The sequence below is a fragment of the Eutrigla gurnardus genome, assembly GCF_963514095.1.
Source record: "Eutrigla gurnardus genome assembly, chromosome: 5".
NCBI classification, from domain to species: domain Eukaryota; kingdom Metazoa; phylum Chordata; class Actinopteri; order Perciformes; family Triglidae; genus Eutrigla; species Eutrigla gurnardus.
Genome location: NC_139919.1, coordinates 15,751,580 through 15,823,668, shown reverse-complemented (window position 1 = coordinate 15,823,668; position 72,089 = coordinate 15,751,580). Strand labels below are relative to the sequence as shown.

The window sequence follows — 72,089 nt, the reverse complement described above, 5'->3', positions numbered from 1 at the left end:
AACCTGTTCACCGAAGAGGAAATAAGAGCTTTCCATTCAACTGACACTTCATTTGAACATGAGAGAAAACCACAAATAACATTCCCATTCTCCTTACCTGAGCTCCTTCGACAATTCCTACACCTGAACCGGCTGCCCCCCTTTCTTAAAGGGGCCTAGAATCCGTGGCCCTCTGCTGATCTTGTAGTGTCCCATGCCTCCAGCGTTCCTTCACCTGTTTAGTCCTGCCTGTCGGACACCTTGCTTGATGACTTGTGACTCCTGCTTGTTTTTGGACAAAAAGGATTTTGGACATTCTACTGTTTCTGAATTTGTGCTTTCGGGTTCAGTGATTTCTGAGTTGCTACAACACCACAAACTTGAATAATGGTGTGGGGGCCTCTAACATAAGATTTATTGAGACTTAAAATAGATCTAGATGATTTGTCAGAGCACTGGGTTGGGGTTTGTAGCCTTCATCTGGGTCAACATATTGTTGATCACAAGCCAAAACATACACAAGAGCAAAGTCACATTACTTCACTTACTAGCAACTCACATCACGTTACCATGTGACACCCACCAACCCTGTGTGGACCATCAAAACACCACATGCTTTTGCTGTCCAGCACCACGGTTCATATATGAGTTATCTGGAAGCCTGGTACATCACAGTGAGAACAGGTCGGCTTTCTCTTTGTGAGCACAGCGCTGCTTGCACCAACACACACAGATAGACACACCTTCAGACACACCTTCAGCGTCACCACTCACAAACAAATGATGCATGGAAACTTAAGCATTGTTGTGGTTGGGCTTTCAAACTGAGCTATCAATGCAAAGGGGCTTTTCTAACTTTCTCCCTCTCTCTCTCTGTTTGAGTCCCAGGAAGCTGGGTTTTAATTTATATCACAACCACGGACAGTAGAAGTTAAAGATAAAGTAAAATCACACTGTGGATAAATGTGTTTTATGGGACTTTCTTAAGGTTTGGTTCTTTTCATTGGTAGATGGGTGCCAGAGGTGGAAGGTACTGATCAAATATTGGTCACCCTTGGTCTTTTTGTCAAGAGCATGACTCACATTTGAGGGATAATCAACAAAACGGTTTGACATTGTTGATCAAATCTGTTTTAAGGAGCATTACTTGGGCTTTGATGGACTAGCGGTCATCAAAGATGAACAAACATATATTTTTTTACATGTGAACTAATGCATCTGGGATATGTCCAGATTGCAGATGCATATAATTGGTGAAAGGTGCATATCAAAACTGTACATTGACGGAGCACATTAAGAAGTAAAAATAAATCTGTCATTTCCGTCCTTACGACTTTACCCTCCCTACACATCCTGTTGAAGCATGTAGTCATGTCTGTTCTGAGTACACCGCCTTGTTGTTTGGTCAAAGGGGGTAATCAACCCATGTCTGCCAGTGTAGCTGCTGCTTGTGGCTTTGCTTGTTCTTCTTGTGCAGAAGGCATTTACAAGATGCTGTGAGAGCTGAGATGTGGAGATAATGGCCGAGCCACAGGGCTCGTATTTCATTAATCACTGTGCATCACATTTCTAAAAACATATTAGGTTTCATCCTCTGGAAACCTCGACTGTCTGAACAAACTTTCATGGCAATCCATCCAACATTTGTTGAGATATCAGTTTTTATATTTTGCATACTAATTGCTATTGACATCAGCAACATATTGTGTATTTGAGAATAAATCCAGTTTATCAGGGTCCAATTTGCTAATGGCTTCTGAGTTTGCATGTTCTCATGTCCAGGTCTATCTTCACTGTCCAGTGGAGCCTTCTTGCAGCTTTGCTTGTCTCAAGAAATCTCACGTTTTCTTCTCTACTTCCACAGTACACAGCTGGTTCTTGCTGCTAATGTTACCGTTTATACTTTGTCTCCAGTATCTGAGGCAATTTCTTCTTTTAAAATTGTGCTATGTTGCTAAAAAAAGAGAAATCATTTGACTAAAGTTCCATTAAATGTTGCTGTCACCATTATTAGAGTATCAGTAATACTGTTACAGTGCCGGTGTTCAATCAATCAATTGAATTACAAACTTCTTCAAAGACTTTAATTAAGAAAACACACATTAATTAAACAAGACTTAATAGATGTGTGATGCTGTAGAATGTCAAAGCACATTAAAACAATTTTACATTTAATTTGCATTATGATAATCCATGTCCTTTTATATAATGAAGGTCACACAATGATTGCAAACTCAAATAAAATTGATACTGATATCAGATGAAAGCAGTGAAAGCCGCTTATTTCCAGTGTTTCAGGCACAAATTATGACCTTTAACGAGCAAGTCCAGTAGATTGTTAATCTATCACTAAAGTCCTGACATCATTGTAGATTGTCTCTCTTTCTGCCACTTTTACATTCTTTCTCTCTGCTCTGCCAGTTTTCCTCTTGGTGAAGGTTGGTGCAGAATAAACCAATGAGTCCTCATTTCTCTGAGGAAACAGAAAAATATGATAGCAGATTTGATAATTTTTCCAGTTTCATCTTTTCTTTATAGACCTTACCTGCTGACTTTGGTGGTCACCACTGGCTGTCGCAGCATTTTTTTGCAGAGCAACATCAGCTGTATCATGAGATAAAAACAGATTTCAGATGAAAGACGCTGTGGGTCGATTTACACAAATCAGTCACGTTCTTTCCGAGAGAAAGAAGTTAGCTTTCCAGGACATTGTATAAGAAACATATTTACCGTTGTAACAATAACACATTTTCTTCTTGATGGAATAAACCAGGAAGGCATTAACAATCAGACTAATAGCCAAAGCAGCAAATAACAGAACCAGAACTGGATTGGCCTTCTGCAAATCCCACATCTTGAGTTCTGAAACAATATGGATCAAATAATGGAAGTTAATTATTTTGATCAGATCTAGCTACACGAGGAACAAATGAGTTGTGATACATGATCTATTATTTTATTATTATTATTAATTCATAGAGAAATGTTCTGCGGTTACCTTCAATGTCCAGTTTTATTCCATTTCCAAATAATATCTCCCCACATTTGGCCACAGCGCAGTAGTAAGTCCCGGCATCAGAGGAGCTGACGTTCTTAGAGAAGCTGTAGACACATTTCTGTGGAGAGCGAGCCTCCAGACTCTTCTCACATTTGTTGCCTTGGACATAAATTAAGCTGGGGTGAGATTTATCTGATCCGGCTCTGAACCAGTAGACACCGTGTTCCTCTGGACACGTTTTCTTCTCAGAGAAGACTGAACACTCAAGAGTCACGGAGTCTCCTGGACGGACTGGATCAGATGGAGAGTCTTCTATGACGGCAGTGACATCGGGTTCTGGTCCTGGGGAATACAAGGATAAAAATAACCATGCTTTAATGAACATAAAAGCAGTTAAAAATGTTAATTTACAAATATAAACATGTTCCTATAATTATGGACAGGTATATATATATAATACTGCTGTTATAAATGTTTACCTCTGATTCTCAGAAATGTTCCTTTCAAAAATTCCATTTTAAGTTCCGTTACATCTATACAGTAGTAAATCCCAGTATCGCTTAGCTCTGCTTTATTAATATGCAGAAGAAAGGTTCCAAGCTCTTGTGTTAACGTCATTTGCCCGTTCTTAGTAACTTCATGATCAACAAAATGCCATGTTTTTCCCAAGATTTCAGGAGGATTTTCAGATACAAGCCTGATCCAAAAAAAGGTTTGCAAGTACAGAGATTTTGGGAAAGCACATGTCAGCGTCACATTATGTCCAACACTAACGGTCGTCGTCTCAAAGACCTGATCATCTGCACATCCTTGAAAACATAAGAGAAACATGGATCAGCAATTAACAAGAGAGAAACAACACAATCATACTTTAAATATATATCTGGAGTAAATTTGACATTTCCACATATACTTACGCCCAACTCTGAGCATCAACAGTGAAAAAAACATGATCATCATTTTCTTGTTAATTCACTTGAGAGTGCCGTTAAATTAGATTATACTAGAAGCTGATTCACCTTAATATAATCATATCAAGTGGGAGGGAATGTTTCAAAGCAATCTGATTGGTCTGGCTTATTTCGTTGCTATGTGACTGTAAACCATGGAAATACAATCAACCATGAAACAACACCAAAGGTACGTCGTTTCGTCCCTCGTTTCATGTGGTGTCAACACATGAAAAAAAACATGAATGCAGGATTTGAACTTAAAGCAGTCGGCAACATTTGCTTGATCATATTCACTGAAACAGACACTATGCTCCGACAGAACAACATAAATCATCCGGTTTTAGAAAAAAAATGTGCCTCTACGTGCACCTAGAGCTTGTTGTTTGTTTTGCAAAAATCCACTGCGCCGAATCATCCTGTCCACTCAGTGCAGTTCACAGTTCGGACTGTTGCCACACACACACACACACACACACACACACACACACAAACAAACTCACACACACACACACACACACCTACACACACACACACAGACACACACCCACAGCCCTGCAGTTATTTATAAATACTGCAAAAACTTTTTTTTTTTAAACATTTTTGTCAGCGATACATAATATGTTATGTTTCGTCAACTAAAAATATATATATATTATTGGTACTTGAAATATTATGTTCTTAACTTCTGTCAAGTTCTGACAGGTCACGTGGTATGAAATGATTGACAGCCCCTGCAAGTTGAACCTGTATGTGCAAAAACCCTGCAGGTTGAACCTGTATGTGCAAAGCCCCTGCAGTTTGAACCCTGGCATCACATTAACTCCCCAGGCAGTCCTTATAGGCAGAACGTACTCTGGGGAGGCATTTGAAAGTTTGTAAGTACACAAGGAGTTTATTTCAAAAACCACTTGCCTGATAGCTTCTATCCTCGGCTGCTAACGCTAGCTCTGCGTCGACACCACTTCCAGCCAATGCCGTCACGCGAGATTCACGTGCGAGTATGAAAAAGTTTCGCTGAATTTTTATAAATGCTTGTATTATCAGGTCAATACATTTTTATAAATGCTTGTATTATCAGGTCAACACTTTTTCATACTCTTGCGTCAAACTCGCGTCACGGAAACAGCTGGGTAAACACGGAAGTGGCGTTGATGCAGCGGTAGTGTTAGCATCAGAGGATAGAAGCTATCAGGCAAGTGTTCTTTTAAATAAACTCCAGGTGTATTCACAAACTTTCAAATGCCTCCTTTTGTGAGTACAGACCCTATGTGTATTACTGCAGAAGTTTGGTAACATTCCATGCATTATTAGTGGGGTATATTACGAGATATACATAATGTACCATCGCACCAATACTAAGCCATTCGGCTGATAGCCCTATCTTGACCAATGTTGACCATTGACCGCTGAACTAAAAATGCTTCTGAGGGCAAATTTGGCTGGATGTCATGGTGGAAATGACCTAGGGTGCATTTTACTCCGAACCATCACTTTAAATGTCAGTTACTTGAAACCAATAGTAGCCAAGCGGACCGGATGGCTACTATTGGCTAAATTTTGGCTCAAGTGAAAAATCATAGACTAGAGCTTTAAGTATTAGCTCTTCAGCAAGGATATCTTAAGTAGAACAGTGCTATGATCAAAATGCTGCAGGTAAGAACAAAGAAGCAAATTTTTTTTGTGTGGAAGTGAGTCATGCTATGCAGAGTCGAGGTGAAGTCTGAACAGGTGAGTCTTGAGCTTTTTTTGGAAGATGGCCAGTGACTCTGCTGCCTAGTGGTAGGAGCCCCACAATGCACCCAGTGCCCACTTGCCGTTTTATTTACAGAAAATGTTTTTCAAGGATAGATAGCACCAAAAGGTACTTCTTTGAGGTTTGCGAGGACGAGCGGCTCTAAGACAGGGACTGAGTGGGTTCATTAGAAACACTGACGTTGGCGCGCAGGTGGCCCAGTGGTTAGAGCGCATGCCATTTACGCACGTACGCATAAACGCAGCCCACCCCAGTTGGCTAGACATTGATGAGAATTGATAATGATGATGCCAATATTAGTTCTGCAATATTAAATTGACTGATGAGGAATTCTTCTTTAGATCATTTGATTAAATTACAATAATACTTTTTATAAGGGAATAAGCTGTTATAATATGAAACGGTCTCTCTTCTTCTCTTCCATGACTCCTCCCTGTCGAAAAAGTCAGCAGCTAGAAAAAGAAATATTCGCCGGATTTGTTGTGAAAAAATAGTAAGCTTGAATATACGAGGAGAGTCTATGGGTTGCATCAATAACAGCGCTTTATTAGCACAAGTATCAGGAAAGCATATTCCGGCAGTTAAACGTGCACGGACCTAATAGTCAGCCCAACATAGGGTTGAACTCACTCAAAAGGCGCTTACAGCAGAGTGCGCAGCTTATTTCATGAGACTCCACATGAGTCTGATTGGCTCAGTCAATAGATGCAGGCGGAGCGTAATTTTAGCATGCCGCGGCCTGGTTGGAGCGCTGGGTATCTCCACCCACACTGGCTCATACGATCCATCCCTCCGGGTGCTGTCATCTATGTATGTGTGTGTATGTTGTCGAGATGCATATCATGTGCTTGTCATGTGCTCCTTCCGGGTGCAGCTACACATTGTGTCCGTTCATTGTATGTTGTCGGGATGTATATCATGTGCTTGTCATGTGCTCCTTCCGGGTGCGGCTACACAATGTGTCCGTTCATTGTATGTTGGCCCCCACCCTTGCCGCTCTCTTGCCTGTGCCTGTGTGTGTGTGTGTGTGTGTGTGAGACCCAGATGTTATCCTCTCTTGTGTTTCCTGTTTTCAACGTATGGCGTGCAGATGGAATGCCCTGACGCAGATTCTAACCCTCACAGTAGTTTTCCACTAGCCTGAACATCTGAGTTTATGTGTAGTAATTTAAAGCTGTGTGATTAGCTTATGCATTTACATTTTTCTCCACACCGGCATCCATGAAAGTTCTCCATTGGAACCGGATCCCGGTTCCCATCCCTAATGAAGACCCGCCCACACTGCGTCAAATGTACCAAAGCATGTCATAAGGAAGAGACCAGCAGAGAGAGTGGGGGACTGTGACACCATGCTACCACTAGCTAGTTTCCTAGTTCTGGGGTGAAGGGCAGCAGCAGAGAACCGCTCTACCACAGAAACCCGTTCACCGAAGAGGAAATAAGAGCTTTCCATTCAACTGACACTTCATTTGAACATGAGAGAAACTCACAAATAACATTCCCATTCTCCTTACCTGAGCTTCTTCGACAATTCCTACACCTGAACCAGCTGCCCCCCTTTCTTAAAGGGGCCTAGAATCCCTTGCCCTCTGCTGATCTTGTAGTGTCCCATGCCTGCACCCTCAACATCACTGCTGGGGCCCGATCCTGCAGATTTTCCCTCTACAATATCCGCAGGATTCGGTCTTTCCTCACAAAGGATGCAACGCAACTGCTGGTCCAAGCATTGGTCATCTCCCGCCTTGACTACTGCAACTCTCTCCTGGCCGGACTCCCGGCCTCGGTGACTAAACCATTGCCGTGTATCCAGAATGCTTCAGCACGCCTTGTCTTCAATCTACCCAAATTCTCCCACTAGACCCCCCTCCTCCGTGACCTCCACTGGCTCCCTGTTGCAGCACGCATCCAATTCAAGACGATGGCACTGGCCTTCAGGGCCATCAATGGAACGGCACCCATTGCTGAAATCAAACAAATGTCGCTCAGCAAAGTCCAGACTCTTCTCTGTTCTGGTGCCTCAGTGGTGGAACGAACTCCCAACCAATGTCAGGACAGCAGAGTCACTGGCCATCTTCCGAAAAAGACTCTAGACTAACCTGTTCAGACTTCACCTCGACTCTGCATTACATGACCCACTAACAACCTCCCCCCCCCCCCCCCCCCCCACCAAAAAAAACCCCTTACCTATAGCACTTTGATCATATAACTGTTGTTCTTAAGGTATGTTTGCTGAACAGCTACTACTTTACTCAGACGAGGATTTAACACTTGTTCTATTTTTAGCTCTTACTTTATCGGCAATAATATGTTGTGGTTTCTTTGTTTCTTTCTTTTGACAAATGTACTTATTGTAAGTCGCTTTGGACAAAAGCATCTGCTAAATGATCTAAATATGAATGTATATGCCTCCAGCGTTCCTTCACCTGTTTAGTCCTGCCTGTCAGACACCTTGCTTGATGACTTGTGACTCCTGCTTGTTTTTGGACAAAGAGGATTTTGGACATTCTACCGCTTCTGAATTTGTGCTTTTGGGTTCAGTGATTTCTGAGTTGCTACAACAGCACAAACTTGAATAATGGCATGGGGACCTCTAACATAAGGTTTATTGAGACTTAAAATAGATCTAGATGATTTGTCAGAGCACTGGGTTGGGGTTTGTAGCCTTCATCTGTGTCAACATATTGTTGATCACAACCAAAAACATCATAAGTTTAAGTCAAACCTACCTAAGTTACATTTATATAGTTAAATCAATGATTCCAGGACACAAAGCTGTGTTCAGCCCCTGTATACACAAGAGCAAAGTCACATTACTTCACTTACTAGCAACTCAAATCATGTTACCATGTGACACCCACCCACCCCGTGTGGACCATCAAAACACGACATGCTTTTGCTGTCCAGCACCACGGGAGGGTTCATATAGGAGTTATCTGGAAGCCTGGTACATCACAGTGAGAACAGGTCGGCTTTCTCTTTGTGAGCACAGCGCTGCTTGCACCAACACACACAGATAGACACACCTTCAGCGTCACCACACACAAACAAATGATGCATGGAAACTTAAGCATTGTTGTGGTTGGGCTTTCAAACTGAGCTATCAATGCAAAGGTCCTTTTCTAACTTTCTCTCTCTGTCTCTGTTTGAGTCTCAGGAAGCTGAGTTTATCACAACCATGGACAGTAGAAGTTAAAGATAAAGTAAAATCACACTATGGATAAATGTGTTTTATGGGACTTTTCTTAAGGTTTGGTCATTTTCATTGGTAGATGGCTGCCAGAGGTGGAAGGTACTGATCAAATATTGGTCACCCTTGGTCTTTTTGTCAAGAGCATGACTCACATTTGAGAGATAATCAACAAAACAATTTTACATTGTTGATCAAATCTGTTTTAAGGAGCATTACTTGGGCTTTGATGGACTAGCGGTCGTCAAAGATGAACAAACATGTATTTTTTACACGTGAACTAATGCATCTGCGATATGTCCAGATTGCAGATGCATATAATTGGTGAAAGGTGCATGTCGACACTGTACATTGACGGAGCACATTAAGAAGTAAAAATAAATCTGTCATTTCTGTCCTTAGGACTTTACCCTCCCTACACATCCTGTTGAAGCCTGTAGTCACGTCTGTTCTGAGTACACCGCCTTGTTGTTTGGTCAAAGGGGAGAATCAACCCATATCTGCCAGTGTAGCTGCTGCTTGTGGCTTTGCTTGTTCTTCTTGTGCAGAAGGCATTTATAAGGTGCTGTGAGAGCTGAGATGTGGAGATAATGGCCGAGCCACAGGGCTCATATTTCATTAATCACTCTGCATCACATTTCTAAAAACATATCAGGTTTCATTCTCTGGAAACCTCGACTGTCTGAACAAACTTTCATGGCAATCCATCCAACATTTGTTGAAATATCAGTTTTTATATTTGGCATACAAATTGCTATTGGCATCAGCAACATATTGTGTATTTGAGAATAAATCCAGTTTATCAGGGTCCAATTTGCTAATGGCTTCTGAGTTTGCATGTTCTCATGTCCAGGTCTATCTTCACTGTCCAGTGGAGCCTTCTTGCAGCTTTGTTTGTCTCAAGAAATCTCACGTTATCTTCTCTACTTCCACAGTACACAGCTGGTTCTTGCTGCTAATGTTACTGTTTATACTTTGTCTCCAGTATCTGAGGCAGTTCCTTCCTTTAAAATTGTGCTATGTCGCTAAAAAAATAGAAATAATTTGACTAAAGTTCCATTAAATGTTGTTGTCACCATTATTAGAGTATCAGTAATACTGTTACAGTGCCGGTGCTCAATCAATCAATTAACTGAATCAAAGACTTTAATTAAGAAAACACACATCAATTAAACAAGACTTAATAGATGTGTGATGCTGTAGAACATCAAAGCACATTAAAACAATTTTACATTTAATTTGCATTATGATAATCCATGTCCTTTTATATAATAAAAGTCACACAATGACTGCAAATTCAAATAAAATAAGATACTGATATCAGATGAAAGCAGTGAAAGCATCTTATTTCCAGTGTTTCAGGCACAAATTACATGACCTTTAACGAGCAAATCCAGTAGAATGTTAATCTATCACTAAAGTCCTGACATCATTGTAGATTGTCTCTCCTTCTGCCACTTTTCCATTCTTTCTCTCTGCTCTGCCAGTTTTCCTCTTGGTGAAGGTTGGTGCAGAATAAACCAATGAGTCCTCATTTCTCTGAGGAAACAGAAAAATACGATAGCAGATTTGATCATTTTTCCAGTTTCATCTTTTCTTTATAGACCTTACCTGCTGACTTTGGTGGTCACCACTGGCTGTCGCAGCATTTGTTTGCAGAGCAACATCAGCTGTATCATGAGATAAAAACAGATTTCAGATGAAAGACGCTGTGGGTTCATTTACACAAATCAGTCACGTTCTTTCTGAAAAGTTAGCTTTCCAAAGCATTGTATAAGAAACATACTTTACCGTTGTAACAATAACACATTTTCATCTTGATGGAATAAACCAGGAAGGCATTAACAATCAGACTAATAGCCAAAGCAGCAAATAACAGAACCAGAACTGGATCGGCCTTCTGCAAATCCCACATCTTGAGTTCTGAAACAATATGGATCAAATAATGCAAGTTAATTATTTTGATCAGATCTAGCTACCTTAGGAACAAATGAGTTGTGATACATGATCTAAATTAATTTAAAATGTATGATTATTATTGATTTATAGAGAAATGTTCTGCGGTTACCTTCAATGTCCAGTTTTGTTCCATTTCCAAATAATATCTCCCCACATTTGGCCACAGCGCAGTAGTAAGTCCCGGCATCAGAGGAGCTGACGTTCTTAGAGAAGCTGTAGACACATTTGTTGCCTTGGACATAAATGAAGCTGGGGTGAGATTTTTCTGATCCGGCTCTGAACCAGTAGACACCGTGTTCCTCTGGACACGTTTTCTTCTCAGAGAAGACTAAACACTCAAGAGTCACGGAGTCTCCTGGACGGACTGGATCAGATGGAGAGTCTTCTATGATGGCAGTGACATCGGGTTCTGGTCCTGGGGAATTTACAAATATAAACATGTTCCTATAATTATGGACAGGTATATATATATATATAATACTGCTGTTATAAGTGTTTACCTCTGATTCTCAGAAATGTTCCCTTAGAAAATGTAATTTTAAGTTGCGTTACATCTATACAGTAGTAAATTCCAGTATCGCTTAGCTCTGCTTTATTAATTTACAGGATAAATGTTCCAAGTTGTTGTTTTAATGTCATACGCCCGTTCTTAGTAACTTCATGATCAACAAATTTCCATGTTTTTCCAAAGATTTCAGGCAGATTTTCAGATACTAGCCTGATCCAAAAAACAGTTTGCAAGTACAGAGATTTCGGGAGAGCACATGTCAGCGTCACATTATGTCCAACCCTAACGGTCGTCGTCTCAAAGACCTGATCATCCTGAAAACATAAGCTATTAACGAGAGAGAAACAAACACAATCATACTTTAAACATATATCTGGAGTCAATTTGATATTTCCACATATACTTACGCCCAACTCTGAGCATCAGCAGTGAAGAAAATATGATCATCATTTTCTTGTTAATCCACTTGAGAGTGCCATTAAATTAGATTATACTAGAAGCTGATTCACCTTAATATAATCATATCAAGTGGGAGGGGAATGTTTCAAAGCAATCTGATTGGCCTGGCTTATTTCGTTGCTATGTGACTGTATACCATGGAAATACAATCAACCATGAAACAACACCAAAGGTACGTCGTTTCGTCTCTCATTTCATGTGGTGTCGACACATGAAAAAAAAACATGAATGCAGGTTATCATATTCACTGAAACAGACACTATGCCCCAATAGAAAAACATAAACCATCCGGTTTAAGAAAAAAAAAAGGTGCCTCTACGTACATAGAGCTTGTTGTTTGTTTTGTAAAAATCCACCGAGGCGGATCATCCAGTCCACTCAGCGCAGTTCACAGTTCGGACTGTTGCCGCACACGCACACACACACACACACACACACACACACACACACAGACACAGCCCTGCAGTTATTTAACTTTTATTTAACCAGGTAAAAGCCCATTGAGAACGAAGATCTCTTTCACAAGGGTGACCTGGCCAAGAAGGCAACAGCACAAGTCAGAACCAGTATACAAAGACATACAAACAGCAAGACACAAGATCAAATACACATACATTGTCTGAATATGACAATGACAATGATGATTTAATGATTTAAATTCAAGGTCCTACAAAATCGTATCAGTTCCGTGTCCCAGCGTGTTAGTGTAGTCCCTCCTTCCTCCGGCCTTTTCCTCTGGAGCCTATATCCGCTTCCCTCTCACCCCAATCACCTTCATTTACCTTACATTTACAGTTCGGGCAATTAGTAGACGCTTTTGTCCAAAGTGACTTACAATAAGTACATTTGTTGAAAGAAAGAAACCACAACATATCATTGCCGATAAAGTAAGAGCAAAAAATTAAGTGTTGCTCATCCTCATCTGAGTTAAAGTCCCAGTCGGCAACAGTTTTTTGATCATATTCACCGATGCCGACACTCTGCTCCGATAGAACAACATAAATCATCCTGTTTTAGAAAAAAAAGCACCTCTGTACGTGCACGTAGAGCCTGTTGTTTTTTTTGCAAAAAATCAACACAGCCCGGCTCATCCTGTCCACTTAGCACGCAGAGCTGTGTTCCTGAACACAGGGCCCCTCTTCCCTCGGGTCGTCCCACTATCACAGTGGGGAGGCGGAGGGAAGTAACAACAAGCTTCTAATCCCTCAGTTAAAAACCGAAACGAGGAGGTCCAAAACAACCAAGGAATAGAAGACACCGGTGGAAAATAAGGAAAAAAATAAAGACTGCAACGGTGCCCACGTTTCAAAGGTGGCGTGATCTAAGAGATTTCAAAGGGCACAAAATCGAGGGGAAGGAGCTCGTTGGTCGTGGGGGAGGAGCGTGAGAGTTGTAAACATTAAAAATCTGACAGAGTGCCCTCGATCCGCCGGACTTGCCGATTGGGACATTAAGTAGTAGCCGATCAGCAAGGATACCTTAAGTAGAACAGTGCTATGATCAAAGTGCTACAGGTAACAACAAAGAAGCGCATTTTTTTTTTGTGGAAGTGAGTCATACTATGCATAGCCAAGGTGAAGTCTGAATAGGTGAGTCTTGAGCCTTTTTCGGAAGATGGCAAGTGACTCTGCTGTCCTGACATTGGTCGGGAGTTCGTTCCACCACTGAGGCACCGGAACAGAGAAGAGTCTGGACTTTGCTGAGCGACATTTGTTTGATTTCAGCGATGGTGGTACCGGCCGGCCAGCTGAAGTAGAGGAGCGAAGTGCTCGCGTCGGGGCGTGTGGTTTGACCAGTGTTTGAAGGTGCCTTTCCATTGGTTGCCATGAAGGCCAGTGCCATCATCTTGAATTGGATGCGGGTTGCAACAGGGAGCAGTGGAGGTCACGGAGGAGGGGGGTCACATGGGAGAATTTTGGTAGATTAGACAAGGCATGCTGCAGCATTCTGGATACGCTGCAATGGTTTCGTCACCGAAGCCGGGAGTCCAGCCAGGAGAGAGTTGCAGTAGTCAAGGCGGGAGATGACCTGTGCTTGGACCAGGAGTTGCGTTGCGTTCTTTGTGAGGAAAGTCACAATCCTGCGGATATTGTAGAGGGAAAATCGGGCCAGCAGTGATGTTGGGGGTGTAAGGTAGTTGGTCGTCGAGGATTACACCCAGGTTCCTTGCAGTTGATGAACAGTGGTGTCGGGGAAGCCCCCACAGGGGGTGGGAGGCGCCTAGTGGTAGGAGCCCCACACTGCGCCCAGTGCCCACTTGCCGTTTTATTTATTCACGGAAAATGTTTTTCAATGATAGATAGCACCAAAAGGCACTTCTTTGAGCTTTGCAAGGATGAGCGGCTCCAAGACGGGGACTAAGTGTGTTGATTAGAAACACTGGATCACCCCAGAAAACACTGCGGCTCCAGCTGCTCTTTCAACTGCCTACTCGTTTTCACACTCCCCAAGACGAACAGGGCAAGGAGGAGGAACTCATCCTCATCTCACCCAGGTGGTCCTACCAGGTCCTTCCTCTGGACCACCTACCCCGATCTGCACTTGAATTCCAGGCCTTCTCTGTCACCCTTCCTTTCAAGCTCAACATCATAGTGATCTATCGCCCACCCGGTCCTCTCTGTGACTTTTTAGATGAGATGGATGCCCTCCCAAGCTGCTCCCCTGATGATGGCACACCACTCGTCGTCCTCGGTGACTTCAACATCCACACGGGAAAGCTGCACTCATCTGAAATCATTGACTTCTTCTCACTCTACACTCTCCCCCTCTCCACCCACTCACTGGGCCGGGAACCAACTTGACCTTGTCTTCACAAGATCCTGTGGCACCTCGGCACTCTGTTAACCCGCTCACCGTGTCTGACCACCACTTTGTGACTTTCTCTCTCCCCATGAAGCCCACCACATCCCTCCCCTCTACGCCTCGAACTGTCACCAGCCGCCGCAGCCTGAAATCCCTCACTCCCTCCGCTCTCTCCTCAACTGTTCTTTCCTCAACTGTTTTCCTCACTACCATCCACAGAACAATTCTCCTTAATGCCTACTGAGGAAGCATCCTCCATCCTGATGTCCTCACTCTCCTCTTCTTTGGACACTCTCTGTCCCCCAATCTCACGACCTGCGCGATCATCTCCCTCCCCTCCCTGGCTGTCCGAACCTCTGCGAACCAACAGATCAATGTTGCGAGCGTCAGAGAGAAAATGGAAGAAATTGGGCAAGCACGAGGACTTGCTAACTACCACCACCTCCTCTCTGACTTCACCTCAACTGTTTCGGCAGCTAAATCTGCCTTCTATCTGGCAAAGATCAACTCTTCCGACTCCAACCCCAGGAAACTCTTCTCCATGTTCTCCTCCCTCCTCACCCCTCCTACCCCTCCCCCTCCTTCCTCCCTTACTGCTGATGACTTTGCAACTTACTTTACCACGAAAGTAAATTACATCAGCTCCTCATTCACGTCTATACCCTCCCAGAAAACATCTCCACTAACTCTCAACTCTGATGTCCTTACCAGCTTTAGCCCCCTCACCTCTGAAGACGTTCACACACTTGTTACATCTAACCGTGCCACCACCTGCTCCCTTGACCCGATTCCCTCCTCTCTTCTCCAAGACATCTCACACGACATCTTGCCATTCCTCACCACCTTGATCAACTCCTCCCTCACCTCAGATGCCATTCCAACGGCTTTTAAGACAGCTACATTGAAGCCCCTCCTTAAAAAACCCACCCAAGACGCTGCTGACATCCGGAGCTACAGACCTGTATCTCTTCTTTCATTCCTCTCTAAAACCTTGGAACGTGCCACCTACAACCAACTGTCATCCTATCTCTCGCAGAACAACCTCCTTGACCCTAATCAATCGGGATTCAGGACTGCTCACTCCACTGAGACGGCCCTCCTCACAGTGCCCGAGTCCCTGCGAGACGCCAGAGCCAAATCCCCTTCCTCCGTTCTCATTCTCCTCGACCTATCTGCTGCATTCGACACAGTCAACCACCAAATCCTCCTCTCCACTCTGGCTGAACTTGGCATAACTGACTCTGCTCTAACCTGGTTCACATCATACCTCACAAATCGCACTTTTCAGGTCACGTGGAATGGCTCTATGTCCAAACCCTGTTCTCTGGACACGGGTGTCCCTCAAGGCTCAGTATAAGGACCGCTTCTGTTCTCACTATACACCAGATCACTAGGTCCTGTTATTACATCGCATGGATTCTCCTACCATTGATACGCAGATGACACCCAGCTGTTCCTCTCTTTTCCCCCAACCTCCGACACTCACATTGCAACTCGCATCTAGGACTGTCTGGCTGACATCTCTGTCTGGACAACTGCACATCAATAAAACCGAACTCCTCTTCATCCCAGGGAAAGACTTCCCTCGCATGGACCTGTCGGTCACTGTCGAGGGCATCACAATATATATACCTCCACTGGCTTCCTGTTGCAGCACGCATCCAATTCAAGACGATGGCACTGGCCATCAATGGAACGGCACCCATCTACCTTCAAACACTGGTCAAACCTCATGCCCCGAAGCGAGGAGTTCGCTCCTCTACTTCAGCTGGCCGGCTGGTACCACCATTGCTGAAATCAAACGAATTCCCAACCAATATCAGGACAACGGAGTAATTTGCCATCTTCCGAAAAAGGCTCAAGACTCACCTGTTCAGACTTCACCTCGACTCTGCATAGCATGACCCACTAACACCCCCCCCCCCCCAAAAAAAACCTTTACCTATAGCACTCTGATCACATAACTGTTGTTCTTAAGGTATGTTTGCTGAACAGCTACTACTTTACTCAGACGAGGATCTAACAGTTCTATTTTTAGCTCTTACTTTATCGGCAATGATATGTTGTGGTTTGTTTGTTTCCTTCTTTTAACAAATGTACTTATTGTAAGTCGCTTTGGACAAAAGCGTCTGCTAAATGACCTAAATGTTAATGTAAATGTATTCATCTTTTAAAAGATTTTAGGTTAAATTAAATCATATGGAAAACGATCATGTCGAAACAATTATTGTTTGTGTTTAATGATAATGGTAATAGTAATAATAACTCAAGAAAACCCCTTAAAATAATAATGCAAATAAGATATACATTTCCAAATATATTGCTCAAGGTTTTAGTTATATTAAGGTACAACCATATATGTTTATTGTAGAGATATGTGTAGTGTACAGCTGAGCATAAAAAACATAAATGTCACAGTCATAGTGATGCTTTCAAGATAATTTATTTATGTAAACACACACATTCCAAACTATTATGCCCCTAAACATCATAAATACAACTTTCCAAACTAAACACATAAAACAACACCAACAGCATATGTTTGTTTCATGTTGGGTTTCTAGTTATCATAAAACAAAAACACATACAAATTGGAGATGTAACATGAAAATGTAACCCCAACAGTCTCTAGTTGGGGTTTCTGTAGTGTCTCAACTTTAATTTTGACATATTCTGCAAAGCCACGATTAGATAAAATTATAACATTTTCAAATTTTCAATGCATCTTTTTTTGAATGTATTATTATAGAACGGATAATATGTAATTATGGTTAAGCAACTAAACTGACTTGGTTTAGGTTAGGTAATGTTGACCTTTCTCACATAAATGTTATCATGAGATCCATTATTGATCATGGCAGCTTTAAATAGGGATTTCATTGATCAGTTTGATTGACCTTTCAAATGTATCCAGGTATTTGTGACAGCAAGGACGTTAATGTGAGAGAACTACAGAGGAGCCATTTTATGGTGAATTTAACCAATCCAGATGTTCATCAATAATGACTCGGGATGAGAATTGATACAACAAGCCCTCCAACTCATACGACCAAATAGGTCGTGTGTCACGTCCTCAAATATACGACCTCTGGGAGCGTATTGCGGAGATTCTTCCGCAACGATAGTAGTGGTTAAGGTTAGGGTTAGGTCGACGTGTGGAGGGGGTCTCTGCCGATGATTGACGAGGGGCAATCGTCCGCGCACGCGCGGGGGGGGGGTAGGTTTAGGTCGACGTGTGGGGGGGGTCTCTGCCGATGATTGACGGGGGGCGATCGTCCGCGCACGCGCGGGGGGGGGGGGGGTAGGTTTAGGTCGACGTGTGGGGGGGGTCTCTGCCGATGATTGACGGGGGGCGATCGTCTGAGACACCGGAGTGTCGATATTTACTTGACCGCTAGAGGGCGCGCTATTTTGAAACGTAACATATGGTCGTAATTCGGTGCTTGACACACGACCTATGTGGTCGTTTTCTCGAGGAGGACAGTCTGAATTGATAATGATGATGCCATTATTAGTTCTGCAATATTGAACTGACTGATGAGGAATTCTTCTTTAGATCATTTGATTAAATTACAATAATACTTTTCATAAGGGAATAAGCTGATATAATATGAAACTGTCTCTCTTCTTCTCTGCCATGACTCCTCCCTGTTGAGGAAGTCAGCAGCTAGAAAAAGAAAGACTCACCGGCATCCATAAAGGTTCTCCATTGGAACCGGATCCCGGTTCCATCCCTAATGAAGACCCGCCCACACTGAGTCAAATGTACCAAAGCATGTCAGAAGGAAGAGCACAGCAGAGAGAGTGGGGGACTGTGACACCATGCTACCACTAGCTAGTTTCCTAGTTCTGGAGTGAAGGGCAGCAGCAGAGAACTGCTCTACCGCAGAAACCCGTTCACCGAAGAGGAAATAAGAGCTTTCCATTCAACTGACACTTCATTTGAACATGAGAGAAAACCACAAATAACATTCCCATTCTCCTTACCTGAGCTCCTTCGACAATTGCTACAACTGAACCGGCTGCCCCCCTTTCTTAAAGGAGCCTAGAATCAGTGGCCCTCTGCTGATCATGTATTGTCCCATGCCTGCACCCCCAACATCACTGCTGGGGCCCCAATCCTGCAGATTTTCCCTCTACAATATCCGCAGGATTCGGTCTTTCCTCACAAAGGATGCAACGTAACTACTGGTCCAAACACTGGTCATCTCCCGCCTTGACTACTGCAACTCTCTCCTGGCTGGACTCCCGGCCTCGGCGACTAAACCATTGCCGCGTATCCAGAATGCTTCAGCACGCCTTGTCTTCAATCTACCCAAATTCTCCCATGTGACCCCCCTCCTCCGTGAACTCCACTGGCTCCCTGTTGCAGCACGCATCCAATTCAAGATGATGGCACTGGCCTTCAGGGCCATCAATGGAACGGCACCCATCTACCTCCAAACATCGACACGCCCCGAAGCGAGCACTTCGCTCCTCTACTTCAGCTGGCCGGCTGGTACCACCATCGCTGAAATCAAACAAATCGCTCAGCAAAGTCCAGACTCTTCTCTGTTCTGGTGCCTCAGTGGTGGAACGAACTCCCAACCAATGTCAGGACAGTAGAGTCACTGGCCATCTTCGGAAAAAGACTCTAGACTCACCTGTTCAGACTTCACCTCGACTCTGCATAACATGACCCACTAACAACCCCCACCAAAAAAAAAACCCTTACCTATAGCACTTTGATCATAGCACTGTTGTTCATAAGGTATGTTTGCTGAACAGCTACTACTTTATTCAGACGAGGATCTAACACTTCTGTTCTATTTTTAGCTCTTACTTTATCGGCAATGATATGTTGTGGTTTCTTTGTTTCTTTCTTTTGACAAATGTACTTATTGTAAGTCGCTTTGGACAAAAGCGTCTGCTAAATGATCTAAATATGAATGTATATGCCTCCAGCGTTCCTTCACCTGTTTAGTCCTGCTTGTCGGACACCTTGCTTGATGACTTGTGACTCCTGCTTGTTTTTGGACAAAAAGCATTTTGGACATTCTACTGCTTCTGAATTTGTGCTTTCGGGTTCAGTGATTTCTGAGTTGCTACAACAGCACAAACTTGAATAATGGCGTGGGGGCCTCTAACATAAGGTTTATTGAGACTTAAAATAGATCTAGATGATTTGTCAGAGCACTGGGTTGGGGTTTGTAGCCTTCATCTGGGTCAACATATTGTTGATCACAACCAAAAACATAAGTTTGAGTCAAACCTACCTAAGTTACATTTAAATAGTTAAATCAATGATTCCAGGACACAAAGCTGTGTTCAGCCCCTGTATACACAAGAACAAAGTCATATGACTTCACTTACTAGCAACTCACATCACGTTACCATGTGACACCCACCCACCCCGTGTGGACCATCAAAACACGACATGCTTTTGCTGTCCAGCACCACGGGAGGGTTCATATAGGAGTTATCTGGAAGCCTGGTACATCACAGTGAGAACAGGTCGGCTTTCTCTTTATGAACACAGTGTGCTTGCACCAACACACACAGATAGACACACCTTCAGCGTCACCACTCACAAACAAATGATGCATGGAAACTTAAGCATTGTGAGAGAAAAGAGAAAAATCATTTGACTAAAGTTCCATTAAATGTTGCTGTCACCATTATTAAAGTATCAGTAATACTGTTACAGTGCCGGTGTTAAATCAATCAATTGAACAAACTTCTTCAAAGACTTTAATTAAGAAAACACACATCAATTAAACAAGACTTAATATATGTAATGCTGTAGAATATCAAAGCACATTAAAACAATTTTACATTTAATTTGCATTATGACAATCCATGTCCTTTTATATAATAAAAATCACACAATGATTGCAAATTCAAATAAAATAGATACCAATGATGGAAGCAGTGAAAGCCGCTTATTTCCAGTGTTTCAGGCACAAATTATGACCTTTAACGAGCAAGTCCAGTAGATTGTTAATCTATCACTAAAGTCCTGACATCATTGTAGATTGTCTCTTCTTCTGCCACTTTTACATTCTTTCTCTCTGCTCTGCCAGTTTTCCTCTCGGTGAAGGTTGGTGCAGAATAAACCAATGAGTCCTCATTTCTCTGAGGAAACAGAAAATATGATAGCAGATTTGATCATTTTTCCAGTTTCATCTTTTCTTTATAGACCTTACCTGCTGACTTTGGTGGTCACCACTGGCTGTCGCAGCATTTGTTTGCAGAGCAACATCAGCTGTATCATGAGATAAAAACAGATTTCAGATGAAAGACGCTGTGGGTCGATTTACACAAATCAGCAGGGCTGCCCCGGACCAAAATGGGGCCCTAAGCGAAAAAATTTCTTCGGGCCCCCCCCACCGCCACCCGACCCTACCAAATCCCAAATGTATATTAGGTACAAAACGACAGTATAATGAAATGCCATTGAACTTGACAACCTTTATTAGTAAGAACAAAGAACAAAAATATAAACCTAAATTCACCCTGAATGGGCTTCATGCACAGCTCCACTACTTCCTGAAATAAGCCAGCTCATTTATTTCCTGTCTTACATTATTGGACCAATTGATTAACCCAGGTGTGTCTGACCTCTCAACGATGGTCAGGCACACCTGGATTAATCATTTTGTCCAATAATGTAATGTAATGTTATGATTTAATAAATGGTAAGGGCCGCTGGAAAATTACTTTCATCTCCAGACCACAGTCCACATCTAGACTCTAGCTAAATGGACTGGAGGCTAGCATCTCTCCTCCTACCTCTGCTACTCTTGATTAGCAGCAGCAGCTGTGCTGAGCATGGAGGTTTAGTTCTTGCTTATGCCACAAAGTTTTACATATTTACTAGTGCTGGGCCGTTAACACCATTAATTAACGGACATCAACGGCGTCGTTAATTAATGGCGTTAATGGCGCCGTTGTCCGTTAACACTATTAACAGCGTAATACCGGCGTTAACGGCGCCGTTAATATGGCCCAGCACTAACTTCAACAAACCTTCGAAAGAAGCACGAGTTTCCTCTTGTTTTGCTTTTTTTCCCCTCTTGCTTGCGCCTGACTCGTAGGTTCTTTTCGAAGCCATCACGTCTTCACCTGCAGCTGCTTGACAAGTGCCTGCAGCGTATGTGCATCTGATGATGATTGGTCAGATCGATTGCTGTCAATCATTGCAGTGACGGCGCGTGTGGTGTCAGATTACAAAAAAAAAAAGGTCTCTTCTCCTCTCTCTTCTCCTGCCTCGCGCTGACAGCTGATCTTGTAGCGCGCCCCACGGCTGTGCATATGCGCATCCTTTGTGCAAAACGGGGCCCCTATTGGATCGCGGGGCCCTACGCACTGTGCGTGTTCTGCGTGTAGGCAGGGGCAAATCAGTCACGTTCTTTCTGAAAAGTTAGCTTTCCAAAGCATTGTATAAGAAACATATTTACCGTTGTAACAATAACCCATTTTCGTCTTGATGGAATAAACCAGGAAGGCATTAACAATCAGACTAATAGCCAAAGCAGCAAATAACAGAACCAGAACTGCATTGGCCTTCTGCAAATCCCACATCTTGAGTTCTGAAACAATAGGGATCAAATAATGGAAGTTAATTATTTTTATCAGATCTAGCTACACAAGGAACAAATGAGTTGTGGTACATGATCTAAATGAATTAAAAATGTATGATTATTATTGATTTATAGAGAAATGCTCTGCAGTTACCTTCAATGTCCAGTTTTGTTCCATTTCCAAATAATATCTCCCCACATTTGGCCACAGCGCAGTAGTAAGTCCCGGCATCAGAGGAGCTGACGTTCTTAGAGAAGCTGTAGACACATTTCTGTGGAGAGCGAGCCTCCAGACTCTTCTCACATTTGTTGCCTTGGACATAAATTAAGCTGGGGTGAGATTTATCTGATCCGGCTCTGAACCAGTAGACACCGTGTTCCTCTGGACACGTTTTCTTCTCAGAGAAGACTGAACACTCAAGAGTCACGGAGTCTCCTGGACGGACTGGATCAGATGCAGAGTCTTCTATGATGGCAGTGACATCGGGTTCTGGTCCTGGGGAATACAAGGATGAAAATAACCATGCTTTAATGAACATAAAAGCAGTTAAAAATGTTAATTTACAAATATAAACATGTTGCTATAATTATGGACAGGTATATATATATATATATATATATATATATATATATACTGCTGTTATAAGTGTTTACCTCTGATTCTCAGAAATGTTCCCTTCGAAAATGTAATGTTAAGTAGCTGTACTTCTATACAGTAGTAAAATCCAGTATCACTTAGCTCTGCTTCATTAATATGCAGGAGAAATGTTCCAAGTTGTTGTTTTAACGTCATCCGCCCGTAGTAATTCTTATTAACTTCATGATGAACAAATTTCCATGTTTTCCCCAAGATTTCAGGCAGATTTTCAGATACAAGCCTGACCCAAAAAACAGTTTCAGTGTACGGAGATTTCGGGAGAGCACATATCAGCGTCACATTATGTCCAACACTAATGGTCTCGTAGACCTGATCATCTGCACATCCTGAAAACATAAGAGAAACACGGATCAGCAATTAACAAGAGAGAAACAAACACAATCATACTTTAAATATATATCTGGAGTAAATTTGACATTTCCACATATACTTACGCCCAACTCTGAGCATCAGCAGCGAAAAAAATATCATCATCATTTTCTTGTTAATCCACTTGAGAGTGCCGTTAAATTAGATTATACTAGAAGCTGATTCACCTTAATATAATCATATGAAGTGGGAGGGGAATGTTTCAAAGCAATCTTATTGGCCTGGCTTATTTCGTTGCTGTGACTGTATACCATGGAAATACAATCAACCATGAAACAACACCAAAGGTACGTCGTTTTGTCTCTCGTTTCATGTGGTGTCGACACAGGAAAAAAACATGAATGCAGGATTTGAACTTAAAGCAGTCGGCAACATTTTTTTGATCATATTCACTGAAACAGACACTATGCTCCGACAGAACAACATAAATCATCTGGTTTTAGAAAAAAAAAGCGCCTCTACGTGCACCTAGAGCTTGTTGTTTGTTTTGCAAAAATCCACTGCGCCGGATCATCCTGTCATCTCAGCGCAGTTCACGGACTGTTGCCGAACACACACACACACACACACAGCCCCGCAGTTTTTTAACCTTTATTTAACCAGGTAAAAGCCCATTGAGATCGAGGATCTCTTTCACAAGGGTGACCTGGCCAAGAAGGCAACAGCACAAGTCAGAACCAGTATACAAAGACATACTTACAGCAAGACACAAGATTAAATCCACAGACAAGAAAAGAGATCAAATACACATACACTGTCCAAATTATTTAAATTCAAGGTCCTACAAGATCGTATCAGTTCCGTGTCCCAGCCCGTTAGTGTCCTCCCTCCGGCCTTTTCCTCTGGAGCCTATATCCGCTTCCTTCTAACCTCAATCACCTGCATTTACCTTAGATTTACATTTCGGGCAATTAGCAGACGATTTTGTCCAAAGTGACTTACAATAAGTACATTTGTTGAAAGAAAGAAACCACAACATATCTTTGCTGATAAAGTAAGAGCAAAAAATTAAGTGTTGCTCATCCTCATCTGAGTTAAAGTCCCAGTCGGCAACATTTTTTTGATCATATTCACCGAAGCCGACACTCTGCTCCGATAGAACAACATAAATCATCCGGTTTTAGAAAAAAAAGCACTCCTGTACGTGCACGTAGAGCCTGTTTGTTTTGCAAAAAATCAACACAGCCCGGCTCATCCTATCCAATCAGCACGCAGAGCTGTGTTCCTGCACACAGAGCCGCTCCCCCCTCGGGTCGTACCACTATCACAGGGGGGAGGCGGAGGGAAGTAGCAACAAGCTTCTAATTCCTCGATCAAAATCCGAAACGAGGAGGTCCAAAACAACCAAGGAAAATAAAACACCGGTGGTAAATAAGTAAAAAAATAAAGATTGTGACGTTGCCCGTGATAAAACCAGAGGCAACATCGGACCTGCGTTTCAAAGGTGGCGTGATCTAAGGGATTTCAAAGGGCACAAAGTCGAGGGGAAGGAGCCCGGTGGTCGTGGGGAAGGAGCATGAGTGTTGTAAACATTCAAAATCTGAGAGAGTGCCCTCGATCCACCGGACTTGCCGACTGGGACTTTAGTTAGCTGTTCAGCAAGGATACCTTAAGTAGAACAGTGCTATGATCAAAGTGCTACAGGTACAAAGAAGGACATTTTTTTTTGTGTGGAAGTGAGTCATGCTATGCAGAGTCGAGGTGAAGTCTGAACAGGTGAATCTTGAGTCTTTTTCGGAAGATGGCCAGTGACTCTGCTGTCCTGACATTGGTCAGGAGTTCGTTCCACCACTGAGGCGCCAGAACAAGCCAAGCAAAAACATGTCATAAGTTTGTGTCAAACCTACGTAAGTTACATTTAAATAGTTAAATCAATGATTCCAGGACACAAAGCTGTGTTCAGCCACTGTATACACAAGAGCAAAGTCACATTACTTCACTTACTAGCAACTCAAATCACGTTACCATGTGACACCCACCCACCATGTGAGTGTGGACCATTAAAACACCACATGCTTTTGCTGTCCAGCACCACAGTAGGGTTCATATGGGAGTTATCTGGAAGCCTGGTACATCACAGTGAGAACAGGTCGGCTTTCTCTTTATGTGCACAGCGCTGCTTGCACCAACACACACAGATAGACACACCTTCAGCGTCACCACTCACAAACAAATGATGCATTGAAACTTAAGCATTGTTGTGGTTGGGCTTTCAAACTGAGCTATCAATGCAAAGGGGCTTTTCTAACTTTCTCTGTCTGTTTGAGTCTCAGGAAGCTAGGTTTTAATTTATATCACATCCACGGACAGGAGAAATTAAAGATAAAGTAAAATCACACTGTGGATAAATGTGTTTTATGGGACTTTTTTAAGGTTTGGTTATTTTCATTGGTAGATGGCTGCCAGAGGTGGAAGGTACTGATCAAATATTGGTCACCCTTGGTCTTTTTGTCAAGAGCATGACTCACATTTGAGAGATAATCAACAAAATGGTTCGACATTGTTGATCAAATCTGTTTTAAGGAGCATTACTTGGGCTTTGATGGACTAGCGGTCATCAAATATTAACAAACATATATTTTTTACATGTGAACTAATGCATCTGCGATATGTCCAGCTTGCAGATGCATATAATTGGTGAAAGGTGCATCTTGACACTGTACATTGACGGAGCACATTAAGAAGTAAAAATGAATCTGTCATTTCCGTCCTAACGACTTTACCCTCCCTACACATCCTGTTGAAGCATGTAGTCACGTCTGTTCTGAGTACACCGCCTTGTTGTTTGGTCAAAGGGGGGAATTAACCCATGTCTGTCAGTGTAGCTGCTGCTTGTGGCTTTGCTTGTTCTTCTTGTGCAGAAGGCATTTACAAGGTGCTGTGAGAGCTGAGATGTGGAGATAATGGCCGAGCCACAGGGCTCGTATTTCATTAATCACTGTGCATCACATTTCTAGAAACTTGTTAGGTTTCATCTTCTGGAAACCTCGACTGTCAACAAACTTTCATGGCAATCCATCCTACATTTGTTGAAATATCAGTTTTTATATTTGGCATACAAATTGCTATTGACATCAGCAAGATATTGTTTATTTGAGAATAAATCCAGTTTACCAGGGTCCAATTTGCTAATGGCTTCTGAGTTTGCATGTTCTCATGTCCAGGTCTATCTTCACTGTCTAGTGGAGCCTTCTTGCAGCTTTGTTTGTCTCAAGAAATCTCACATTTTCTTCTCTACTTCCACAGTACACAGCTGGTTCTTGCTGCTAATGTTACTGTTTATACTTTGTCTCCAGTATCTGAGGCAGTTCCTTCCTTTAAAATTGTGCTATGTCACTAAAACAAAGAGAAATAATTTGACTAAAGTTCCATTAAATGTTGCTGTCATCATTATTAGAGTATCAGTAATACTGTTACAGTGCCGGTGTTCAATCAATAAATTGGCCTACAAGATTCTTCAAAGACTTTAATTAAGGAAACACACATCAATTAAACAAGACTTAATAGATGTGTGATGCTTAATATCAAAGCACATTAAAACAATTTTACATTTAATTTGCATTATGATAATCCATGTCCTTTTATATAATGAAGGTCACACAATGATTGCAAATAGATTGGACAGAACACAATTTAAAAAATATTTTAAGGTTATTCAAATAAAATAGATACCGATATCAGATGAAAGCAGTGAAAGCAGCTTATTTCCAGTGTTTCAGGCAAAAATAATATGACCTTTAACGAGCAAGTCTAGTAGATTGGTAATCCATCACTAAAGTCCTGACATCATTGTAGATTGTCTCTCCCTCTGCCACTTTTACATTCTTTCTCTGCTCTGCCAGTTTTCCTCTTGATGAAGGTTGGTGCATAATTAACCAATGAGTACTCATTTCTCTGAGTAAACAGAAAAATATGATGAGATAGCAGATTTTATTCTATATGCATGTAGAGAGAAAAATAAACTAATCATTTTTTCCAGTTTCATCTTTTCTTTATAGACCTTACCTGCTGACTTTGGTGGTCACCACTGGCTGTCGCAGCATTTGTTTGCAGAGCAACATCAGCTGTATCATGAGATAAAAACAGAGATGTCACATAAAAGACGCTGTGGGTCGATTTACACAAATCAATCATGTTCTTTCTGAGAGAAAGAAGTTAGCTTTCCAAGACATTGTATAAGAAACATATTTACCGTTGAAACAATAACACATTTTCATCTTGATGGAATAAACCAGGAAGGCATTAACAATCAGACTAACAGCCAATGCAGCAAATAACAGAACCAGAACTGGATCGGCCTTCTGCAAATCCCACATCTTGAGTTCTGAAACAATATGGATCAAATAATGCAAGTTAATTATTTTTGATCAGTTCTAGCTACATTAGGAACAAATGAGTTGTGATACATGGTCTAAATGAATTTAAAATGTATGATTATTATTTATTTATAGAGAAATGCTCTGCGGTTACCTTCAATGTCCAGTTTTGTTCCATTTCCAAATAATATCTCCCCACATTTGGCCACAGCGCAGTAGTAAGTCCCGGCATCAGTGGAGCTGACGTTCTTAGAGAAGCTGTAGACACATTTCTGTGGAGAGCGAGCCTCCAGACTCTTCTCACATTTGTTGCCTTGAACATAAATGAAGCTGGGGTGAGATTTATCTGATCCAGCTTTGAACCAGTAGACACCGTGTTCCTCTGGACACGTTTTCTTCTCAGAGAAGACTGAACACTCAAGAGTCACGGGGTCTCCTGGACGGACTGGATCAGATGCAGAGTCTTCTATGATGGCAGTGACATCAGGTTCTGGTCCTGGGGAATACAAGGATAAAAATAACCATGCTTTAATGAACATGAAAGCAGTTAAAAATGTTAATTTACAAATATAACCATGTTCCTATAATTATGGACAGGTATATATATATAATACTGCTGTTATAAGTGTTTACCTCTGATTCTCAGAAATGTTCCCTTCGAAAATGTAATTTTAAGTTGCCTTACTTCTATACAGTAGTAAATTCCAGTATCGCTTAGCTCTGCTTTATTAATTTGCAGGATAAATGTTCCAAGTTCTTGTTTTAACGTCATTCGCCCGTTCTTAGTAACTTCATGATCAAAGAAATTCCATGTTTTTCCCAAGATTTCAGGCAGATTTTCAGATACAAGCCTGATCCAAAAAACAGTTTGCAAGTCCAGAGAATTTGGGACAGCACATGTCAGCGTCACATTATGTCCAACACTAACGGTCGTCGTCTCAATGACCTGATCATCTGCACATCCTGAAAACATAAGAGAAACACGGATCAGCAATTAACAAGAGAGAAACAAAGACAATCATACTTTAGATATATATCTGGAGTAAATTTGACATTTCCACATATACTTACGCCCAACTCCGAGCATCAGCAGTGAAAAAAATATGATCATAATTTTCTTGTTAATCCACTTGAGAGTGCCGTTAAATTAGATTATACTAGAAGCTGATTCACCTTAATATAATCATATCAAGTGGGAGGGGAATGTTTCAAAGCAATCTGATTGGCCTGGCTTATTTCGTTGCTGTGACTACCATGGAAATACAATCGACCATGAAACAACACCAAAGGTACGTTGTTTCGTCTCTCGTTTCATGTGGTGTCAACACATGAAAAAAACCATGAATGCAGGTTATCATATTCACTCAAACAGACACTATGCCCCGATAGAACAACATAAATCATCCGGTTTTAGAAAAAAAAAATGTGCCTCTACGTGCACCTAGAGCTTGTTGTTTGTTTTGCAAAAATCCACCGAGCCGGATCATCCTGTCCACTCAGTGCAGTTCACAGCTCGGACTGTTGCCGCACACACACACACACACACACACACACACACACACACACACACACACACACACACACACACACACACACACACACACACACACACACACACACACAGCCCCGCAGTTATTTAACCTTAACCAGGTAAAAGCCCATTGAGAACGAGGATCTCTTTCACAAGGGTGACCTGGCCAAGAAGGCAACATCACAAGTCAGAACCAGTATACAAAGACATACAAACAGGAAGACACAAGATTAAATCCACAGACAAGACAAGAGATCAAATACACATACACTGTCCAAATGATTTAAATTCAAGGTCCTACAAGATCGTATCAGTTCCGTGTCCCAGCCCGTTAGTGTCCTCCCTCCGGCCTTTTCCTCTGGAGCCTATATCCGCTTCCTTCTCACCCCAATCACCTGCATTTACCTTAGATTTACATTTCGGGCAATTAGCAGACGATTTTGTCCAAAGTGACTTACAATAAGTACATTTGTTGAAAGAAAGAAACCACAACATGTCATTGCCGATAAAGTAAGAGCAAAAAATTAAGTGTTGCTCATCCTCATCTGAGTTAAAGTCCCAGTCGGCAACATTTTTTTGATCATATTCACTGAATCCGACATTATGCTCTGATGAACAACATAAATCATCCAGTTTTAGAAAAAAAAGCACCCCTGTACGTGCACGTAGAGCCTGTTTGTTTTGCAAAAAATCAACACAGCCCGGCTCATCCTATCCAATCAGCACGCAGAGCTGTGTTCATGCACACAGAGCCCCTCCCCCCTCGGGTCGTACCACTATCATAGGGGGGAGGCAGAGGGAAGTAACAACAAGCTTCTAATTCCTCGGTTAAAAACCGAAACGAGGAGGTCCAAAACAACCAAGGAAAAGAAAACACCGGTGGAAAATAAGGAAAAAAAAAAACAGTGCCCGTGATAAAACCAGAGGCAACATCGGACCTGCGTTTCAACGGTGGCGTGATCTAAGGGATTTCAAAGGGCACAAAGTCAAGGGGAAGGAGCTCGGTGGTCGTGGGGGAGGAGCGTGAGTGTTGTAAACATTCAAAATCTGACAGAGTGCCCTCGATCCGCCGGACTTGCCGACTGGGACTTTAAGTAGTAGCTGTTCAGCAAGGATACCTTAAGTAGAACAGTGCTATGATCAAAGTGCTAGAGGTAAGAACAAAGAAGCGCATTTTTTTTTTGTGGAAGTGAGTCATGCTATGCAGAGCCAAGGTGAAGTCTGAACAGGTGAGTCTTGAGCCTTTTTCGGAAGATAGCAAGTGTTTCTGCTGACCTGACATTGGTTGGGAGTTCGTTCCACCACTGAGGACCAGAACAGAGAAGAGTCTGGACTTTGCTGAGCGACATTTGTTTGATTTCAGCTGAAGTAGAGGAGCGAAGTGCAGTGTTTCCCCTAGAATTTTTTTCAGGCCCGGTGGTACCCACCGAGAAAACCCTATACAGACGAGACGCGTGGGAGGGTGTATTGGTGCAGTTGGATTAAGTCAGGTGGTACAGCAAGCAGTCTGCAATACTGCAATTATTATATTTGCATTCAACATTTTTGTTCAACCAGAGTGTATTCAAGGTTTTCAAGGATTCAAGGAGAGAGTGACTTATTAAGGTGCCGGTTGATGGAAATGATCCAAAATTAGGGGCCGGAAAAATATGGCTTGAAAATGAGGAGCATAACATTAATAGCTACAGATACTGTAAAACACTATAACGACATATGAGTGCATATATTGTCTTATTTTATCAAGTAAAATATAAGTTATAGGTTTACTCAACAGCCTAATAGTTCATAGAAATTCAGGTAGAAATAGGTTAACTCAGAGTTCCACAGCTTATCAAAAAACAATCTTTATTTTATTAACATAGGCTGCCTAAGGGCGCGATCAGTAGCGGGCTTCGGCATGATTGCCCCCGGGGGGTTCCCCGCGGCTTTGCATTCACACTGCTCCAGCCCAAACGGGCTTTGGCCCGTTAGCCGGTTGTACATACGTCATCACGTCCTAATACTACACACGCATGGCTTGATGTTGTTTTTAAGGAGCGCCGTCTCTGCATATATTTCTCGACAACGCTCGAATGTGCGCACGAGCGGATCTGTGCGAGCAGGCAGCGCGAGGAAAGCGGATTTTGGACGGAGACACACAGCGGCATTTTTCTTATAAATGCACCCGGTCCAGTTCCGGCACCGGTCCGGTTCCGGTACCGGTCCGGTTCCGCTCACACCACGAGTCTGAAGAGTGCAACAGCTTATCAAAATACAGTGTCAACTCCGTGTTTTCAAAGTAGAAAGCGACATCGTGGTGGTTTAACGAGGCAGAACGGCCGCGCGTCTTGCGGAGCAAGTCTACTGTGCTGCGCGCAGGCGCTCTTAATGTAAATGATTATTGATTTATGAATGAATTGATAGGTGGCTTATTTTTGGCGTATTGATTTTTTTTTTGGCCTGGCGGCAGGTCTCCTTGGACTGGCGGCCCGCCAGGCCTGTACAATGGTAGGGGAAACACTGAAGTGCTCGCGTTGGGGCATGTGGTTTGACCAGTGTTTGAAGGTGCCGTTCCATTGGTTGCCATGAATGCCAGTGCCATCGTCTTGAATTGGATGCGGGTTGCAACAGGGAGCAGTGGAGGTCACGGAGGAGGGGGGTCACATGGGATAATTTTGGTAGATTAGACAAGGCGTGCTGCAGCGTTCTGGATACGCTGCAATGGTTTCGTCACCGAAGCCGGGAGTCCAGCCAGGAGAGAGTTGCAGTAGTCAAGGCAGGAGATGACCTGTGCTTGGACCAGGAGTTGCGTTGCGTTCTTTGTGAGGAAAGTCCGAATCCTGCGGATATTGTAGAGGGAAAATCTGCAGGATCGGGCCACAGCAGTGATGTTGGGGGTGCAAGGTAGTTGGTCGTCGAGGATTACACCGAGGTTCCTTGCAGTTGACGAACAGTGGTGTCGGGGAAGCCCCCGCATGAAGGGGTGGGAGGCGCCTAGTGGTAGGAGCCCCACACTGCGCCCAGTGCCCACTTGCCGTTTTACTTATTCACGGAAAATGTTTTTCAAGGATAGATAGCACCAAAAGGCACTTCTTTGAGCTTTGCGAGGATGAGCGGCTCCAAGACGGGGACTGAGTGTGTTGATTAGAAACACTGACGTTGGCGCGCAGGTGGCCCAGTGGTTATAGCGCATGCCATTTACGCCCGTACGCTTTAGCCCCCTCAAGGCTCAGTATTAGGACCACTTCTGTTCTCACTCTACACCAGATCACTAGGTTCTGTAATTACTGTTCCTCTCTTTTCCCCCAACCTCCGACACTCACATTGCAACTCGCATCTCGGACTGTCTGGCAGACATCTCTGTCTGGACAACTGCACATCACCTCAAGCTTAACCTGAATAAAACCGAACTCCTCTTCATCCCGGGGAAAGACCGCCCTCGCATGGACCTGTCGGTCACTGTCGAGGGCATCACAGTATTGCCTTCCTCAACTGCGAGGAACCTGGGTGTAATCCTCGATGACCAACTATCCTGCACCCCCATCATCACTGCTGTGGCCCGATCCTGCAGATTTGCCCTCGACAATATCCACAGGATTTGGACCTTCCTCACAAAGGATGCAACGCAACTCCTGGTCCAAGCACTGGTCATCTCCCGCCTTGACTACTGCAACTCTCTCCTGGCTGGACTCCCGGCCTCTGCGAATAAACCATTGCAGCATATCCAAACTAAACACATAAAACAACACCAACAGCATATGTTTGTTTCATGTTGGGTTTCTAGTTATCAAAAAACAAAAACAGAGATTTTTATGTTCCATCTCCAGTCTCTAGTTGGGGTTTCTGTAGTGTCTCAACTTTAATTTTTCAAATTTTCAATGCCATCTTTTTTTAAAATATATTATTATAGCACGGATAAGATGTAATTATGGTTAAGCAACTAAACCGACTTGGTTTAGGTGAGGTAATGTTGACCTTTCTCACATAAATGTAATCATGAGATCCATTATTGATCATGGCAGCTTTAAATAGGGATTTCATTGATCAGTTTGATTGACATTTCACATGTATCCAGTAGGTCTGTAACGATACACGTATCGAAGCTGAAATCGCGACACTCAGATCCACGAACCTGTCTCGCGCCACGAGAAGGCAGAATCGCGACACAACTTCCGGTCCAGATCAGCATGAGCTATGAGCTATGAGCTGTAAGTAACACCACATTAACACCGCAGCTGTCGTTCGCTAATTCTCCGCCGTTGTTCGTTCACACGGAGCGAAGCACCGCTGGAGTAAAGACGAACCGCTGTGTAATTCACAGAAAGCAGCGCAAAGAGACGTCCCGGTACACGTCATGATGATGACGTGTGTGCGTTTTCAAGGGGTTTCCCTGGAGTCTCCCTGTCACTCAAAACCCGACGGAGGCTAAAGTTCACTGAAGTCTCGGCCCGGAGGGCTGACCGTCGCAGAGATTTATTTTCATCATAAACACTCGGTGAGTTAAAGTTTTTTTTGCCGGTGACAGACGCTGTTTATCGGGCAGAAATGTGAGGAGGAGTCGGTAGGACGGGCGGGAGGAAGGACGCTTCTCCACGTACAGCTGCGGTATTTGTTTCCCCGTTGCCAAAGACAGTTACAGTTACTACGTTACCTTAGTTTGGTTCTGCAACGTTGCTTTGTGGGACATTTCTCTGTAGTAAGTTGAGTGAGGGACCTGTGCAGTTAACAGACCATCAGATCGACACGCCCTCCACACCAAATCTGCATCTTACCAAAATCAAATGTTTAATTTAAAAAAATAAATAATATCGAAATTTGTATCGAACCGTGGGTCAAAAATCGTGATACAAACCGAATCGTGAGTTTGGTGTATCGTTACAGCCCTAGTATCCAGGTATTTGTGACAGCAAGGACGTTAATGTGAGAGAACTACAGAGGAGCCATTTTATGGTGAATTTAACCAATCCAGATGTTCATCAATGATGACTCGGGATGAGAATTGATAATGATGATGCCATTATTAGTTCTGCAATATTGAACTGACTGATGAGGAATTCTTCTTTAGATCATTTGATTAAATTACAATAATACTTTTCATAAGGGAATAAGCTGTTATAATATGAAACGGTCTCTCTTCTTCTCTTCCATGACTCCTCCCTGTTGAGGAAGTCAGCAGCTAGAAAAAGAAAGACTCACCGGCATCCAAAAAAGGTTCTCCATTGGAACCGGATCCCGGTTCTATCCCTAATGAAGACCCGCCCACACTGAGTCAAATGTACCAAAGCATGTCAGAAGGAAGAGCACAGCAGAGAGAGTGGGGGACTGTGACACCATGCTACCACTAGCTAGTTTCCTAGTTCTGGGGTGAAGGGCAGCAGCAGAGAACCGCTCTACCACAGAAACCCGTTCACCGAAGAGGAAATAAGAGCTTTCCATTCAACTGACACTTCATTTGAACATGAGAGAAAACCACAAATAACATTCCCATTCTCCTTACCTGAGCTCCTTCGACAATTGCTACAACTGAACCGGCTGCCCCCCTTTCTTAAAGGAGCCTAGAATCAGTGGCCCTCTGCTGATCATGTATTGTCCCATGCCTGCACCCCCAACATCACTGCTGGGGCCCGATCCTGCAGATTTTCCCTCTACAATATCCGCAGGATTCGGTCTTTCCTCACAAAGGATGCAACTCAATTACTGGTCCAAACACTGGTCATCTCCCGCCTTGACTACTGCAACTCTCTCCTGGCTGGACTCCCGGCCTCGGCGACTAAACCATTGCCGCGTATCCAGAATGCTTCAGCACGGCTTGTCTTCAATCTACCCAAAATCTCCCATGTGACCCCCCTCCTCCGTGAACTCCACTGGCTCCCTGTTGCAGCACGCATCCAATTCAAGATGATGGCACTGGCCTTCAGGGCCATCAATGGAACGGCACCCATCTACCTCCAAACATCGACACGCCCCGAAGCGAGCACTTCCCTCCTCTACTTCAGCTGGCCGGCTGGTACCACCATCGCTGAAATCAAACAAATGTCGCTCAGCAAAGTCCAGACTCTTCTCTGTTCTGGTGCCTCAGTGGTGGAACGAACTCCCAACCAATGTCAGGACAGTAGAGTCACTGGCCATCTTCGGAAAAAGACTCTAGACTCACCTGTTCAGACTTCACCTCGACTCTGCATAGCATGACCCACTAACAACCCCCCCCCCCCCCCCCACCAAAAAAACCCCCCTTACCTATAGCACTTTGATCATAGCACTGTTGTTCATAAGGTATGTTTGCTGAACAGCTACTACTTTATTCAGACGAGGATCTAACACTTCTGTTCTATTTTTAGCTCTTACTTTATCGGCAATGATATGTTGTGGTTTCTTTGTTTCTTTCTTTTGACAAATGTACTTATTGTAAGTCGCTTTGGACAAAAGCGTCTGCTAAATGATCTAAATATGAATGTATATGCCTCCAGCGTTCCTTCACCTGTTTAGTCCTGCTTGTCGGACACCTTGCTTGATGACTTGTGACTCCTGCTTGTTTTTGGACAAAAAGCATTTTGGACATTCTACCGCTTCTGAATTTGTGCTTTTGGGTTCAGTGATTTCTGAGTTGCTACAACAGCACAAACTTGAATAATGGCGTGGGGGCCTCTAACATAAGGTTTATTGAGACTTAAAATAGATCTAGATGATTTGTCAGAGAACTGGGTTGGGGTTTGTAGCCTTCATCTGGGTCAACATATTGTTGATCACAACCAAAAACATAAGTTTGAGTCAAACCTACCTAAGTTACATTTAAATAGTTAAATCAATGATTCCAGGACACAAAGCTGTGTTCACCCCCTGTATACACAAGAACAAAGTCATATGACTTCACTTACTAGCAACTCACATCACGTTACCATGTGACACCCACCCACCCCGTGCGGACCATCAAAACACGACATGCTTTTGCTGTCCAGCACCACGGGAGGGTTCATATAGGAGTTATCTGGAAGCCTGGTACATCACAGTGAGAACAGGTCGGCTTTCTCTTTATGAACACAGCGCTGCTTGCACCAACACACACAGATAGACACACCTTCAGCGTCACCACTCACAAACAAATGATGCATGGAAACTTAAGCATTGTGAGAGAAAAGAGAGAAATCATTTGACTAAAGTTCCATTAAATGTTGCTGTCACCATTATTAGAGTATCAGTAATACTGTTACAGTGCCGGTGTTAAATCAATCAATTGAACAAACTTCTTCAAAGACTTTAATTAAGAAAACACACATCAATTAAACAAGACTTAATAGATGTGTGATGCTGTAGAATATCAAAGCACATGAAAACAATTTTACATTTAATTTGCATTATGACAATCCATGTCCTTTTATATAATGAAGGTCACACAATGATTGCAAACTCAAATAAAATTGATACTGATATCAGATGAAAGCAGTGAAAGCAGCTTATTTCCAGTGTTTCAGGCACAAATTATGACCTTTAACGAGCAAGTCCAGTAGATTGTTAATCTATCACTAAAGTCCTGACATCATTGTAGATTGTCTCTCCTTCTGCCACTTTTACATTCTTTCTCTCTGCTCTGCCAGTTTTCCTCTTGGTGAAGGTTGGTGCAGAATAAACCAATGAGTCCTCATTTCTCTGAGGAAACAGAAAATATGATAGCAGATTTGATCATTTTTCCAGTTTCATCTTTTCTTTATAGACCTTACCTGCTGACTTTGGTGGTCACCACTGGCTGTCGCAGCATTTGTTTGCAGAGCAACATCAGCTGTATCATGAGATAAAAACAGATTTCAGATGAAAGACGCTGTGGGTCGATTTACACAAATCAGCAGGGCTGCCCCGGACCAAAATGGGGCCCTAAGCGAAAAAATTTCTTCGGGCCCCCCCCACCGCCACCCGACCCTACCAAATCCCAAATGTATATTAGGTACAAAACGACAGTATAATGAAATGCCATTGAACTTGACAACCTTTATTAGTAAGAACAAAGAACAAAAATATAAACCTAAATTCACCCTGAATGGGCTTCATGCACAGCTCCACTACTTCCTGAAATAAGCCAGCTCATTTATTTCCTGTCTTACATTATTGGACCAATTGATTAACCCAGGTGTGTCTGACCTCTCAACGATGGTCAGGCACACCTGGATTAATCATTTTGTCCAATAATGTAATGTAATGTTATGATTTAATAAATGGTAAGGGCCGCTGGAAAATTACTTTCATCTCCAGACCACAGTCCACATCTAGACTCTAGCTAAATGGACTGGAGGCTAGCATCTCTCCTCCTACCTCTGCTACTCTTGATTAGCAGCAGCAACTGTGCTGAGCATGGAGGTTTAGTTCTTGCTTATGCCACAAAGTTTTACATATTTACTAGTGCTGGGCCGTTAACACCATTAATTAACGGACATCAACGGCGTCGTTAATTAATGGCGTTAATGGCGCCGTTGGCCGTTAACACTATTAACAGCGTAATACCGGCGTTAACGGCGCCGTTAATATGGCCCAGCACTAACTTCAACAAACCTTCGAAAGAAGCACGAGTTTCCTCTTGTTTTGCTTTTTTTCCCCTCTTGCTTGCGCCTGACTCGTAGGTTCTTTTCGAAGCCATCACGTCTTCACCTGCAGCTGCTTGACAAGTGCCTGCAGCGTATGTGCATCTGATGATGATTGGTCAGATCGATTGCTGCCAATCATTGCAGTGACGGCGCGTGTGGTGTCAGATTACAAAAAAAAAAAGGTCTCTTCTCCTCTCTCTTCTCCTGCCTCGCGCTGACAGCTGATCTTGTAGCGCGCCCCACGGCTGTGCATATGCGCATCCTTTGTGCAAAACGGGGCCCCTATTGGATCGCGGGGCCCTACGCACTGTGCGTGTTCTGCGTGTAGGCAGGGGCGGCCCTGCAAATCAGTCACGTTCTTTCTGAAAAGTTAGCTTTCCAAAGCATTGTATAAGAAACATATTTACCGTTGTAACAATAACCCATTTTCGTCTTGATGGAATAAACCAGGAAGGCATTAACAATCAGACTAACAGCCAAAGCAACAAATAACAGAACCAGAACTGAATTGGCCTTCTGCAAATCCCACATCTTGAGTTCTGAAACAATAGGGATCAAATAATGGAAGTTAATTATTTTGATCAGATCTAGCTACACAAGGAACAAATGAGTTGTGGTACATGATCTAAATGAATTAAAAATGTATGATTATTATTGATTTATAGAGAAATGCTCTGCAGTTACCTTCAATGTCCAGTTTTGTTCCATTTCCAAATAATATCTCCCCACATTTGGCCACAGCGCAGTAGTAAGTCCCGGCATCAGAGGAGCTGACGTTCTTAGAGAAGCTGTAGACACATTTCTGTGGAGAGCGAGCCTCCAGACTCTTCTCACATTTGTTGCCTTGGACATAAATGAAGCTGGGGTGAGATTTATCTGATCCGGCTCTGAACCAGTAGACACCGTGTTCCTCTGGACACGTTTTCTTCTCAGAGAAGACTGAACACTCAAGAGTCACGGAGTCTCCTGGACGGACTGGATCAGATGCAGAGTCTTCTATGATGGCAGTGACATCGGGTTCTGGTCCTGGGGAATACAAGGATGAAAATAACCATGCTTTAATGAACATAAAAGCAGTTAAAAATGTTAATTTACAAATATAAACATGTTGCTATAATTATGGACAGGTATATATATATATATATATACTGCTGTTATAAGTGTTTACCTCTGATTCTCAGAAATGTTCCCTTCGAAAATGTAATGTTAAGGAGCTGTACTTCTATACAGTAGTAAAATCCAGTATCACTTAGCTCTGCTTCATTAATATGCAGGAGAAATGTTCCAAGTTGTTGTTTTAACGTCATCCGCCCGTAGTAATTCTTATTAACTTCATGATGAACAAATTTCCATGTTTTCCCCAAGATTTCAGGCAGATTTTCAGATACAAGCCTGACCCAAAAAACAGTTTCAGTGTACGGAGATTTCGGGAGAGCACATGTCAGCGTCACATTACGTCCAACACTAATGGTCTCGTAGACCTGATCATCTGCACATCCTGAAAACATAAGAGAAACACGGATCAGCAATTAACAACAGAGAAACAAACACAATCATACTTTAAATATATATCTGGAGTAAATTTGAAATTTCCTCATATACTTACGCCCAACTCTGAGCATCAGCAGTGAAAAAAATATGATCATCATTTTCTTGTTAATCCACTTGAGAGTGCCGTTAAATTAGATTATACTAGAAGCTGATTCACCTTAATATAATCATATGAAGTGGGAGGGGAATGTTTCAAAGCAATCTTATTGGCCTGGCTTATTTCGTTGCTGTGACTGTATACCATGGAAATACAATCAACCATGAAACAACACCAAAGGTACGTCGTTTTGTCTCTCGTTTCATGTGGTGTCAACACAGGAAAAAAACATGAATGCAGGATTTGAACTTAAAGTCGCAGTCGGCAAATTTGTTTGATCATATTCACTGAAACAGACACTATGCTCCGACAGAACAACATAAATCATCCGGTTTTAGAAAAAAAGCGCGCCTCTACGTGCATCTAGAGCTTGTTGTTTGTTTGCAAAAATCCACTGCGCCGGATCATCCTGTCCACCCAGCGCAGTTCACAAACTGTTGCCACACACACACACACACACACACAGCCCCGCAGTTATTTAACCTTTATTTAACCAGGTAAAAGCCCATTGAGATCGAGGATCTCTTTCACAATGGTGACCTGGCCAAGAAGGCAACAGCACAAGTCAGAACCAGTATATAAACACATACTTACAGCAAGACACAAGATTAAATACACAGACAAGACAAGAGATCAAATACACATACACTGTGCAAATGATTTAAATTCAAGGTCCTACAAGATCGTATCAGTTCCGTGTCCCAGCGTGTATTGTCCTCCCTCTGGCCTTTTCCTCTGGAGCCTATATCTGCTTCCTTCTCACCCCAATCACCTGCATTTACCTTACATTTACATTTAGGGCAATTAGCAGACGATTTTCTCCAAAATGACTTACAATAAATACATTTGTTGAAAGAAAGAAACCACAACATGTCATTGCCGATAAAGTAAGAGTAAAAAATTAAGTGTTGCTCATCCTCATCTGAGTTAAAGTCCCAGTCGGCAACAGTTTTTTGATCATATTCACCGAAGCCGACACTATGCTCCGATAGAACAACATAAATCATCCCGTTTTAGAAATAAATGCACGCCTGTACGACAGTACGTGCACGTAGAGCCTGTTTGTTTTGCAAAAAATCAACACAGCCCCGCTCATCCTGTCCAATCAGCACGCAGAGCTGTGTTCCTGCACACAGAGCCCCCCCCCCCCCCCCCCCTCGGGTTGTACCACTATCACAGGGGGGAGGCCGAGGGAAGTAGCAACAAGCTTCTAATTCCTCGGTTAAAAACCGAAACGAGGAGGTCCAAAACAACCAAGGAAAAGAAAACACCGGTGGAAAATAACTAAAAAAATAAAGATTGCGACGGTGCCCGTGATAAAACCAGAGTCAACATCGGACCCGCGTTTCAAAGGTGGCGTGATCTAAGGGTATTTAAAGGGCACAAAGTCGAGGGGAAGGAGCTCAGTGGTCGTGGGGAAGGAGCGTGAGTGTTGTAAACATTCAAAATCTGACAGAGTGCCCTCGATCCACCGGACTTGCCGACTTGGACTTTAATTAGCTGTTCAGCAAGGATACCTTAAGTAGAACAGTGCTATGATCAAAGTGCTAGAGGTACAAAGAAAGATATTTTTTTTGTGTGGAAGTGAGTCATGCTATGCAGAGTCGAGGTGAAGTCTGAACAGGTGAGTCTTGAGTCTTTTTCAGAAAATGGCCAGTGACTCTGCTGTCCTGACATTGGTCGGGAGTTCGTTCCACCACTGAGGCGCCAGAACAAGCCAAGCAAAAACATGTCATAAGTTTGAGTCAAACCTACCTAAGTTACATTTAAATAGTTAAATCAATGATTCCAGGACACAAAGCTGTGTTCAGCCCCTGTATACACAAGAACAAAGTCACATGACTTCACTTACTAGCAATTCACATCACGTTACCATGTGACACCCACCCACCCTGTGTGGACCATTAAAACACGACATGCTTTTGCTGTCCAGCACCACGGGAGGGTTCATACAGGAGTTATCTGGAAGCCTGGTACATCACAGTGAGAACAGGTCGGCTTTCTCTTTGTGAGCACAGCGCTGCTTGCACCAACACACACAGATAGACACACCTTCAGCGTCACCACTCACAAACAAATGATGCATGGAAACTTAAGCATTGTTGTGGTCGGGCTTTCAAACTGAGCTATCATTGCAATGGGGCTTTTCTAACTTTCTCTCTCTCTCTGTTTGAGTCTCAGGAAGCTGGGTTTTAATTTATATCGCAACCACGGACAGGAGAAGTTAAAGTGTAAAATCACACTATGGATAAATTAGTTTTATGGGACTTTTTTAAGGTTTGGTTCTTTTCATTGGTAGATGGCGGCCAGAGGTGGAAGGTACTGATCAAATATTGGTCACTCTTGGTCTTTTTGTCAAGAGCATGACTCACATTTGAGAGATAATCAACAAAACAATTTAACATTGTTGATCAAATCTGTTTTAAGGAGCATTACTTGGGCTTTGATGGATTAGCGGTCATCAAAGATGAACAAACATATATTTTTTACATTTGAACTAACATATCCCAGATGCATTAGTTCAAATGCATCTGGGATATGTTAGTTCAAATGTAAAAACATATCCCAGATGCATTAGTTCAAATGCATCTGGGATATGTTAGTTCAAATGTAAAAACATATCCCAGATGCATTAGTTCAAATGCATCTTCAAATGTAAAAAACATATATTTTTTACATTTGAACAAACATATCCCAGATGCATTAGTTCAAATGTAAAAAATATATGTTTGGTCATCAAAGATGATTGGCAAGTGTTCTTTTAAATAAACTCCTGGTGTACTTACAAACTTTCAAATGCCTCGTTTTGTGAGTACAGACCGTATGTGAACTACTGCAGAAGTTCAGTAACATTCCATGCATTATAAGTGGGGTAATCTACGAGATATACCCACTGTACCATAGCGCTAGTGCTAAGCCATTCGGCTGATAGCTCTGTCTTGACCAATTCTGACCATCGCTAAAAATGCTTCTGAGGGGGTATTTGGTTGGATGTCATGGTGGAAATTACCTAGGGTGCATTTCACTCCGAACCATCACTTTAAGAAGTAAAAATAAATCTGTCATTTCTGTCCTTACGACTTTACCCTCCCTACACATCCTGTTGAAGCCTGTAGTCACGTCTGTTCTGAGTACACGGCCTTGTTGTTTGGTCAAAGGGGGGAATCAACCCATGTCGGTCAGTGTAGCTGCTGCTTGTGGCTTTGCTTGTTCTTCTTGTGCAGAAGGCATTTACAAGGTGCTGTGAGAGCTGAGATGTGGAGATAATGGCCGAGCCACAGGGATCGTATTTCATTAATCACTGTGCATCACATTTCTAGAAACATATCAGGTTTCATCCTCTGGAAACCTCGACTGTCTGAACAAACTTTCATGGCAATCCATCCTACATTTGTTGAAATATCAGTTTTTATATTTGGCATGCAAATTGCTATTGACATTAGAAACATATTGTTTACATTACATTTGTGTTACAGTGCCGGCGTTCAATCAATCAATTGAATTACAACCTTCTTCAAAGACTTTAATTAAGAAAACACACATCAATTAAACAAGACTTAATAGATGTGTGATGCTGTAGAATATCAAAGCACATTAAAACAATTTTACATTTAATTTGCATTATGATTATCCATGTCCTTTTATATAATAAAAGCCACACAATGATTGCAAATTCAAATAAAATAAGATACTGATATCAGATGAAAGCAGTGAAAGCATCTTATTTCCAGTGTTTCAGGCACAAATTATATGACCTTTAATGAGCAAGTCCAGTAGAATGTTAATCTATCACTAAAGTCCTGACATCATTGTAGATTGTCTCTCCTTCTGCCACTTTTCCGTTCTTTCTCTCTGCTCTGCCAGTTTTCCTCTTGGTGAAGGTTGGTGCAGAATAAACCAATGAGTCCTCATTTCTCTGAGGAAACAGAAAAATACGATAGCAGATTTGATCATTTTTCCAGTTTCATCTTTTCTTTATAGACCTTACCTGCTGACTTTGGTGGTCACCATTGGCTGTTGCATCATTTGTTTGCAGAGCAACATCAGCTATATCATGAGATAAAAACAGAGATGTCACATAAAAGACGCTGTGGGTCGATTTACACAAATCAGTCACGTTCTGAGAGAAAGAAGTTAGCTTTCCAAGACATTGTATAAGAAACATATTTACCATTGTAACAATAACCCATTTTCATCTTGATGGAATAAACCAGGAAGGCATTAACAATCAGACTAATAGCCAAAGCAGCAAATAACAGAACCAGAACTGGATCGGCCTTCTGCAAATCCCACATCTTGAGTTCTGAAACAATATGGATCAAATAATAATGGAAGCTATCAGATCTAGCTACATTAGGAACAAATGAGTTGTGATACATGATCTAAATGAATTTAAAATGTATGATTATTATTGATTTATAGAGAAATGTTCTGCGGTTACCTTCAATGTCCAGTTTTGTTCCATTTCCAAATAATATCTCCCCACATTTGGCCACAGCGCAGTAGTAAGTCCCGGCATCAGAGGAGCTGACGTTCTTAGAGAAGCTGTAGACACATTTCTGTGGAGAGTGAGCCTCCAGACTCGTCTCACATTTGTTGCCTTGGACATAAATTAAGCTGGGATGAGATTTATCTGATCCGGGTCTGAACCAGTAGACACCGTGTTCCTCTGGACACGTTTTCTTCTCAGAGAAGACTGAACACTCAAGAGTCACGGAGTCTCCTGGACGGACTGGATCAGATGCAGAGTCTTCTATGATGGCAGTGACATCAGGTTCTGGTCCTGGGAAATACAAAGATAAAAATAACCATGCTTTAATGAACATAAAAGCAGTTAAAAATGTTAATTATGGACAGGTATATATATATATATACTGCTGTTATAAGTGTTTACCTCTGATTCTCAGAAATGTTCCCTTCGAAAATGTAATTTTAAGTAGCTGTACTTCTATACAGTAGTAAAATCCAGTATCACTTAGCTCTGTTTTATTAATATGTAGGAGAAATGTTCCAAGCTCTTCTGTTAACGTCATTCGCCCGTTATAATCCTTATTAACTTCATGATGAACAAATTTCCATGTTTTTCCCAAGAATTCAGGCAGATTTTCAGATACAAGCCTGATCCAAAAAACAGTTTCCGAGTACAGAGATTTCGGGAAAGCACATGTCAGCGTCACATTATGTCCAACAGTAACGGCCGTCGTCTCAAAGACCTGATCATCTGCACATCCTGAAAACATAAGAGAAACACGGATCAGCAATTAACGAGAGGGAAACAAACAAAATCATACTTTAAACATATATCTGGAGTAAATTTGACATTTCCACACATACTTACGCCCAACTCCGAGCATCAGTAGTGAAAAAAATATGATCATCATTTTCTTGTTAATCCACTTGAGAGTGCCGTTAAATTAGATTATACTAGAAGCTGATTCACCTTAATATAATCATATCAAGTGGGAGGGAAATGTTTCAAAGCAATCTGATTGGCCTGGCTTATTTTGTTGCTGTGACTGTATACCGTGGAAATACAATCGACCATGAAACAACACCAAAGGTATGTCGTTTTGTCTCTCGTTTCATGTGGTGTCAACACATGAAAAAAAACATGAATGCAGGTTATCATATTCACTGAAATAGACACTATGCCCCGATAGAACAACATAAATCATCCGGTTTTAGAAAAAAAGGTGCCTCTATGTGCATAGAGCTTGTTGTTTGTTTTGCAAAAATCCACCGAGCCGGATCATCCTGTCCACTCAGCGCAGTTCACAGTTCGAAAATTGTAGAGGGAAAATCGGGCCACAGCAGTGATGTTGGGGGTGCAAGGTAGTTGGTCGTCGAGGATTAGACCCAGGTTACTTTCAGTTGATGAACAGTGGTGGGGGGGGGGGGGGGGGGGGTGGGAGGCGCCTAGTGGTAGGAGCCCCACACTGCCCCCAGTGCCCACTTGCCGTTTTATTTATCCACGGAAAATGTTTTTCAAGGATAGATAGCACCAAAAGGCACTTCTTTGAGCTTTGCAAGGATGAGCGGCTGAGTGTGTTGATTAGAAACACTGACGTTGACGTGCAGGTGGCCCAGTGGTTATAGCGCATGCCATTTAAGCACGTACGCATATAAGCAGCCCACCCCGGTTGGCCAGCCACGGACACCCGTAGGAGACTTTTTCTTGACCAGAGGCACTTCAAAAATAACATGGTTCGGTTCCTTCCTTTTCTAAACACAACTTCCCTTATTTGGTTCAGGATGGTTTGCGACAGGATGTGTGCAGAATACAAAATGGTAACTGCCAGTCTGCAGTCAAGAAGCCGGACACCATTTCAGCGTGTGTCTCCCTGCAGACTCTCCACTTCCTGGCCCTTACGGACACCTGGATCACCCCAGAAAACACTGCGGCTCCAGCTGCTCTTTCAACTGCCTACTCGTTTTCACACTCCCCAAGACGAACAGGGCGAGGAGGAGGAACTCATCCACATCTCACCCAGGTGGTCCTACCAGGTCCTTCCTCTGGACCACCTACCCCGATCTGCACTTGAATTCCAGGCCTTCTCTGTCACCCTTCCTTTCAAGCTCAACATCATAGTGATCTATCGCCCACCCGGTCCTCTCGGTGACTTTTTAGATGAGATGGATGCCCTCCCAAGCTGCTCCCCTGATGGCACACCACTCGTCGTCCTCGGTGACTTCAACATCCACCCGGGAAAGCTGCACTCATCTGAAATCATTGACTTCTTCTCACTCTACACTCTCCCCCTCTCCACCCACTCACTGGGCCGGGAACCAACTTGACCTTGTCTTCACAAGATCCTGTGGCACCTCGGCACTCTCTGTTAACCCGCTCACCGTGTCTGACCACCACTTTGTGACTTTCTCTCTCCCCATGAAGCCCGCCACATCCCTCCCCTCTACGCCTCGAACTGTCACCAGCCGCCGCAGCCTGAAATCCCTCACTCCCTCCCCTCTCTCCTCAACTGTTCTTTCCTCACTACCATCCACAGAACAATTCTCCTTAATACCTACTGAGGAAGCCTCCACCATCCTGATGTCCTCACTCTCCTCTTCTTTGGACACTCTCTGTCCCCCAATCTCACGACCTGCGCGATCATCTCCCTCCCCTCCCTGGCTGTCCGAACCTCTGCGAACCAACAGATCAATGTTGCGAGCGTCAGAGAGAAAATGGAAGAAATCGGGCCAGCACAAGGACCTTGCTCACTACCACCACCTCCTCTCTGACTTCACCTCAACTGTTTCGGCAGCTAAATCTGCCTTCTACCTGGCAAAGATCAACTCTTCCGACTCCAACCCCAGGAAACTCTTCTCCATGTTCTCCTCCCTCCTCACCCCTCCTACCCCTCCCCACTCCTTCCTCCCTTACTGCTGAGGACTTTGCAACTTACTTTATCACGAACGTAAATGACATCAGCTCCTCATTCACGTCTATACCCTCCCAGAAAACATCTCAACTAACTCTCAACTCTGATGGCCTTACCAGCTTTAGCCCCCTCACCTCTGAAGACGTTCACACACTTATTACATCTAACCGTGCCACCACCTGCTCCCTTGACCCGATTCCCTCCTCTCTTCCCCAAGACATCTCACACGACATCTTGCCATTCCTCACCACCCTGATCAACTCCTCCCTCACCTCAGGTGTCATTCCAACGGCTTTTAAGACAGCTACAGTGAAGCCCCTCCTTAAAAAACCCACCCAAGACGCTGCTGACATCCGGAGCTACAGACCTGTATCTCTTCTTTCATTCCTCTCTAAAACCTTGGAACGTTCCACCTACAACCAACTGTCATCCTATCTCTCGCAGAACAACCTCCTTGACCCTAATCAATCGGGATTCAGGACTGCTCACTCCGCTGAGACGGCCCTCCTCACAGTGACCGAGTTCCTGCGAGATGCCAGAGCCTCATCTCACTCCTCCATTCTCATTCTCCTCGAGCTATCTGCTGCATTCGACACAGTCAACCACCAAATCCTCCTCTCCACTCTGGCTGAACTTGGCATAACTGACTCTGCTCTAACCTGGTTCACATCATACCTGACATATCGCACCTTTCAGGTCACCTGGAATGGCTCTATGTCCAAACCCTGTTCTCTGGACACGGGTGTCCCTCAAGGCTCAGTATAAGGACCGCTTCTGTTCTCACTATACACCAGATCACTAGGTTCTGTTATTACATCGCATGGATTCTCCTACCATTGTTACGCAGATGACACCCAGCTGTTCCTCTCTTTTCCCCCAACCTCCGACACTCACATTGCAACTCGCATCTAGGACTGTCTGGCTGACATCTCTGTCTGGACAACTGCACATCAATAAAACCGTACTCCTCTTCATCCCAGGGAAAGACTGCCCTCGCATGGACCTGTCGGTCACTGTCGAGGGCATCACAGTATATATACCTCCACTGGCTTCCTGTTGCAGCACGCATCCAATTCAAGACGATGGCACTGGCCTTCAGGGCCATCAATGGAACGGCACCCATCTACCTTCAAACACTGGTCAAACCTCATGCCCCGAAGCGAGCAGTTCGCTCCTCTACTTCAGCTGGCCGGCTGGTACCACCATTGCTGAAATCAAACAAATGTCGCTCAGCAAAGTCCAGACTCTTCTCTGTTCTGGCGCCTCAGTGGTGGAACGAACTCCCAACAAATATCAGGACAGCAGAGTCATTTGCCATCTTCCGAAAAAGGCTCAAGACTCACCTGTTCAGACTTCACCTCGACTCTGCATAGCATGACCCCCCCCCCCCCCCCCCCCGACACCCCAGCACTCTGATCATATAACTGTTGTTCTTAAGGTATGTTTGCTGAACAGTTTTCAGCGGTTTCTCATATGGGCAGTATGGGCAGACGCCCAGGGCGGCATTCGTGGAGGGGCGGCATGAGCGCCCACACAAAAAAAAGGTGCGTCTGCTGACGCTGAGAGAGACTGGTTCACACCGTCCGCGGAAGCTCCGCGAATAGGAAGCGATCGTTTCGGCGTCTGCTCTATTTTTTGCGCGTGCCGCGAACGATCGTGTCAATTCTGGCAGGAAGTCACACAAAGAAACATGAGACAATCCAGTCAATTTTTCAAAATTTAAGCAATTTTCAAAATAAAATACCGCAATTGACAAATGCGATATTTGTGTATCTAAACTCGCACTGGGTAACAGGAAGAGAAAATACATTTAATGAATGTGAAGAGTAGATAGACAAATATGTGTATTTCAACGGTATATCTACACTGTCTACTACCATACACACTCTCTCTGTGTGTCTGTGTGTGTGTGTCTCTCTCTCTCTCTCTCTGAACCGATAAATAGAAGAAGTGTACAAACTTTTTGGTTACAGAAACATGGCATATTTATTTTATGAGGTTATGATGAAAAAATAGCTCTGAATGAACAACAGATGAGCAGAAGAGCTTGTCGACCGTCGTGGAGAATTACCGTCTGGTCTGAACAGGGGGGCAGGGGGGGTCCATTTGTGTGTGTGTGTATGTGGGGGGGGACGCGACGCTGGAGGTGAGGTTCGCCCAGGGCGTCATGAAACCTAGGACTGCCACAATTATTGTTTGTGTTTAATGATAATGGTAATAGTAATAATAACTCAAGAAAAACCCTTAAACTAATAATGCAAATAAGATATACATTTATATTAAGGTACAACCATATATGTTTATTGTAGAGATATGTGTACAGCTGAGCATTAAAACATAAATGTCACAGTCATAGTGATGCTTTCAAGATAATTTATTTATGTAAACACACACATTCCAAACTATTATGCATCTCCAGTCTCTAGTTGGGGTTTCTGTAGTGTCTCAACTTTAATTTTGACATATTCTGCAAAGCCACGATTAGGTAAAATTATAACATTTTCAAATTTTCAATGCCATCTTTTTTTCTAAATGTATTATTATAGCACGGATAAGATGTAATTATGGTAAAGCAACTAAACCGATTTGGTTAAGGTGAGGTAATGTGGACCTTTCTCACATAAATGTAATCATGAGATCCATTATTGATCATGGCAGCTTTAAATAGGGATTTCATTGATCAGTTTGATTAACATTTCAAATGTATCCAGGTATTTGTGACAGCAAGGACGTTAATGTAAGAGAACTACAGAGGAGCCATTTTATGGTGAATTTAACCAATCCAGATGTTCATCAATGATGACTCGGGATGAGAATTGATAATGATGATGCCATTATTAGTTCTGCAATATTAATCTGACTGATGAGGAATTCTTCTTTAGATCATTTGATTAAATTAGAATAATACGTTTCATAAGGGAATAAGCTGATATAATATGAAACTGTCTCTCTTCTTCTCTGCCATGACTCCTCCCTGTTGAGGAAGTCAGCAGCTAGAAAAAGAAAGACTTGTCGGCATCCATAAAGGTTCTCCATTGGAACCGGATCCGGTTCCATCCCTAATGAAGACCCGCCAACACTGAGTCAAATGTACCAAAGCATGTCAGAAGGAAGAGCACAGCAGAGAGAGTGGGGGACTGTGATACCATGCTACCACTAGCTAGTTTCCTAGTTCTGGGGTGAAGGGCAGCAGCAGAGAACCGCTCTACCACAGAAACCCGTTCACCGAAGAGGAAATAAGAGCTTTCCATTCAACTGACACTTCATTTGAACATGAGAGAAAACCACAAATAACATTTCCATTCTCCTTACCTGAGCTCCTTCGACAATTCCTACACCTGAACCGGCTGCCCCCCTTTCTTAAAGGGGCCTAGAATCCGTGGCCCTCTGCTGATCTTGTATTGTCCCATGCCTCCAGCGTTGCTTCACCTGTTAAGTCCTGCCTGTCGGACACCTTGCTTGATGACTTGTGACTCCTGCTAGTATTTTGGACAAAAAGGATTTTGGACATTCTACTGCTTCTGAATTTGTGCTTTTGGGTTCAGTGATTTCTGAGTTGCTACAACAGCACAAACTTGAATAATGGTGTGGGGGCCTCTAACATAAGGTTTATTGAGACTTAAAATAGATCTAGATGATTTGTCAGAGCACTGGGTTGGGGTTTGTAGCCTTCATCTGGGTCAACATATTGTTGATCACAAGCCAAAACATGTCATAAGTTGAAGTCAAACCTACCTAATGTAAATCCTCTAATATAGGCCCAGGCCTTTATTTACTCAAGTGCATCGTGGCCTAGGCCTTTATTGGAAGGGGGCCAAAATTGGAGACAGGCCCCTATTTCTATTTGAGCAAAACAGACTACCAGTAGAATGAATAAAAACGAGATTTTGTGTCTATTTGAACCTATAAAGTACGAGGTTCATTTATTGAAAAAGTTTCCTCTTTGGCTCCGCAACTGCCAGTATTGCACGCTTGGTGGGCTGCCACTAGGAGGATGATTGACAGGCGCTCTCCTTTATACAATCACGCGCACACTTCATGGCTGCACCTGACGATCGCTTTCACAGCTGTCCTGTCTGCTCCCAGATTTCAAACTGACCAACATGGCGGCTCGTTTGGAAACTTTCTCTTATTTCACGACAATAGTTCACTGAAGATCGACAACGGTCAGTTTAAAAGATTTTCGAGAGCTTGCGGAAGGCAGCGGCGCTCCGTCTCTCAACACTCGCCGTGGACCGAATGTATTGCAGGACTTCTTACATACCGTAAATCCTCTAATATAGCTTCAGCCAAAATTTCCACGACGCGAAGGCATTGCAATGGGAAGCTGGAAATAGCACTGCCTGTGGACACTTGCCCCGGCCTCCATTAGAGACAGGCCGTTATTTACCTCCGCCGACAGCGAAACCGGCCGGTAATAGAATACAGGCCAGTATTAGAGGATTTACGGTAAGTTACATTTATATAGTTAAATCAATTATTCCAGGACACAAAGCTGTGTTCAGCCACTGTATACACAAGAGCAAAGTCACATGATTTCACTTACTAGCAACTCATATCACATTACCATGTGACACCCACCCACCCCGTGTGGACCATCAAAACACCACATGCTTTTGCTGTCCAGCACCACGGTAGGGTTCATACAGGAGTTATCTGGAAGCCTGGTACATCACAGTGAGAACAGGTCGGCTTTCTCTTTGTGAACACTGCTTGCACCAACACACACAGATAGACACACCTTCAGCGTCACCACTCACAAACAAATGATGCATGGAAACTTAAGCATTGTTGTGGTTGGGCTTTCAAACTGAGCTATCAATGCAAAGGGACTTTTCTAACTTTCTCTCTCTCTCTTTGAGTCTCAGGAAGCTGGGTTTTAATTTATATCACAACCACGTACAGGAGAAGTTAAAGTGTAAAATCACACTATGGATAAATTAGTTTTATGGGACTTTTTTAAGGTTTGGTTCTTTTCATTGGTAGATGGCTGCCAGAGGTGGAAGGTACTGATCAAATATTGGTCACCCTTGGTCTTTTTGTCAAGAGCATGACTCACATTTGAGAGATAATCAACAAAACAATTTTACATTGTTGATCAAATCTGTTTTAAGGAGCATTACTTGGGCTTTGATGGACTAGCGGTCATCAAAGATGAACAAACATTTTTTACATGTGAACTAATGCATCTGCGATATGTCCAGCTTGCAGATGCATATAATTGGTGAAAGGTGCATCTCGACACTGTACATTGACGGAGCACATTAAGAAGTAAAAATAAATCTGTCATTTCTGTCCTTACGACTTTACCCTCCCTACACATCCTGTTGAAGCATGTAGTCACGTCTGTTCTGAGTACACTGCCTTGTTGTTTGGTCAAAGGGGGGAATCAACCCATGTCTGTCAGTGTAGCTGCTGCTTGTGGCTTTGCTTGTTCTTCTTGTGCAGAAGGCATTTACAAGGTGCTGTGAGAGCTGAGATGTGGAGATAATGGCCAAGCCACAGGGATCGTATTTCATTAATCATCAATTAATGAACAAACTTTCATGGCAATCCTATGGGCTGAAATATGTGCCACTAGAAACTGAATTTGAATCACATAATTTGAATTTGTATTGTTTAATTTGAATCATTGCATTGGAAAAACTGAATCTGAATACTATAATTTGAAATTGAATTTATTAGTTTGGAACTGAATTCCAATAAACTTGAAACTGAATGTAAGATTATGAAATTTAATTCAGTTTCTCTGAAACTATATTTGATCCTCACTGAACATTCGATTCTATATATTTTCACATTCAGTTCTCACAATTCAGATTCAGTTCTCAAAATTCAGATTCAATTTACTGTGACAGACATCCGGGTAGTTGAGGAAGAGCAATCGAGCGCAGATACATAGGACTCCTCTTCAGCCAATCAGCACCTACGTTTTTGAGCACGTGACATAGTGGTAATTTACCTTAATGCTGGCTGGTTGCAACCCGCCATGAGACGGAGGAAGAAGTGCTTGACAGACTGGCTTGACCATGGATGAGGCTGGGACAAATACGGTAATGGCAGTTTACCATATATTTTAACGAGCTTTTGTTTAACTGTTGTTAATGTTATAGCTATTTTGTAGAATCGTTTCGTTTCGTCAGCGAGCATAAACAAATCATAATGTTTACAATTACATTAGACTACTAGCATGTTAGCATTGCTTCAGCTGAGTGTTGCTGTGCATGACAAGTAGCAGAAGGGATGACCATTAGGCTGTTAACTTATGCTTATGCCAACTGTCCAGTTATTTTTGAATTAAAATCAAACGTTTGCGACAAGCCAAAATTACTGTATGTTTGATAAAAAAAAAAAAAAAGAAAGGCTAGCTTGTCAGCCATAAAATGTCGGAATATAAATAACAACAGAGTCCATGGTGGGATTCCAGTTATGTCAATGCTGATCGGATTTACTGATAACGTTAGAGAGAGTTGGTCCATTCACATGATCCAAACCGTGAAATCGAAGAAGCCATGTGCAAGCGCCATTCTGGTGCTCTAAGTCAGGGAGAGGCCAGATAAAACAACCCAGTGTTCTTCTGGAGATTCATTTTTGGCCAACTTGTGCTGTGATCTGCACAAAGTTTAGCAAGGTGTAACTTAACGTTATAGTGATTATGGGCACGATCCAACCAGTTACAAATGAGTTGTCACTGTTACCATGGTATAGGAAACCATATCCGGCAAAATAGTGTAACATTTATATATAACTAGCTGGCTTGTGGTCACATAACAAATACAACTGATTTGCTACTATTCCATAATTTTGGTGGTTCCTCATCCATAGCCTCCACCACACTTGATATCAACTTGACATAAACTCCATAGCTTACAATCACAGTGATAATTGAATCTGTTTATAGTAAAGCTCTTTAATTTGTTTGCAATGAAAAGCTCCTACTACTTTCAACCTTTACTACTTCTAGATTATTATGTTACCAGCTACCTCTCTGTAGCTCACATCTCCTATTTGGAATATTATTAGTACCACAATAAATTATATTAATAGTAACCCTACTATTAATGTATGACATAATGTCATCTAATACATAGTATGTCAGTGATTCACAGTGGTATCAGAAAAGAATAGCACCAGCTGATGAAATGGGTTGCATTACTTGATGGTGTATGTTAACAATTCATTACATTGCTTTTGCAGAACATTGTCATTCAGGAGTGCTTAGCCAGACTGAGGGAAAGACTGCAGTGTGCCCTCAACAACAACCCTCCTGATCTTGATTATTTGGAATACATAGTGACCCAAGAGAGGACCTTCATAAATGCAATGGAGAATGTAGCTCTGCCTAATGATGTCTGTGAAGCCCTCGAACAACTGAGCAGTTTGTTAGACCTGCGGAATAAACCTCCCCCCTCCATATCTGTGGTGAGGAGCATGGGTCCCCGTGGACGTTTTAGACTCCAGGTCACAGAGGACCACCTCCAAAGTCTTCTTCATCTAGGTCTACCTGCCACATGTGTAGCAGACATTCTTGGAGTCTCAAGAAGAACCATCTACAGGAGGATGCAGGAGTACAATATGTCAGTTAGGAGCCTGTATTCCACCATGACTGATGATGCTCTGGATACTGAAGTGAGAGCCATCAAATCTAGACTACCTCATGCTGGATACCAGATTGTCAAGGGGTGTCTTGAAGCAGAGGGCCACCATGTACAATGGACCAGACTCAAGGCCTCTATGCATAGAGTTGATACAGAGGGCATCTTATCAAGAATGACAAGTATGGGCTGTGTTGTTCGGCGAAAATACTGTGTTCAAGGCCCACATTTCCTGCAGCACATAGACACCAATCATAAACTCATCAGGTGTGTTTGAATATAGCATGACTTAAAATAGTTATCGTTGGAATTAATTTTTATTTGTGGGTAATTATCCTTTGCTTCTTTCTTTTTAATTAAACCATGTCCTCTTTTTCACCAGATATAACATGGTGATATTCGGTGGCATTGATGGCTACTCTAGGAAGGTAAGTTTCCTAATGTAACAAAGTACATACTCATGAAAATATTGCTGGTATAATTCATAATTTTTTGGTAGGGTGTCCATCTTATGACAATCATCCCATAACTATTATTAGTACAATTCATGTCCGTTTTCCACCCTCTAGATCATGTACCTCAATGCTGGATCCAACAACACAGCGAGTACTGCACTTCAGTTTTTTCTGGATGGAGTGAGGAGATTTGGATGGCCTTACAAGTGAGTAATGCTGCAGTAAATTTATTTTGAATTATGTTTCTCGTAGTATCCTTTAAGCAATACAAATGATTTGTCAGCCGTTTATTAAACATGAAATTATCAGGATTTATTCAATGCTGCATTTAGTTTTCATGAACCTGTGTGAGGAAATTATCCAGTATTTTTTTGGCCTTTATATGGCTTTATTGATAGACAGGAAACAGGATGACAGAGAGAGAGAGGGGGAGTGACACGCAGCAAAGAGCCCTAGGCCGGGACTTGAGCCCGGGGCCGCTGCAGCGAGGACAAAGCCTTTGTACATGGGACGCCTGCTCTACCAACTGAGCTAAACAGCGCCCCATGATTCAGTATTTTTAGTAGGGTTTTTTGTGGATTCAGTTGTATGGATACTAATTTCAAAATCTGATGTGTTACAGGGTAAGAGCTGACCAGGGTGTTGAAAATGTCAGCATTGCCCAGATGATGTTTACTGTGAGAGGCACAGGACGTGGAAGCTTTATAAGTGGAAAAAGCGTGCACAACCAGAGGTGAAGTATTCCTGTTGCAATAATGATTATTATCAAATTACCTCAAGATCCAAGTAGGTACATGACATGTCTTGTTATTGTTGGTGTGCCCTTCAGTGTGACATTTACTCCAGTTGAATTGCTGTTTGGCTATTCTTTTACATAGTTTGATTGACCCATGGGGAACTTTTGTATGTATGAATTGTAGAATCGAACGTCTATGGAGGGACGTGTGGACAGGAGTTACACACGTTTACTATGACGTATTACACAACCTGGAGGAAGATGGATTCCTCGACATCTCGGATAATCTTCATCTCTTCTGTGCTCAGTACACCTTCCTCCCAAGACTCAAGGCTGATTTGGGCAAGTTTTCTGCTGGATGGAATGATCATCCTATCAGGACAGAGGACTACCTTTCCCCAAACCAGCTGTGGGAGCTTGGGATGCTGCAGCACCCCATCAGAGAGCCAGAGATGTCTGAGGAAAATGTGGCAGTTGAGTAATAATGCCAATGATATTGTTGTCCTGCCTCTAAATATGATTTTCTCAATCTACATACTTATAATACTATCTTCTCTTGGTTTTAGGGAATCCAAATTGAGGATATTGATTGGGAGAGCTCAGGGCTATCTGATGGTAACTCTGCCACCCCAGGTGTTACCGTGCCAGAGATGGAATGTCCATTGACGACCGAGGACATTGAAACTCTATGCCTTGCCATTGATCCCCTTTCTCATTCATATAGTTTTGGAAGAGACATTTATTTGACCACACTCTCACATGCTGTGTACCTACTTCACCATCATTGAAAGTCGTGTCTGTGCCAATCAGAGGACTAAATAAATTCATGATGATTCATGATTGCACAAGTCCAGTCTAGGACCCCATGTATCCTGGCACCTTATAGTCCACCTTCCATTCACAAAAAACTAATTGAAACTAAATAAATAATAACAAAATGGCACTAAATTTTTACACTCAATTATATTCACCTTTCCTGATGATGTAGGCACTTTGTATTTTGCTTCCATACTTTTTTATTGGACACCCTCACATTCATTCTGTCAAGCTGACACAGCCACAGGGAGGAGGGAAAGAACACAGTGAAGGACATCTTCTCTGACAAAAACATTTTAATGGTGCGATGCCCATATGGAAATGCTGTTTGAAGCGTAACATTCAATGTAATGGCTAACAATGATGTATACTTTATAAAATATGTCAAATAAAATCAATCAATTAGCCACGCACATTTGTTATATTTTTGGTTACATTCCAAAGGATAAAGAGAAAGTTAATCAAATAACTCAATGTAACCGGATGGGTATCTCAAGGGACAGGACTAAAAAAATTAATTTGTTAACGTTATGGAATGGCAGTGTATATTGTTCATATTGACTGCTAATCAAAAACTAGCTATAGTCCTGGGTCATTAAATACCCCCATGAACAGAGAATTGGGTGAACTGACTTCAGTGAAAGACTGAACAAATATCTTAACCCAATGTATTACTACTTGAGCCTGAATGTATATGCATTGTACTTGAACCGTGAAAGAAAAACATTCAGTAGTCTATTTAGCACTGCATATTTGAAACCGCAACATTTCACCTAAACCTGATGAAATGCCTGCCCTAGATGGAAGGCCTCTGTCATCACTTGTTTAAACTCAGTATAATTTTGCATATGCTTAACAGGCAGGCGGATTGTATTACTACATGCGGCGACTGTTGGGTAGCAAACTGTATGTACACCATACTGGATGTGACAGGTGTGATTGAACTGCACAAAGACACTGAAGTTTATCTTCTCTTCTGGTAAGACAGGAATGTGGCCCTGTCCTGTGAGCCACTGCAGAAACGTACTGGGGGAGAGGTGACCTGGATAGTCACCCACCTCTGGATGTTCACCTTTTCAGAGACAGATAAAGCAAACAATTATGTAAATTAAATATTGGACATGGTTTACCTGTACTAGCAGAGAGGTAGAATTTGGAAATCTAATCTCTGACATACAGTAAGTGTACGTACAATGATAATGTAATCTACATGGAAACTTCATGAGATGTGTAAGACAGAGAAACTAAGTACACAGAGTTTACAAGAAGAAAACTAAATGAGCAATTACATGCTTCCAGCTCCTGCAAGAAGTCCTGTAGATGGTTCATAACGCTCACTTCCACCTGTTCTTTGTTGGAGCCCTTCTCACTGAACTCAGGATGGCACGCCGCAAAGACAAAGTCAGCATCAGCCTGGTGAGAGAAACAATTATCGTTATGAGTTTATCCAGAAAGAGAGAGCAGTGGTGGTCGAGTGAGCTAGAGAGTTAATGAAAAGAGCAAGCGGCGCTGGTGAGAACAAAGCCAATGAATGAGAGAAATAAACTGTGTGTCGGTCAAAACAGACACACTGACAGCATAGGAGCAGCACACAGCAGAGGAGAGAGACGGAGAAGCAGCACATAAAAACACCGTGATGTTACCTGGTTGCTACGCTATGAGTCCCAACCTCACACACGCTGGCTGTGGGCTACACACCCACTGCCCAAAGGTTGACACACAGAAATGTCCCAAACACAGCAAAATAATAAGATAATCAGAAAAAAACTAAAGTCAAAGTAAAGGACATGATTGGTACTTGAGATAAGCTGATATTTTAAGTTTAAGACTTGGAATCACTATTGGCAGTTAAAAGGGGCATCAGTACATCCCTACTAAAGCCTACATTTATTAACTCACCTTCACCTCCACCCCAGGGACAAAGAGTGGTTGGCAGATGTTTGGGTATTGGCTCATTAGATCAGCGAGACCATAAAGTTTCAGACCTTCACGTAGCTGGGAGAGAAGGGGCAGCAGCCGAAGTATGGCATGAAGAACAACAGCACTAAAATATAGAAAGAAAAAAGAAATTCAGTATGAAGTTAAAGGTAAAAAAAATCAAAACATGAATATGAACATCTTTGACAAGTATCAGCATAGTGAAAAAACAATTATACCGAACAATTTCTTCTCTCTTTTCAACATTAACAGGTCCATTATAGCCACAGCTCAAAATTTCCTCAATCAGTTCAGTCATTGTAGCCTCTGTGGCCGACTCAACCTTAAAAAGACACACACACACATACAGAAAAAAAACACTGAATAACATGTCAGGGGGGCATGATTACAGCACCTCCAGAGAGCATGTCAAAGTGTCATTGAGCAAGACACTGAACCCCTAACTGCTCCTGATAGGCTGGTTGGCGCCTTGCATGGCAGCCTCCACCATCAGTGTGAATGTGTGTGAATGAGGCAGACACAGTACAGCGCTCTGAGTAATCGGTCGACTAGAAATACGATACAATAATGGAGTCCATTTACCATTCAAGAGGTGCAATAGCTGAATATACAATTGTATTTTTATTTCTTGCAATACTGTATTTAGGGCTAGGCAATATGGACATAATCATATATCACAATATCTTTGACCAAATACCTCAATATCGATGTTGTTACAATATTGCTTTCATTTGATATTTAAACATGGGATTTCTGATAAACAGTTATTGTTAATGTGAATATGGTGACCAAGGAGGTAGAGATAGAGATAGAGATAGATCAGCAAAAACAGTTTGCAAAGTTCAGAAAATTGCATTCCTTTTCCAAAATACAGTATCTAAATCCAGGAAAAGACAACACTTGTGCTATATCACAATATTAAGATATCCATCACAGCCAATATCTATTCTCATATCACAATATTGATGTAATAGTGATATATTGCCCAGCCCTATCTGTATTGATTCTCAAAATCATTGTATTGACTCAATGATATCTTTGTCTTTGCTGGAGCATTCTGAAATCCAAGCACATTTTCAAAATATTGATGTTTAAAGCATCACAGCTCATTGAATCAGGACCCCTGAAATCCGACATGTATTGCATCAGAATATTGCTGCCAATACACAGCACATACAGTATGACACTATTGAGTTCCCACCCTCAGTGAAAGGGAAACATCCCTGAGTGTGTTCTCTGACTTTCTTGACCAAATCCCATATCCAGCAAATAAAGTAATAATGAATGTTTTGCTTAATTTGTGGTGTCTTAAACTTATGTGCCATGGACATTTTAGCTACAATTTTAACAAGAAATTAATACAAATGTTAGTCAAGGCATTTCAAAGCTCCTCTTCTGGACAAAATGCAACTACAAAAATGTTGACTAACTTCCACTGTATTCCATGACAAAGGTGGGTAAAAACTAAACCCCATGACTATCTCGAATGAAATTAAAGTAAATTCCCTGATTTCCATGAATTCTGTGACAGCTGGGAATTCTGTATTACAAAGATGTGATGCCAAACATTTTACAGCAGTAAAACCCTTAAGACCTCTTACCTGGGAGATGAGTGATGTATACTGAGCATCAGAGACATCCTCTTTGGAAATGAGCTGTATCTGCAACTCCCCATCACACAAGTACTTGTAGCACCAAAGTTTGAGGCAGCAGGGTGGTGGTCCGCTTTGAGCCAGACTTGCAGCCCAGATTTCACCAGCACTCCTGAAAGAGACAGTATAAAATAATAGTAACATAGTCATGTCCTGACGACTAGGACATACTGTGTAAAGATCACAAGCCACAACATTTAGCCTACTGAACATAAATATCATTGCCATGATAACATTTCAACAAAATATTGTTTGAGGACTCAGACTTATGGACCCCACATGGCATACCTGAAGTTTGTTTGATCGAGATCCAACATGGAATATTTGGGACATTTTCCAGTCTGGTCACCCTCAAACAGCTTCTGCTCAATGCCTGCAACCATCTCTTTGAACACAAAGAATCACTCCATTCATGTAACTACTGTCACTTCTATTGCAACTTTTTTAAAATGTAATTTAAGTCTTATTTCAAATATGTGTACCTGTGAGGAACTCCTTCCGTAGTGCCCCTGTGTCAAGGCCCGCCTCCCCTATGAACTTGATCCTTAACTGACTGGTAGGCAATGCCTTCTTTTGTCGCTTCCATTGAGCAAGGCCCCGCTCCACCACATGGGATCTTGACACAGTGAGAGGAAATTCTTCCTCCTTGTTAACAGCGGCAGAGATGGCCTGCAGAACGTCATCAAGGCTGAGGGAGAAATAAATGCCTGTTAGACAGTGTGTTTCTGAAAAGCGTATGTAGTCTGTGTTTATTCCTATAGGTCAGAGGTTTTCAAACTGTGGTATGTGTACGTGTATGTGACTTATGCTTTCTATTGTGTGTAAGTATATGCACAATTGTGTCATAGACTTTTCTGTTGCTTCTGTAGGGTTATAGCTTACAGGTGATGCCTGGATTCTTTGACATGATAAGAGGTACTTGGCCCAAAAACTTTGAGAACCTTAGGTTATTAACTGTTGAAGGAGACTATAGAAGCGTACAAACCTAGAAATACTCATCTTGTGTTTTGAAGTTGAAGGAATGAAGTCAGCTTTGCTGAAATGACAAAACACAAGTATGAAGTTGAGAGTGAAACCCATATCCTCTGACCTCAAATGTAAAAAGGTGTACAATAAATTCAGTACAGAAGCCACATATAAAAGTTTAAGTTTTTTAATTAAAATTTTTTTTTTTTTAATTTTGTTATGGTCAGGACTAACTGATCAATAAAAATCATATGGCAACACAACCAAAGAAATAGCCAAAAAAACCTTGTGTAGTGTTGAAAGCCAATGTATACTGTATCACGCACAGCACAGTCAGCCTTTATGGTAACAGCTCAGTCAATTTAAAAGTAATAAATCCAACTGGTCAATACATTAATCCATTGGTGGGAAGACAGTTGCTTGGAGGGATATCCCTAACTAAGATGCTACAATATCTTGACATATTTTCTCAATTGTGCTAAAAGATTCTGTTACCTCTCTCCACACTCGCTTGCATGTGCCTCCAGCTCATTGGGAGGAAAATTCTGGCCACAGATTGGGCACACAGTCTGCAACTGGAACCACTTAAATGTTTAACATAAAAAGTGGAGACAATAATACCTCAAAAATATACACTCAACACATCACAACATACCTCTGTGTTTGAGGACACAAAAAACAGATCTTCCTCCGTAGGCTGTCAAGAGGAATGAAAAAATTGAAAAAAATTGTGATGTTATGCCAATATTCATTTCGCTTGATTGCATATATCTGTTGTTATTCATCTTTCAACAGATGTTTTTGCATGAACTGTTCATTTATTAACACAGCCTCATTGAAAATATAGCTTAAATACCTTGAAAATTCACATCACATCAGGTAGAATTGGCCACTATAAAAGTTATGACCAAATCCAACCTGTAATGATGAGCCTCCTCTTTGTTCTCTTTAGACATTGTATTCAAGCTTAATGGTGCAACATGTCAGGGGGGGAAAGTGACTGTTATGGGGATAGATTGACAATTTAATGTTTGCTTTTTGTCATGGATGGTCAAGGTGTTGAGAGAGAATTTCTCTAGGCTACACAAAAATGGCAACTGACAATTTCAGTAGTCAACGGTGATGAAAAAGAAATGATGTAGAGTACAGACTTGTCTCATGTCTGTAATTGTGTAAAATGTCCCTTGTACTTTGTCCAAACACTTTTTTACCCCAACCAAAATACCACTGATGCTTGAAAAGGTACCAATTACTTCACCTTCTGATTTGAGTTTACTTTGAAGTCTTCCATATCTGGTTTGGGGTGCCTGTAATCCAGGTCTTCATCACTAATCTGATGAAGGAGAGTAGCAAGTTCTCATTTATTATATGAAGACAGTCTATGAAGTGAGTATTATGAAAGCAACATTCACAATGTTGGACCCGAGGAAGGTCCTGATGGATCAAAACGTTGTCTATTAGAGATATCTAGTAGCAAGCTTAAAAGTGTGAGGCAGTCGTTTCTGTGTTTTGCAGAGTACAGCTATTTGTAATATAATGTGATCTCCCAACATTATCCATACAATGGGTCTGTACATACCTCCTCTGCACAAGTATCTGAAGGCTTACATGTTTCAACATGCAGCGCTAGGATTTGTAGTGGATAGTTGGTGTGACAGGAGTGGCACATTGCCTTTGGCATATTGGAGAAGGACCTGGAGTCAGGATGCAGTGGTTGAGTGTCTAGTTCCTCCTGTATTGGAGCAATATATAGGACACCCTTTCCGCCCGTACTTGCAGTCTTCAGCATTAGCCCAGTATATCCACTGTCCTCAGGAGACACCATATACAGTTTTCGAGAACCCCATCCTCCTAAAAAGAAAAAAGTTATTTAATAGTTGAATTCTGTTGAAATGGAACAGTACTCATCACTCATGATATTGATCCAAATGAATATACAACAAGATTAGATTTGCCATGGGTAAGTTCTATGTACCTGCTCCTTTGTAAATCAGCCAGCCCCCAGACACACTTCCCAGTTTTGGATATAGATCTTTGAGGGTTGAACATACCTTCAAGAGTAATATAAATCACACCATCATATTAATAAAAGAACATTGGTTTTGATAGTGGACTATATTAAAATATTAGATTAGAAAGATTTTCTTGTCAATGTTGCCTCACCTCATCATGAGTGTAGTTCTCAGGTATCAGCGTGGACCTGCGTCCCAAACCAGCTTGCAAATGGGAAATTTCTTCACTGCCTTTGGGAGTGCGCTCAACAAGCTTGGGCAAGAGATAAAATGTAAGTTGTATCTCTTTGACTGGTGTGAAGTGGTTGGAAGGCCCTCGAAGGCACCGGCGCTTTCCCTTGGCTCCAAAAAGGGCAGGAAAAGACCTGTGACGATGAGAATGTTTTAATTTGACATTACACAATACAAGTATACATCTTACTAGCTATAGTTTGTGAGAATTTAAATTGACGAATGTAAGGGACAACAAGTCAGTCTGACAAAGAAACCAAATACAATGAAGGACCTTGTCATTTCTGTGTGGACACTGGGTCGGCCATCTCTCCCTCTTTCCTGACTCCTTCCCTGTCTGCTAGAATGACACCGTGTTCGGAAGATGCATCACATTATTTTATGCTGAGTAGTCAACATTTAAATGAACAGTGTACAATATCTCAGGGGTCAAATGATTGAATTGTTATACATGTTAATCTGGGTTTGTGTTATTTGTTGTGAAACTAGACACAACACCTTGCAGTCTCTGGGGCAGTTTGCTGTTGGGCACTGGGCCCAACAGGGGTGGCTCTGTGTTGGGCACTGGGCCCAATAGGGCCAGGGGAAGGTGTTAAATTTGTGAGCAAATTTAGGAGGTGTCTTGCTGAATTGACCACTTCTGAGTTGTCTCCCTGTCAAAAGTATAAAAATGGAGCTGTAGGTTAGAAGCGATACACAATACATCATATACTTAATAACCCAATAATTATTAGTTAGGCACAATGATTGTGGCAACTCAAATCCATAAAAAAATTATGTAAATATTAATATTTTGCAGGTCCATAAATGTCTCAAATGGCTAGCGATACACAATAAGTCTACTATGGACTTTACATGGCAGCTAACAAGCTTGATTTAACCACAACTTATTTTTAGTAAAAATATCAGTGAAGTGGTAGAAAGGCACATTAGGCTATATCATTGAGAAAGGAAGTGGAAGAAAAATGAGGGATGACCATTAATGATGACTTGTTGTCATTTTGACACACACAGAGAACATCAAGAACCTCAACAGTCGTCATCTATGGCAAATTAATATAGTATTGAGATCCTCTTTATCCATCATGCAGAAATCACATAATATGCCTATGTTTTGGCCAATTACTGACTACATGAGAGCTATATTGCTAGCATGCAGTGGAAAATGCCTGTGAGTGCTGAGAATGTGATTTTGTCTTTTCCCACTCAATCCAATTTTGTATCAAATACTAAATATTACTTTACTGAAGTATTAATAATAGGTAGTTTTTTTTTTTTTTTTACCATACCAGTATTAATAATAAGTAGTTTTTATACCAAACACAGAAGTCAGACATAAAATTATGGTGACAAAGTAGTGAACCATGGCAGAAGTATGGCCAATGCAGGCTGTATAGTGCAGCCTCAGAGGAACCATTCCACTGTGTATAAAACTGTGATATGCACGTTCAGGTTAAAAATGTGTACCACCACAGTAACGTTACTGTATGACACCTAACATACAGACTTCTACAGGTCATAGTATGCTGTAACTTCTCAGACTGGAATGAAAGCAAGTACTACTGTATAAAAAATAAAATACACACTACTACACATTACAGCGCTAAATCCATGTAAAGTTGGTCATAGTATTAGCATTGCATAGCATAGCATTGTAATTGTCTGGGTATAACTGTTAAGGATTAGTCTGAGTCCGAGGTGTTGCAAGAATAAGTGTTAGAAGGGAATTAGAACCATGTGGCTTGTTGTCTCGGTCGATTAAAATATAACTTCATAGTTATCAATTCAATCTCAAGTAACTGACCATGAACGGGATGACGTTTATAGTCCGAGTCAAAGTCAAGGCCAGGGGCAAAGAACGCTAGATAACTTACTGTGCATTAGCGAGTATTTTTATGAAATAGAAATAGAAATAGAAAAGCACTGTTGGAAATCCACATGAGATACACACGAGAGCCATCCACTTAATTAACAGCCTAATGGTCATCCCTTCTGCTACTTGTCATGCACAGCAACACTCAGCTGAAGCAATGCTAACATGCTAGCAGGGCCGGAGTGGGACTCATTTTCAGCCCTGGAGTTTCATACCTCAGACCGGCCCACTTTAGATCACGACCTATTATATTAAAATAATGTAATTATAACTTAACATGTTAAGCATACAATAGCGCACTGTTCTCTAAAGCCTTGTAATTCCGTGTATTTTCACACAGCCTTGTGGGCACAAGTGCCCATAGTTCGGCCGTGTTCAGCTGTCTGTTTCCCGGCTGGTTTGCGTGCGGCGCGTCTTGGCGTTTCGCGTTCGACGGAGAGTCCGCCTGTGTGGACTCTTGTGGACCTGGGCGGGCCGGTGTTTGACCGATGTCCGCGGGCTTTTCAGCCAGCTCTGAGGGTGATAGTCCCGACAGTTCGGCTGGGTTCTTGTGTCTATTTACCTGCGGGAATCCCCGCAACGCGTCCGACTGTTTTACGTGTGTACGGACGGAGCAGAAGTCCGGCTTCGCTGTGCGTAATTGTGGCGTGGCGCGGACCTGGACCGGCCGGTGCTTAAGTGAGCTGCACGGCCTTTTCACACAGCCTTGGGGGCACAAGTGCCCATAGTTCGGCCGTGTTCAGCTGTCTGTTTCCCCGGCTGGTTTGCGTGCGGCGCGTCTTGGCGTTTCGCGTTCGACGGAGAGTCCGCCTGTGTGGACTCTTGTGGACCTGGGCGGGCCTGTGTTTTAGTGAGGACCGCGGGCTTTTCACCATGGTCTGGGGGCATCAGGGCCGAGAGTTCGGCTGGGTTCTTGTGTCTATTTACCTGCGGGAATCCCCGCGACGCATACACGTGATACCCACTCCACTCAGTGCCATGACTGAACACCGGCACAAAAATAAATAAAAATAATAATTGAACACCGGCCCTCGCGGCCCAAAAGTCAGACCGGCCCACCGGGAATTGTCCCGGTCCTCCCGATTAGCCACTCCGGGCCTGCATGCTAGTAGTCTAATGTAATTGTAAACATTATGATTTGTTTATGCTCGCTGACGAAACGAAACGATTCTACAAAATAGCTATAACATTAACAACAGTTAAACAAAAGCTCGTTAAAATATATGGTAAACTGCCATTACCGTATTTGTCCCAGCCTCATCCATGGTCAAGCCAGTCTGTCAAGCACTTCTTCCTCCGTCTCATGGCGGGTTGCAACCAGCCAGCATTAAGGTAAATTACCACTATGTCACGTGCTCAAAAACGTAGGTGCTGATTGGCTGAAGAGGAGTCCTGTGTATCTGCGCTCGATTGCTCTTCCTCAACTACCCGGATGTCTGTCACAGTAAATTGAATCTGAATTTTGAGAACTGAATCTGAATTGTGAGAACTGAATGTGAAAATATATAGAATCGAATGTTCAGTGAGGATCAAATATAGTTTCAGAGAAACTGAATTAAATTTCATAATCTTACATTCAGTTTCAAGTTTATTGGAATTCAGTTCCAAACTAATAAATTCAATTTCAAATTATAGTATTCAGATTCAGTTTTTCCAATGCAATGATTCAAATTAAACAATACAAATTCAAATTATGTGATTCAAATTCAGTTTCTAGTGGCACATATTTCAGCCCATACAATCCATCCAACATTTGTTGATGTTGCTCGGGGAGTGACTTGAACCAGCTTGTGGAAACAGTAAATCAAGAAATGGCTAAACTTCAAGTGTGGTTTAATATAAATAAATTATCACTAAATCTTGGTCAAACTAAATACATGCTGTACGGTAAGAGAGGCTGCAACAACAGTCCCAACATTCACGTAAACGGAGTTAATATTGAGAGGGTCCGTGAGAATAAGGTTCTGGGAGTTATTATCGATGACATGTTAAGTTGGAAGCCACACATAGCACAATTAAAAAGGAAGTTGGCCAGGAGTGTGTCCATACTTTGGAAAGTACAAAAAATACTAAATCAAAAAGCACTTCATCTGTTATACTGCGCACTAGTCTCTCCGCACCTGCAATACTGTGCAGAGGTGTGGGGACACACATATAAAGGCTCCACACAGGCCTTGTTAATTCTCCAAAAAAGAGCCTTGAGAATTTTACACTACGCCAACTACAGGGCACACACAAATCAGCTATTTATCGAATTGAAAATACTCAAACTATATGATTTAATAAACTATCGCACAGCACAAATTATGTACAAAGCTTCTAACAGAACTCTCCCCCAGAACCTACAAAAATTCTTCATACACAGAGAGAGACACAATCTTAGGGGGGACATGATTTTCAGGCAAAGGAAGGTACGAACTACGTTAAAATCCTTTTCCTTATCGGTCACAGGGGTTAGACAATGGAATGTGTTAGATGATGAAGTCAAAAAAACAGCAACTCTAAGTGTCTTCAAGAAAAAGAATGTAAATTCAACCGTTGACCGGTATAGATTACTGCATGAGAGTTGATAAATGTCTGAGACACGAATCAGTAGACATGTGTTGTGACGGGATGGGAGCATAACAAATGAACATTCTGTACCCAAACAATAAGTCGGACCGAAGAAATTGTATGGTATGATGTCAGTTGTACGTGGTGGGGAGTATCAACAATGTGTATATAAATGAGGTATGAATACCAAGCGTAACTGTTACTCCTACAATTCGCGATGGAGTTACTGAGCTGGTCACTGAATGCTATCGACAGAGTATTCTCAACATGGCGTGCAGGTTCTGGTGAACCTGCGTGCCCGGATGGGACCTTCATGTCCGGCTACATCATGGATGGTTGGGGAAAGTGGAGAGTCATCTGTCTTGCCACTCTGGATGTGGAAGACGTCGAGGACGTGTACTTGTTCGCGTTCATGACAACTGGAATAATCGCCTTGGGAGGTGGAATCTTCATGCTACATCGGAAATTGAGAAAGATCGCCACGGAGCTGACCAGTGTGAGGGCGGACAACGCCACCACTCGGTCAACTGTGGTCGGGATGGGCTCTGACATCTCTGCAGTTCGCGATTCCACGGCACTGGTGCGAGTTGAAGTGGCCACTAACCGGGAAGAAATAGTGACCAATCGGTCAACCATGGTCGGGATGCGCTCTGACCTCTCCGCACTTCGCGAGTTCCCTTCGCGGAAGCGAGCTGAAGTTGCCAATAACCGGGAGGAAATGGCTAAGTCGAGGGCTGCGAGAGCTGCAGATGACAGTGAGGATTAATAAAAAAAAAAGAAAAAAAGAGGGGGCTCCCACACCATCTCAAAAACTAGTAGCTTCACTGGACTTTTATTTTTATCTTTATTTTTATTTTTTATTTTTCATTTTTCTTATTTTTTGCTTGTTTTTCTTTCCTTTTTTTCTCTTTTCCTTCGGACCTTGTTACATGATGAGACTGCTGCTCAATCGTGATGAATAAATATGGACACGTGTGCAGACACACACGTAATCTATATGCACTGGACTTCAGCTCTCTGTACCACCTACTGCTGTAACATGTTATGTCAAATGTCAAGCAGTTATTTTCAGTGTTTCAGGCACAAATTATATGACCTTTAACGAGCAAGTCCAGTAGAATGTTAATCTATCACTAAAGTCCTGACATCATTGTAGATTGTCTCTCCTTCTGCCACTTTTACATTCTTTCTCTCTGCTCTGCCAGTTTTCCTCTTGGTGAAGGTTGGTGCAGAATAAACCAATGAGTCCTCATTTCTCTGAGGAAACAGAAAAATATGATAGCAGATTTGATCATTTTTCCAGTTTCATCTTTTCTTTATAGACCATACCTGCTGACTTTGGTGGTCACCACTGGCTGTCGTAGCATTTGTTTGCAGAGCAACATCAGCTGTATCATGAGATAAAAACAGATTTCAGATAAAAGATGCTGTGGGTTCATTTACACAAATCAGTCACGTTCTTTCTGAAAAGTTAGCTTTCCAAGACATTGTATAAGAAACATATTTACCGTTGTAACAATAACCCATTTTCATCTTGATGGAATAAACCAGGAAGGCATTAACAATCAGACTAACAGCCAAAGCAGCAAATAACAGAACCAGAACTGGATCGGCCTTCTGCAAATCCCACATCTTGAGTTCTGAAACAATATGGATCAAATAATGGAAGTTAACTATTTTGATCAGATCTAGCTACATTAGGAACAAATTAGTTGTGATTCATGATCTAAATGAATTTAAAATGTATGATTATTATTGATTTATAGAGAAATGTTCTGCGGTTACCTTCAATGTCCAGTTTTGTTCCATTTCCAAATAATATCTCCCCACATTTGGCCACAGCGCAGTAGTAAGTCCCGGCATCAGAGGAGCTGACGTTCTTAGAGAAGCTGTAGACACATTTCTGTGGAGAGCGAGCCTCCAGACTCTTCTCACATTCGTTGCCTTGGACATAAATGAAGCTGGGGTGAGATTTATCTGATCCAGCTCTGAACCAGTAGACACCGTGTTCCTCTGGACACGTTTTCTTCTCAGAGAAGACTGAACACTCAAGAGTCACGGAGTCTCCTGGACGGACTGGATCAGATGGAGAGTCTTCTGTGATGGCAGTGACATCGGGTTCTGGTCCTGGGGAATACAAAATAACCATGCTTTAATGAACATAAAAGCAGTTAAAAATGTTAATTTACAAATATAAACATGTTCCTATAATTATGGACAGGCATATATATATATATATATATATATATATATATATATATATATATATATATAATACTGCTGTTATAAGTGTTTACCTCTGATTCTCAGAAATGTTCCCTTCGAAAATGCAATTTTAAGTTGCCTTGCTTCTATACAGTAGTAAATTCCAGTATCACTTAGCTCTGTTTCATTAATATGCAGGATAAATGTTCCAAGTTCTTGTTTTAACGTCATTCGCCCGTTCTTAGTAACTTCATGATCAACGATCCCAAGATCGTTTTTCCCAAGATTTCAGGCAGATTTTCAGATACAAGCCTGATCCAAAAAATAGTTTCAGTGTACAGAGATTTCGGGAGAGCACATGTCAGCGTCACATTATGTCCAACACTAACGGTCGTCGTGTCAAAGGCCTGATCATCTGCACATCCTGAAAACATAAGAGAAACACGGATCAGCAATTAACAAGAGAGAAACAAACACAATCATACTTTAAACATATATCTGGAGTAAATTTGACATTTCCACATATACTTACGCCCAACTCTGAGCATCAGCAGTGAAAAAAATATGATCATCATTTTCTTGTTAATCCACTTGAGAGTGCCGTTAAATTAGATTCAGGATTTGAACTTAAAGCAGTCGGCATCATATGTTTGATCATATTCACTGAAACAGACACTATGCTCCGACAGAACAACACAAATCATCCGGTTTTAGAAAAAAAAAAAGTGCCTCTAGTTGTTTGTTTTTGTTTTGCAAAAATCCACCGAGCCGGATCATCCTGTCCACTCAGTGCAGTTCACAGCTCGGACTGTTGCCGCACACACACACAGCCCCGCAGTTATTTAACCTTAACCAGGTAAAAGCCCATTGAGAACGAGGATCTCTTTCACAAGGGTGACCTGGCCAAGAAGGCAACATCACAAGTCAGAACCAGTATACAAAGACATACTTACAGCAAGACACAAGATTAAATCCACAGACAAGACAAGAGATCAAATACACATACACTGTCCAAATTATTTAAATTCAAGGTCCTACAAGATCGTATCAGTTCCGTGTCCCAGCCCGTTAGTGTCCTCCCTCCGGCCTATATCCGCTTCCTTCTCACCCCAATCACCTGCATTTACCTTAGATTTACATTTCGGGCAATTAGCAGACGATTTTGTCCAAAGTGACTTACAATAAGTACATTTGTTGAAAGAAAGAAACCACAACATGTCATTGCCGATAAAGTAAGAGCAAAAAATTAAGTGTTGCTCATCCTCATCTGAGTTAAAGTCCCAGTCGGCAACATTTTTTTGATCATATTCACTGAATCCGACATTATGCTCTGATAGAACAACATAAATCATCCGGTTTTAGAAAAAAAACACCCCTGTACGTGCACGTAGAGCCTGTTTGTTTTGCAAAAAATCAACACAGCCCCGCTCATCCTGTCCAATCAGCACGCAGAGCTGTGTTCATGCACACAGAGCCCCTCCTCCCTCGGGTCGTACCACTATCATAGGGGGGAGGCAGAGGGAAGTAACAACAAGCTTCTAATTCCTCGGTTAAAAACCGAAACGAGGAGGTCCAAAACAACCAAGGAAAAGAAAACACCGGTGGAAAATAAGGAAAAAAATAAAGATTGCGACAGTGCCCGTGATAAAACCAGAGGCAACATCGGACCTGCGTTTCAAAGGTGGCGTGATCTAAGGGATTTCAAAGGGCACAAAGTCAAGGGGAAGGAGCTCGGTGGTCGTGGGGGAGGAGCGTGAGATTTGTAAACATTCAAAATCTGACAGAGTGCCCTCGATCCGCCGGACTTGCCGACTGGGACTTTAAGTAGTAGCTGTTCAGCAAGGATACCTTAAGTAGAACAGTGCTATGATCAAAGTGCTAGAGGTAAGAACAAAGAAGCGCATTTTTTTTTTGTGGAAGTGAGTCATGCTATGCAGAGCTAAGGTGAAGTCTGAACAGGTGAGTCTTGAGCCTTTTTCGGAAGATGGCAAGTGTTTCTGCTGACCTGACATTGGTCGGGAGTTCGTTCCACCACTAAGGACCAGAACAGAGAAGAGTCTGGACTTTGCTGAGAGACATTTGTTTGATTTCAGCGATGGTGGTACCAGCCGGCCAGCTGAAGTAGAGGAGCGAAGGGCTCGCGTTGGGGCATGTGGTTTGACCAGTGTTTGAAGGTGCCGTTCCATTGGTTGCCATGAATGCCAGTGCCATCGTCTTGAATTGGATGCGGGTTGCAACAGGGAGCAGTGGAGGTCACAGAGGAGGGGGGTCACATGGGAGAATTTTGGTAGATTAGACAAGGCGTGCTGCAGCATTCTGGATGAAGGGGTGGGAGGCGCCTAGTGGTAGGAGCCCCACACTGCGCCCAGTGCCCACTTGCCGTTTTATTTATTCACGGAAAATGTTTTTCAAGGATAGATAGCACCAAAAGGCACTTCTTTGAGCTT

At 42.3% G+C, this 72,089-nt stretch overlaps 2 protein-coding genes and 1 long non-coding RNA gene across 3 annotated transcripts; all 3 read right to left on the bottom strand.

The window, feature by feature from the left end:
• Positions 1–38,273: 38,273 nt before the first annotated feature.
• On the bottom strand, positions 38,274–39,253 carry LOC311013171. Its single transcript, XR_014597114.1, has 3 exons — positions 39,190–39,253; positions 38,752–39,081; positions 38,274–38,609 (listed from the first exon to the last, which is right to left on the bottom strand). It is a non-coding gene; the product is annotated as an uncharacterized lncRNA (long non-coding RNA).
• A 3,759-nt stretch (positions 39,254–43,012) lies between these two features.
• Positions 43,013–44,264, bottom strand: LOC311013716 (signal-regulatory protein beta-2-like; the record flags this gene model as incomplete). Its single annotated transcript, XM_084009876.1, has 4 exons — positions 43,013–43,147; positions 43,220–43,278; positions 43,673–44,014; positions 44,126–44,264. 4 exons carry the CDS (start codon positions 44,262–44,264, stop codon positions 43,013–43,015), a joined length of 675 nt encoding a protein of 224 aa, XP_083866002.1.
• A 12,721-nt stretch (positions 44,265–56,985) lies between these two features.
• LOC311013715 (uncharacterized protein) lies at positions 56,986–61,353 on the bottom strand (the record flags this gene model as incomplete). Its single annotated transcript, XM_084009875.1, has 9 exons — positions 61,264–61,353; positions 60,788–60,838; positions 60,285–60,490; positions 60,091–60,187; positions 59,752–59,914; positions 58,369–58,472; positions 58,112–58,256; positions 57,502–57,625; positions 56,986–57,284 (listed from the first exon to the last, which is right to left on the bottom strand). Exons 2-9 carry the CDS (start codon positions 60,799–60,801, stop codon positions 56,986–56,988), a joined length of 1,152 nt encoding a protein of 383 aa, XP_083866001.1. The 5' UTR covers positions 60,802–60,838; positions 61,264–61,353.
• Between the last annotated feature and the right edge of the window lie 10,736 nt (positions 61,354–72,089).